At 42.1% G+C, this 72,089-nt stretch overlaps 3 protein-coding genes and 1 pseudogene across 3 annotated transcripts; 1 reads left to right on the top strand and 3 right to left on the bottom strand.

The window, feature by feature from the left end:
* The first annotated feature begins 6,940 nt into the window (after positions 1 to 6,940).
* LOC123484740 (cartilage intermediate layer protein 1-like) lies at positions 6,941 to 14,337 on the top strand. The gene is given in 10 exon segments (XM_045215369.1): positions 6,941 to 7,012; positions 8,164 to 8,317; positions 9,536 to 9,601; positions 9,884 to 10,162; positions 10,336 to 10,533; positions 10,694 to 10,841; positions 10,843 to 11,006; positions 11,118 to 11,226; positions 11,336 to 11,493; positions 11,686 to 14,337. Coding segments are annotated over 9 exon segments (3,543 nt in total). The 5' UTR covers positions 6,941 to 7,012; positions 8,164 to 8,256; the 3' UTR covers positions 14,046 to 14,337.
* Positions 14,338 to 15,793: 1,456 nt separating this feature from the next.
* LOC123484741 (eukaryotic translation initiation factor 3 subunit J-A-like) lies at positions 15,794 to 20,129 on the bottom strand. The gene is made up of 8 exons (XM_045215370.1): positions 20,025 to 20,129; positions 19,789 to 19,880; positions 17,598 to 17,649; positions 17,266 to 17,357; positions 17,077 to 17,182; positions 16,721 to 16,897; positions 16,396 to 16,469; positions 15,794 to 16,124 (listed from the first exon to the last, which is right to left on the bottom strand). The coding sequence occupies exons 1-8, from the start codon at positions 20,044 to 20,046 to the stop codon at positions 15,993 to 15,995; spliced, it is 747 nt and encodes a 248-aa protein (XP_045071305.1). The 5' UTR covers positions 20,047 to 20,129; the 3' UTR covers positions 15,794 to 15,992.
* A 1,826-nt stretch (positions 20,130 to 21,955) lies between these two features.
* On the bottom strand, positions 21,956 to 40,053 carry LOC121583559 (stereocilin-like). Its single transcript, XM_045215367.1, has 22 exons — positions 40,049 to 40,053; positions 39,656 to 39,842; positions 38,114 to 38,229; positions 37,756 to 37,885; positions 35,771 to 35,953; positions 35,212 to 35,250; positions 32,913 to 33,083; positions 32,136 to 32,276; positions 31,287 to 31,348; positions 31,044 to 31,179; positions 30,816 to 30,904; positions 30,555 to 30,690; positions 30,222 to 30,418; positions 30,009 to 30,099; positions 29,520 to 29,700; positions 29,190 to 29,365; positions 28,834 to 28,989; positions 27,289 to 27,431; positions 24,345 to 24,493; positions 24,163 to 24,260; positions 23,881 to 24,031; positions 21,956 to 22,386 (listed from the first exon to the last, which is right to left on the bottom strand). Exons 1-22 carry the CDS (start codon positions 40,051 to 40,053, stop codon positions 22,301 to 22,303), a joined length of 2,823 nt encoding a protein of 940 aa, XP_045071302.1. The 3' UTR covers positions 21,956 to 22,300.
* Positions 40,054 to 71,412: 31,359 nt separating this feature from the next.
* LOC123484738 overlaps positions 71,413 to 72,089 on the bottom strand; it is a 14,893-nt pseudogene continuing 14,216 nt past the window's right edge.

The raw sequence follows: 72,089 nt of genomic DNA on the forward strand, positions 1-72,089 counted from the left end.
CATCAAAAACAAAGCTGACATTAATATCAGTATTTATCAGTGAGGTTAGGGATATGAATAACAACTTGCAGCCACAGGGCTGTGGTCTCGCTCTGTCACTTCCCCTGGGTGTAAGACTGTCCCCCTGCCCAGCTCTGGAAGTAGACATCTCTGGGAGAAACCCTCTGGTTCTAGTCTGGTGCCCATTTGATCAGAACTCCAGTTCTGTCGTTATACCAGCGGGGGAGTGGCATCCATCCACTCCTCCTGCTGTGCATTCTGCGCCTTGTAATTTACATGATGAGGTAAGTTAATGAGGGTCGTGTGGAAAACCATCAGACAGAACTGTCCAGGACCATTTAGAAGAGTCACGCTGACTGGGTATTTTTAGTAAGTTTCCACAGTTCCTAAAAATGCCAGTCTACCAACCAGCCTCTTCAACCAAAGGGATGAACTTAATGACTTCATCAATCCCATAAAACCCATGAGAAAACCTCATCATGTCCTTTTACTGATGACCAATAATTGATGAGTGGACACATGATTGCATGATGCAAACATAATGAAATAGGGTTCTTATGTAATGAAAGTCTATCTAATTTATAAAGTTGTTTATGAATGTAAATGACTAATGTGAAGACTACTGTCACTCCATTTCCAAGACTGTGCAGGCCTGTGTCTCAGAGGCGCTTAAAAACCCACTACAATGTGATTGAGAAGATAGGGTTAAAGGGCTCATACAGGAGCCATGATGATGATGAAGCATCAGTGAACATTAGTCTCTATTAAGGGTTAATGTTTGGTTTTACTGTGATTTAGTGGATGATGACAAGTGAATAACGTGTATAAATACAGCCTTTTATTGGGCTTTGTGCTAATGTTCCCATAATTACATGATCTAAACTTACTGAGGTTGTGTCTATGAATAATTTTTTATAGTGGATTTGAAGGTTCATTTATCTTGTTTAAAGACACCATGAGTCTCTTAAATTCTCATTAGGTAAAGGAACAAACTTGTTAAATTGGATTCAGCTGTTGTAAAATGTCACACTAATGCTGCACTGTTCTCAGGTGCTAAGTGACTGGTCCCTGGTGTCGACAGTGTAGTCTGGTGGTGAGAGGAATGTTAGTAAAATGGGATTCACATGATTAAACTGATGAGGGGCTATTCTGTTCTGACCCACCTTCTCGCAAATGGTGAATCAATGTATGAATATATCCACTCCATTTGTTGAATAATGTCAGAAAATGTCACGTTGAATGTTGGCCTACTCTTATATAGTATTAACAGACTACTAAATTGGTAAGTACTAACGTTTACACTCATAATTATAATCACAGTTCTTAGTTAACCTTAACCTCTGTTCAGAATCTAAGCAGTGAGTCATGGAAGATTTTCCATCCCTCAGTCTGTCACATCTTCTCTCCAAACTTGCTAGATATTTGACCGCTATGACCTCATGTTGTTGGGCTACACATCTAGCTGTAGTTTATAGCTTTCAGTGCTATCATAAGTCAGTATATTGCTGTTGGCACGGCATTACGGAAAATCACAAAGACACTGTTTATCAACAGATCTAAGTCTGGATAAATTAATACTAATCATAAAGGGCATGAGTCTGTGTGTTTACTGTCCTAATGTGGTGTCGTTCATAATAACTGTTTTCATGGCTTCTAATCTAAACTGTTGATGGGAGCAGCTTCAGAGAAATGTTACTGTGTTGATGTTGCACAACAAAGGACAATCACACATGGGATGAAGCCATTGTAATGACCAATTCACATTAGAGGCTATTGCTGGCATTTCAACTGGGGACCATTAATATAATCGTTTAGGAATGGGTGTGTTGTGTTCTTGTCTGTGTTGGAAGGTCTTTGACTCTTTCCCGCTATAGTTACCACAGTATCCTACTCTCTTTTTGTAAAGTTGAATACTGACATATGCCTACTCCAATGTGAAGGGTAGGAAATACCAGACCATCCATCACATGTACAGTGAGGGAAAAAAGTATTTGATCCCCTGCTGATTTTGTACATTTGCCCACTGACAAAGACATGATCAGTCTATAATTTTAATGGTAGGTTTATTTGAACAGTGAGAGACAGAATAACAACAACAAAATCCAGAAAAACGCATGTCAAAAATGTTATAAATTGATTTGCATTTTAATGAGGGAAATAAGTATTTGACCCCTCTGCAAAACATGACTTAGTACTTGGTGTCAAAACCCTTGTTGGCAATCACAGAGGTCAGACGTTTCTTGTAGTTGGCCACCAGGTTTGCACACATCTCAGGAGGGATTTTGTCCCACTCCTCTTTGCAGATCTTCTCAAAGTCATTAAGGTTTCGAGCCTGACGTTTGGCAACTCGAACCTTCAGCTCCCTCCACAGATTTTCTATGGGATTAAGGTCTGGAGACTGGCTAGGCCACTCCAGGACCTTAATGTGCTTCTTCTTGAGCCACTCCTTTGTTGCCTTGGCCATGTGTTTTGGGTCATTGTCATGCTGGAATACCCATCCACGACCCATTTTCAATGCCCTGGCTGAGGGAAGGAGGTTCTCACCCAAGATTTGACCGTACATGGCCCCGTCCATCGTCCCTTTGATGCGGTGAAGTTGTCCCCCAAAGCATAATGTTTCCACCTCCATGTTTGACGGTGGGGATGGTGTTCTTGGGGTCATAGGCAGTATTCCTCCTCCTCCAAACACGGCGAGTTGAGTTGATGCCAAAGAGCTTCATTTTGGTCTCATCTGACCACAACACTTTCACCCAGTTCTCCTCTGAATCATTCAGATGTTCATTGGCAAACTTCAGACGGGCCTGTATATGTGCTTTCTTGAGCAGGGGAACCTTGCGGGCACTGCAGGATTTCAGTCCTTCACGGCATAGTGTGTTACCAATTGTTTTCTTGGTGACTATTGTCCCAGCTGCCTTGAGATCATTGACAAGATCCTCCCGTGTAGTTCTGGGCTGATTCCTCACCGTTCTCATGATCATTGCAACTCCGCAGGTGAGATCTTTGCATGGAGCCCCAGGCCGAGGGGAGATTGACAGTTATTTTGTGTTTCTTCCATTTGCGAATAATCGCAACAACTGTTGTCACCTTCTCACCAAGCTGCTTGGCGATGGTCTTGTAGCCCATTCCAGCCTTGTGTAGGTCTACAATCTTGTCCCTGACATCCTTGGAGAGCCCTTTGGTCTTGGCCATGGTGGAGAGTTTTGAATCTGATTGATTGATTGCTTCTGTGGACAGGTGGCTTTTATACAGGTAACAAGCTGAGATTAGGAGCACTCCCTCTCCTAATCTCAGCTCGTTACCTGTATAAAAGACACCTGGAAGCCAGAAATCTTTCTGATTGAGAGGGGGTCAAATACTTATTTCCCTCATTAAAATGCAAATCAATTGCATTTTTCTGGATTTTGTTGTTGTTATTCTGTCTCTCACTGTTCAAATAAACCTACCATTAAAATTATAGACTGATCATTTCTTTGTCAGTGGGCAAACGTACAAAATCAGCAGGGGATCAAATAGTTTTTTCCCTCACTGTACATCAGGTGGTTAAAGATGGAATCCGCAGTAGGGGGAAACAGCTCCACTGGCCACCAGTAGGGGGAAACAGCTCCACCACAGTTGTTATTGTTTTTGTTGACGAGCTGAGGAGCGTTGCGCAGCATGATAAAAAAAGAAGAAGTGCTGTACATATTGTGCTCTTCTATCGCGCATGCAATGATGGCCGAGGGGAAAAAACAGTGTTAGTTGTTTGCAGTAACTTCTTTGTTGTTGGAATATCCCAAACGGACGTGGCAGTTTCACCATGAACCATTATCACTTGTGGGAATTGGCCTATATGGGCTAAATTGAAATGTTCCCTACAGAAGAAATATGAAAAGCATATGCATAACCATGGTAGCAATTGAAAAGGAACAGCATGTTTGCATGTTTGTATTTGGTTAAAACAATTTTTTTTTTTTGGGGGGGGGGAATAAAATACAAAAAAGAACGGGAACAGTTAGGAGATTATGGAAAACTATTAGACTAAAGGTGAGGACACAACAATTCACATTACACAATACTTAATCCAAACATTATTTGTTGATAACGACATCTGAAAATACTCAGGATACATTCAGTAGCATGATGAAAATATTCCTGAAAAATGTGGGGTAGGTGCAACATACAGTGGGGAAAAAAGTATTTAGGCAGCCACCAATTGTGCAAGTTCTCCCACTTAAAAAGATGAGAGAGGCCTGTAATTTTCATCATAGGTACACATCAACTATGACAGACAAATTGAGGGAAAAAAATCCAGAAAATCACATTGTAGGATTTTTAATGAATTTATTTGCAAATTATGGTGGAAAATAAGTATTTGGTCACCTACAAACAAGCAAGATTTCTGGCTCTCACAGACCTGTAACTTCTTCTTTAAGAGGCTCCTCTGTCCTCCACTCGTTACCTGTATTAATGGCACCTGTTTGAACTTGTTATCAGTATAAAATACACCTGTCCACAACCTCAAACAGTCACACTCCAAACTCCACTATGGCCAAGACCAAAGAGCTGTCAAAGGACACCAGAAACAACATTGTAGACCTGCACCAGGCTGGGAAGACTGAATCTGCAATAGGTAAGCAGCTTGGTTTGAAGAAATCAACTGTGGGAGCAATTATTAGGAAATGGAAGACATATAAGACCACTGATAATCTCCCTCGATCTGGGGCTCCACGCAAGATCTCACCCCGTGGGGTCAAAATGATCACAAGAACGGTGAGCAAAAATCCCAGAACCACACGGGGGGACCTAGTGAATGACCTGCAGAGAGCTGGGACCAAAGTAACAAAGCCTACCATCAGTAACACTCTACGCCGCCAGGGACTCAAATCCTGCAGTGCTAGACGTGTCCCCCTGCTTAAGCCAGTACATGTCCAGGCCCGTCTGAAGTTTGCTAGAGTGCATTTGGATGATCCAGAAGAGGATTGGGAGAATGTCAGATGAAACCAAAATAGAACTTTTTTGTAAAAACTCAACTCGTCGTGTTTGGAGGACAAAGAATGCTGAGTTGCATCCAAAGAACACCATACCTACTGTGAAGCATGGGGTGGAAACATCATGCTTTGGGGCTGTTTTTCTGCAAAGGGACCAGGACGACTGATCCGTGTAAAGGAAAGAATGAATGGGGCCATGTATCGTGAGAGATTTTGAGTGAAAACCTCCTTCCATCAGCAAGGGCATTGAAGATGAAACGTGGCTGGGTCTTTCAGCATGACAATGATCCCAAACACACCGCCCGGGCAACAAAGGAGTGGCTTCGTAAGAAGCATTTCAAGGTCCTGGAGTGGCCTAGCCAGTCTCCAGATCTCAACCCCATTGAACATCTTTGGAGGGAGTTGAAAGTCTGTGTTGCCCAGCGACAGACCCAAAACATCACTGCTCTAGAGGAGATCTGCATGGAGGAATGGGCCAAAATACCAGCAACAGTGTGTGAAAACCTTGTGAAGACTTACAGAAAACTTTTGACCTGTGTCATTGCCAACAAAGGGTATTTAACAAAGTATTGAGAAACTTTTGTTATTGACCAAATACTTATTTTCCACCATAATTTGCGAATAAATTCATTAAAAATCCTACAATGTCATTTTCTGGGAAAAAAAATCTCAATTTGTCTGTCATAGTTGACGTGTACCTATGATGAAAATTACAGGCCTCTCTCATCTTTTTAAGTGGGAGAACTTGCACAATTGGTGGCTGACTAAATACTTTTTTCCCCACTGTAAGACAACAAAATCACAAGGGTTTGACTGAGACGACTAACTGGTGTCTCCAAGTGGCCACACGTCTCCAAAGTGTGCACAGTTCCTAAGTAATTTCAATGCACTTTTATGACAAAAAATAAATAAAACATCTTCATCTATAAGGTGCTTTTTGAGCTCTGCTAGCTGTGCGGTTGAGGAACTAGAGCAAGCGCATTACTGTTGTTGTTTACACAATCCAAAAATGGTCCATTATAAATCGCTATCTGGGTCAGGTGGGCATAATTTCAAAGCTTGTTCTATTGTCAACATGACTAGCTAAATTATAAAATACGATATTACAGTGTTAGGCCTTAACAAGCCAATTCTGGGAAACAGATCATAATTTTGGTGCGCATAGAAAGCAGTCATGAGTGCATGCGTGTGCCGCGAACAATTTTCTTCACAATAGACAAACATGTTCAGAACAACCCAGAGTATGACGCCATGTCATCTTGTAACTGTACACCAAGCATAGTGATTATAAACGTTGACACTGTATATGACATGAGTTTTATGATATGGAAATGTGAAGTGCACATTTGGACTCACGGGTATTTGGCATACTTGTATGACATCAAATACATTTTATTATAATCCTCAACGTCTCATCTTTTAAAATAAAGTCCTCTTAATTTACACCATTCCCTCACTCAGACAACAAAACACTTGCAAAAGTTGCCCAATTAGCGAGAGGGATGGGGGCAACTTCTTGTTCAGAATGGCTGTCCGTCAAAATTCAAACAGCGCTGTGAAGAGCAGAGCCAGAGCTCTGACGTCATGTATAGCATGTTACTGTAAAGATACTATGTTCCAATTTAGGCGTTTATCAGTGCCCAAATCTGCCATGTTCAACCCCTATACTGGTACAAGTGTAAAGGGCAATGGATTCCAGCTTTAACTAGGTTCCATGTCCACTTAAAATTATGACCCACCTGACTGAGGTCAACTCTCCCTTATGTCTATGTCTAGACCTGGGTATCCTCATCTATAGACACAGAGGTACAGCAGAAAGTTACAGTAAGTCCCCTACCTTCCCAGAAGCAGCAGCAGAGAGTAGGCTCAGTCATACTTGTGGTCTCCAGTCTTCACGCTCTCATCTGGCTTCTTGTGAATGGCACAGAGCCGACCCCTGGGTTCTGCACTAAGCTATATAAGAGAGAGAGCAGCAGGACACTCAGCACAGACACAGCACCCTGCATACAGGGAGGAGAGTGACTACTCAACACAACTATACAGAGGTACTCACAGGGTAAGACTGAGATCCAGTCACCTTCTCTTTCCCTGTTGACACATCTTTGAACTTTACTATTAACATTGTTCTTTCAACAGACAGATTTTCTTTTTAAGTTAACATTTTTTATAGACGATTTGGAGGTGCTGAATGCAAGTTCAGCTTCTGTTCTTTGAGTGTTGGTTTAAATTCAATTGATGCACATTTGTGAGTTCAGACATTTCATAAAATACTGTAAGACATTCTCATTAGTCTGTGTGAACTTGAAAGACAGTTTGACGTATTGACAGACAATAGGTTTCAGCTTGCATGTGTGTAGCTATGAGTATTTGTGTGTGATTGTGCAAGGAGGTAGCCTATTCATGGAAGTAAGTCAGTGTCTGCGTGGCTTTTCATGGGATATAATTTGTGTATGTAAGTCTGTGTGTGTGTGTGTGTTGTGTGTGAGGATGTGTTTTCTATTTGGCTTGTGTAGCCCTGTGTTTGGTCAATGGATGCAGAAACGTTTTAGTGTTCCCTTGACACCAAGTGATGGCTAGCACAGATGTGTCATCTGAGAGGGGTTCTGCACATCCATAATGTTCTTTCATTCTGTATGTTTCGCATCCTCCTCTAGTGTCACTCCTAGAGACCTCAAAGTGTGAGAAGGATAAAAGAATGATTATAGTTTTATTTGATCAATCTGTCATATTCTGCTTGGGGTATTTGACCACCAATATACTGTATGTTTTTGAAATTACTGTTGATCTCCTCACTGAAAAGATGCATTTAATTACTGTCACCAGGGTGTAGATCAGTGGAGGCTGGTGGGAGGAGCTATGAGGACAGTCTCATTGTAATGGCTGGAATGGTATTAATGGAACGGAGTCAAACATGGTTTCCATATGTTTGATACCTTTCCATTTATTCCATTCCAGCCATTACAATGAGACTGTCCTCCTATAGCTCCTCCCTCCAGCCTCCTCTGGTGGAGATCCTCTACTTGACATGTTTGAGACATTTAAAGAGACCTAATATTCCATCCAGGGAATCATATGCAATAGAAAACAAAAGCATTTAATTTAATACTGTGGACCACAAAGTTACACTCTACTGTTTTTGTTTGTGATAATCTGCCAGGAATGATTCTGGCTAAGTATTTCCATTTCCCCTCTACAGGAGGTGTTGGTAGACCATTCTTAGTGTTGTCGTGCCTGGCGTGAGGGTCATTACCACAAGGTCACAGGTCAGAGGCAACAGCAGAGTGCCAGGATGTGCTGCCTGTCAACATGGGCTCTCCTCCTAGCTCTGGGAGTCACCACTACGGCACAAGGTTGGTCTTCATTAGCAGTTACTATTTACATTCCCCTTACCGTCCCCAACACACACACACACACACACATCCCTAATACACATCCCTAACACGTGCACACACACAGATCCCTAACAAACACACACACACACACAAGAACGCACGTGCACACAGCTCGGTTTGGGAGTTGTAACTCCATAATTCATTCACAAGGCTCAGCTTGGGAATTGCAACTATTATTTCAACTGGAAAACGTTAACAATTTTTTCAACGTGTCAAAACGTAAACCAGGATGATATCCTGTGTGTGGAAATTCGATTATCATTGATAATTTCATTATACAGTTGAGAGTATTATCTAATGTGAATTTGAGAAAAGTCAGAACAGAGGTCTCCTTGGGACATAGACAGCAGCCTGGTGATCTTCTGACTCTACAGAAGCCTATACTCCTTCTTCTCCCAAACCATTGGTAGACAGAGGCATATTGTTGCACGTCCCCATTACTGATTCTGATCCACATCCTTAAGTAGGCGGGATATGTTTAAGGCCAAGGCTAAGGAGACACTCTCTGCAATTGGCCACACAAGTATGTGCCAGTAGTATGCTTATACTGAGCCCCAATGTGAACTCAGAACGATTATAGCGTTTGGTGGGTACTGTAACTGCAATGGTCTGTGAAAAGTCAAAATATGCATTATGTAACACCGTACACTACAAATGTCAGTCTGTAAATCAGAATGAAATATCTATCTCTTGGTTTCAGTGACATTAGTACAAAGCAGTTGATTGTTTGCAGCTGAGAGTAACGATGGGACATAAATGTAATATATATAATGACTCTTTTAAACTCTTGTAGCCTTTTCACTGTTGGTCCACAACATATTTCCTTGACCGCTTTGAAACGCTATTGGCACTTTCATGTGTTGGAGCAATTCATTTGATTTCCAAAGTACACAGGGCAAATCACCAGAAAGAGATTAGAGTGTGGCATTACATGAAGAGAAAGTACAAGTCGTTATATATTGTTCCATGACTCAGAGTATAGTTGAAAAGTTGAACGATTTGAAAGATACAGATTCTTTCCCATTGCTTTACGGGTGACCATAATACTCTAGGAAGAAATAGCCAGAGGTTTGGTCCGTCTGGTCTGAGGTTTGGCCAGTCTGGTCAGCATTGAGGCATTGGTCAGTGATGTCACAACAGGTCAATCATGAGTCATCATGAGGTGATGTTTTATAGGAACATGGAGAAGAGACAGTTCGAGAGTTGCGAGACAAAACAACCCTGCAGTGTACAACTCTGAAGGTAACATTTAACATCCCAAAATACATCTCTTTACACAATTGTCACGACTGTGGCTTTAAGTCCAGATTGTCGCTTTAAGTCTGGTTAATGTAATAATATAGTATGAAGAACTATAACTTTCAGAATTACAGCCCAATGGCACCAGTCATGTTTACAGCAGCAGAGAAATTAGCTAAAAAATGCAATGCAATTGTTTTATGGCCAAAGAGGAAACACTGTAACTATATTATTTTATTTTCATCATTCTGAAGTAGTATTCATTGTGCGACATTCTGTGTCCAGATGACTATGAGTGGACCACTTGGTTCAACGTGGATCACCCTGGAGGTCGAGGAGACTATGAGCAGTTGGACGCTATCCGTTTCTACTACCGCGCGCGGGTGTGTGACGCCCCCCGGGCCCTGGAGGCTCGCACCACTGACTGGATCCCCGCTCGCAACACGGGGGAGAAGATCCACGCAGACCCTACCCTGGGCTTCTGGTGCGCCAACGCTGAGCAGGCCCCTGGTCGCAACTGCTCCAACTACGCTGTGCGCTTCCTGTGCCCCAAAGGTCAGTCTGGTATGTGTGGCTGGGAGCCTTACATTAAATACAGTTGAGAAGTAGCTACTGTATTATGTAAAATAAAACTGTTCTATAATAGTGAAAGCCATAATTTATCCTCCAAGCAACATTTCTAGCTACTGCAATTATATCGGTATTTTGTAATGGAGTGAAAACCTATTTTCAATCAGGCAACACTGGGTCAGAAGGCTCTCAGGATGCCTGGGGTCCTTGGTCAGACTGGAGCCATTGCTCTGCCAAGTGTGGCCAGGTGGCAATGCAGGTGCGCTCCAGGAAATGCCAGTCCCAACCTAAGCAGTGGGATAAGCAGTGCAGCGGACCTACGGTGGAGGGTAGAGCCTGCAAAGGACCTGAATGCCCTGGGACTGGTGAGTTGCTCTCAACATCTCAATTACAGCTATTACATATCATTGAAACCTCTGTAATGTCACAGTACCATTTGCATTTTATTCTAGAAATGGTCATAGCTGAACCAATGTACAAAGGCACTGTCTGACATGCTGAACTGTATTGCTGCTGTTGTTCCAGGTTGCACACTGCACTGTGAGATGGGTAGGATGAATGCGGAGTGTGACGCCTGTATGTGTCAGGACCACATTGTACTGGGCTCTGTCCGCAGTGCTGGAGGTCTCCCTGCCCCAGGGGCCACCATCCTCCGCTCGGCCCCAGCTCCAAACTCTCACCCTCACCGATCACAATGGACACTTCCGCATCCCAGGGATCTGTCCCGACGGCAATGCCACACTGACCGTCCAGCTGCGGAACCACGCCCCTCACACTGTCATCGTGCCCCACAGCACCGAACGCACCTCTGTCCTCAGTATCATGCTGAACAGAGCAGGTAAAATGGCTACAAAAAAGTAATGAAAGCTGACATTGTTACAATTCTGTTTTACATGTTACAATTCTCTGTTTTACACTGGTCTCACACACTGTAATGTGGATCCCTCAGAGAAGCTCCATGTGGTGAAGAACCCTGAGAACAAGGTCAGAAGAGAGGGCCAGACAGCTGCTCTCTGCTGCAAAGTGGGTGGATCACCAGAGCCAGAAGAGTACCAGTGGTAAGCCAATGGATCTGTAATGACAGCTTGGAAAATGTTATATATTTACCATATCAAAATCAAAGTTTTTGCTGGGTATAGTGTTCAACAGTCATCTGTAATTCGGTAGGTTTCACAACGGCAGCCTGCTGGACAGGAAGCAGCTGAACTATGACAGCACGCTGGTCTTAAGAAACCTGAGCATGGAGCAGACTGGGGAGTACTACTGCAGAGCCAGCAACCAGGCTGGGGCCATCAAGTCCAAACCAGCCATAGTCACAGTCTTAGGTTTGATCTCAAAGCACCACGGGTGATATTCACACATTCATATTTACTATTTGAACAGCCATTTGCATGACATCAGTCAATGATCAGAGGGAGAATGAAAGGGTATTGATTTTCTCATAAAATAATTCCATTGTATAATCTGTAAATATTTTAACATGTGTTGGTCTGTTTTCTACCCCTTTCTCCTCACAGGTAAAGATCAACCTTCATGTAACCCGAAACCCGAATCCTACCTTATTCGCCTACCTCATGACTGCTACCAAAACAGCACCGGCTCTCTCTATTACGACGTAGGAAAGTGCCTCTCAGGAACCTGTGCAGGACAGCTGGACAATGGAATCAGGTGCAAGGACTCAGTGGCATACTGCTGTGGGGTGGCAAAGATGGAGGAGAAACAACTAAAATGCCAGGGCTATGAGCTCACCACCATGGTGGTGACCGAGTGTGGCTGCCAGAAATGTGTGGAGACCAAAGCCATTGTGCGTGGGCGGGCTGTGGCCGCAGACACTGGAGAGCCCATGAGATTTGGTCACGTCTACATAAATGGAGCCAGAGTCAGCCGCACAGGCTACCAAGGCACCTTCTCCATCCAGGTCCCCCATGACACTGAGAGGCTGGTGATGACCTTTGTGGACAACATGGATAAGTTCGTCAACACCACCAAGGTTCTTCCATTCAACACCAAAGGGGGCGCCGTCTACCATGAGATCAAGCTTTTGAGGAAGAAGGAACCAGTGACCATCAGCTCAACAGAGCTCAACACTCTTCAGCTGGGAGAGGTGGAGGGCCAGGATCCTATTGCTGAGATCCAGATCCCACCCAACTCCTTCTACAAGCAGAGTGGAGAAGTATTTGTGGGTAATGTGAAGGCTAGCATCACTTTTCTGGATGCTAGAGACGTGTCCACAGCAGCAGCCGCACAGAGTGACCTCAACTTCGTAGGAGATGAGGGAGACACCTTGCCCCTGAGAACCTACGGTATGTTCTCAGTTGACTTCAGGGATGAGGAGGCCGGAGAACCACTGAACGCCGGAGAGGTGAAGGTGAAAATGGATTCAACACAGGTGAAAATGCCTGAGCACCTGGACACCATGAAGCTGTGGTCCTTGAACCCCGACACGGGCATGTGGGAGGAGGAGGGGAGCTTCCAGATGGAGAAGAAGCAACGTGGTAAAAGGGAGGAGAGGACCTTCCTCATTGGGAACATGGAGATCAGAGAGAGGAGGCTGTTTAACCTGGACGTCCCAGAGAACAGGAGGTGTTACATCAAGGTGCGAGGCTTCCGCAGCGATCGCTTCATGCCCAGCGAGCAGGTAGAGGGAGTGGTGGTGACCTTGATCAACATGGAACCCACTGCAGGTTACTCCTCCAACCCTCGTGCTTGGGGACGCTTTGACAGCGTCATCACTGGCCCCAATGGTGCCTGTCTGCCTGCCTTCTGCGACGACCAGAAAGCTGACGCATATTCTGCCCACGTCATGGCCAACATGGGAGGAGAAGAACTCGAGGCTGTCCCGTCTGCTCCCAAATTCAACCCCAACATCATTGGAGTCCCTCAGCCATACCTGGGCAAGCTGAACTACAGACGGTCAGACCACAATGACCCCAGGTTAAAGAAGACAGCCTTCAGCATCAATGTGGCCAAGCCCAGCCCAAACACAGCTGAAGAGCTCAATGGACCTGTGTACTCATTTGACCAACTGAAAGAGTGTGAGGAAGCCCCATTTACTGCAGGCCACTTCCGCTTCACCAGAGTGGAGGGAGATCGCTACGACTACAACACAGTGCCTTTCAACGAAGACGATCCTATGAGCTGGACAGAAGACTACCTGAGCTGGTGGCCCAAGCCCATGGAGTACCGAGCCTGCTATGTCAAGGTCAAGATCAATGGTCCCCATGAGATCAACGTGCGCTCCCGCAACCAGGGCGGCACTCACCCCAAGACCGTTGGCCAACTGTATGGCCTCCGCGACACCCGCAGCATCCGCGACATGGACCAGTCCACCGTCTCTGCTGTGTGCCTGGAGTTCAAGTGCAGTGGCATGCTCTACGACCAGGACCGAGTGGACCGCACTCTGATGAAGGTGATTCCTCAGGGCAGCTGTAAGAGGGACAATGTTAACTCCATGCTTCAAGAGTACCTGGTTAATCACCTGCCTCTAGCCGTCAACAACGACACCAATGAGTTCACAATGCTGGCACCACTGGACCCTCTGGGCCACAACTATGGCATCTACACAGTGACAGACCAGGACCCCCGCACAGCTAAAGAGATAGCACTGGGACGCTGCTTTGATGGCACCTCTGATGGCACTTCCCGTGTCATGAAGAGCAACGAGGGAGTGGCACTTACCTTTACCTGTGGCAACCGTGAGGTGACCCGTCAAAGCGTGTTCCAGGCTCCGCAGAACTCCCCCGGGCAGTCTGTGGCGAGCGCAGTGAGGGGTGGCCGAGGCAGGAGGCAGAGAGCAGGAGCCAACGCACTCCGCAACAGCCGTAGACGCAGTACTCGGAATCCCGCTGCCACACGCACCCAGAGCACCTCAGGTTAAAGCACAGCACTACAGGTCAGGGTCTCCACATCACAATCACATCAGACATGTTGGCAAATCACTAAAGAAAGTGGGTATTGGTGATGGGATTCAAATTGATATTTTAGCCCTTCAGTGAAGATACACAAGTTTTTTTTCTTCATAATGTACTGTTTGTAATAATTTTTTATATGTTACTGAAAGATGTTTTACGATTGTGAGTAAGGCCCATAACCATAAATTAAAAACTTAACAAATATTTTGTTAGCTATAACACAGGTATCTCCCAGGGAACATTCAGTGGAGATTTTAATGTTACGTTACAGAAAATATATTGTATTTTCTTCACCTGTACTGTGATGAATATTTACTACTTGAAATTGTAAATAATGGGATATTTATTATACATGCCATTCAAGGTTGTAACCAGTGATTAAGACACTACGCCCCAAATAAAACAAGAACAATCCTAGAACGTGTTGGATTGCTGATTCACTTACACTTAGACAAATCTTTGTTGGCGCATTCACAACATAGCTGACAACATTGTAGAGTGCACACTACGGACAAGTTACTTCTAATCCACGTAAGCCATAATACAACTGTCAGTGAATTCAAGTTTTAAAAAGTAGAGACATTTTTTAATTTATCCTTTCGACCAGTGATTTTATTAAATTAAATGCATATAAAACACTGAAGAGCCAGTCATCTTTTACGGTATATTGTACACCATGTCCAATTTCCTTAACAATTTGAAAACCTCTCAAATGTTAGAAAATAGGAAAAACATGTCCCCTTCTACCATTATGAAGACACTAAGGTCAGCCCATAAGTTCCCTCCTCGTCTCACTTGATACAAGGCTGCAGAAGCAATGTTAAGGAGACCAGTTGTGTGAGAACTTGCCTGATCACAATTATATCTGCATTAGCAGTAATCAAATTGATGAGCAAATTACCTGTTTGTCATGCACAAAAAAATACCTAAAAGCACTCTTGCTTCAACTGTTCAAGGATATTCCAGAGATGTATCCAGAGGATGGCCATGAGGTTTGAGTCACATCTATCGTAAAATTAATTAGGCTTGGGTGGTATACCATATACATTTGAAATACAGACGGTATGATTTTCAATACCACTGCTTAGAACTACAACTATCTTAGACAAGCCAAATAAATTATCTCCAGCTCAGGGCTCCAGCTATGCATTTGGTTTGCTAATTTACTAGCTGAGTGGCTAGCTTGCAAGATCAAGCTTCTTGGTTACAGCAGAGACAATCAAGCCCCTCCCGGATAAATCCCTGCTGCTTAAATTTGTTTTGTGCGTACAGGACCGGTACGATGGTATGAAAATCTGGATACCGCCCAAACCTAAAATGCATTACACTTGTCAATCCATTTTTACAGTGAACGCAATAAGCCCCCTGCAAACACTCCAACTACTAAACATGTAGTGTCATTTTCAAAGCATGAACAATGCAACTTTCAATGGATAAAGATAATGTGTATTTGGCAACCTACATTATAGATACTATATACTTTCCTGTAAGAAACCCATCGACAGGTAAAGTGAAATACCTATTATATTTATAGACATTCTGGGTGAAATTATTTGCATAGAACCTAATTTGTTGAGATGTCATTGCAGTAGCAACTGGAATTAATTGACATGAGCATCATTTCTCTAAATCAAAACATGCTCTACAAATCACATACAGCAAGTAAAGTATTTTTTCACTGTGTTTTGTATCTTTATGAAGTTTGGAGGCTGAATGAGAGAAAAGGCCATTTCATTATGTATTAACAGAAGTGTTGGTACTGGATGCTCCCTGTATTGTCCCTCGGATCATTGAAGCAAAATGAAAGGGCGACACATTGTTCAGGTTTTTCCAGGATGACACTGGACAGCATGAGAAGTACAGCTGCATTTCTGAGGGTTAAAGGGTAAAAGGCAGTGGGGATATAGCTGTGGTCACATGAAGTCATCATAGTCTTGGGTGTAGCCACCATCGAATCCTCCATAGTCTGCAAGGTCATCTTTTCCCTTGGCTTTCATACCACCACCAAGTACAGCTCCTTTCTTCTTCTTTTTGCCTTTGATTGCCTGTGGAACCAAAACAAAACTTAAACCATTGCTACAAATTAACACTTAATAAACACTTGGTGTTCTTCAAAGCAAGTTGAGTGAATATTAAAGTGAATGGGGCAACCAGGGTGTAAGTTAGTTCCTTGAGCAGAGACCAATGAAAAGCAATATGGAGGTACCGGTAGAGGGCTCCCTCCACTGACCGTAAGGAGAACTACAATTCATGAAGAAAACACCAGAAGGATGACATCATTTTTGTTCAGAATGAATAAGACAGCCAACAACTTACTTTTTCTTGCTTCTGTTTTTCATTAAGTAGCACTGTCAGGGAAGAGCTGATTTTCTTTAAGTCGTCAATTTCCACTGTGTAGAAACAGGACATTTAGTTAAGACGTTATCACAATGGTTGAGCCTGAATGTTAGTGAACTCCAAATATGTCAAGTCAAACCATTATTGAATGGCTTATGTATATAAACATTTCTTGATATGAGGTATTTATGACATGTGGTTTGGTATTTGTTTTAAAGTAATAAGTTATGTGCACAAACTTAAAACACACTGAATAATAAAGCATGTTTCATGTACAATAATTCCTGTAGGATGTTGAACTCACATGAAATACAGAGCTCCCGAAACAACGACTCCAAGAAGCTTGAATAATGCACTGATTTTTCATACTGTAATATCTTCACTTTCAGCAGCTTTTCAAACTCTGTGAAGTCTTCTTTAGAAGACGGGCACATGGCTTCAATTCCAGAAACATTGTTTGTGGTACTACCCCCTGAAATGCCTGAAATGACAAGGACAAAAACTAATGAGAACACACAATAACAGTATGGCTGGCTAGTGGGTACACATTAAAATGAATGTTTCATGTATCAGGGATGTGATCAGGACAACATAGAAAAGCAGGAAAAATCACATCTCTGATATCTGGGTTAAACTTGACAGGATATTCCAGGATCTTACCAAAAGCCTCTTTTGCCAGCTCCAAGTCTGCTTCCTCCTGCATCTTCTGGACTTTCAACTTTTCTGCTAGCTGTTGTTCGGGTGTAAGCTCTTCCTCTTCCTCCAACTATCAACAAGAAAAAAGTAAAGGATTCATAAGAGAGAAAATATTCAGATCTGTAAGGTTAATCCAACATTTCAAAAACTCACTTTCTTTTTCAGCTCTTGTTGCTTTTTCCTTAGCCGGTTTTCTTTCTCCTTGATTTTTTCAGCCAGTTTTTTCTTCTCAGACACTTTGGCCTCTGAAACAAAAAAAGCAATGTTATAGCAAACCTCTGGAACAAAAACAACCATCAAATCAAGTTGAAATTACACATATTTTCAGCCAGTACTTGGTAATAAAAAGGCATGGCGGCAGCCAGTATGATGTAGGAACATTTTCGTGAACTATTCACAAAAATATATACAGGTATGTGCAGATCAGCATATTACATTACAACAGGCCACAGCCACTACTTTCTCAAACCACTGTATTTCTGCACCTGCTTTCTTTGCCTCTGCTTTCTTCTCTTCCTCTTCATCATCCCAGTTATCCTGCAGAGGGAGAACATACAGGAATGAGTCGAATTATGTGCCTACATCGCCTGCCTGCCTGAGGTTCTTTCTGCTTGGTTTTCGTTCTGCTTTTTCTTTCCTTTCTTTTGACCCCCGTTTGTTTGGTATTTTACTAGAAGCTAAAATGATTATTGAAAGCAAAACACATCAGCATTTTTCTTTTGATTTTGTGATGAAAAAAGCTAACCCATGATGACATCAACCAAACCAATAATGATTTTACTTGCAAATGACTTCATCGATCAAAAAAAATTTTTGACACCTGCTCTTGCTTAAACAATTTGTAGCATTTGTGTTGAGATGAAACAATCATTGTGAGCAGTTGATATTGACATTGCTTCCAGTCCCCTAAATAACCCTTCTGGATGGATTTAGGTTTGTTTTGTTTTGGTCCATTTAAAGCCGACAAATGGTAATGTCTTTGTCTTATTTGAACAGTGTAAGGCATGCGTTTGCTCATCATTATATTTTCTCCTAAGCGGTAGGATAACAGTCATTTACGGTCATGGACCACCATTACTTTTATTGCAATACTGATTGAATGTAGCCAGGAAGGGCATAAAGAATAATAAAACAAAGTTTCGAAGTAATGGAAATGCCACTTTACCAAACGTATTCTGGAGAAAAACAAATGTATCCCATTGTAGCTGTTCAAGCTGATTATCTGTTCTTAGTTCACCAACTGAAATCATTTTCAGATGTGCAAAATTCCAAGTTCTGTGGTTGATAGAGTCCCCTGTAGCTCAGTTGGTAGAGCATGGCGCTTGCAACGCCAGGGTTGTGGGTTCGTTTCCCAAAATGTATGCACTCTAACTGTAAGTTGCTCTGGATAAGAGCGTCTGCTAAATGACTAAAATGTAATGTAAATGTACATAATACTGGGTAGTTTAGCGGTTGGTTCTGGGACTTTTCTAGAGTAGGTCTTGACTTAATTTTCTAGGAAATCAACAAGATCTGAATTTATGGGAACAACTGCATTATCAAACATCGGAAGACATGTCAGAACCAGTCACATCATTATCACAAAAAGTGGTTATGTAAAGCATTTCAACCAATATTTGGCAGATGTGTCATATCCATTGAGGCCCTAATAAGGGAATAATAGAAGTACCTAGCCCAAGCCTTATCCAAAAAGACACCAAACATTTCTCTCAAAACAACTGTAGGCCTACTGTACTGATCAAGTTTTGTTTTAGGGACACGAATACACCATATGACTTGAACACTACCTATATTCCACAGAAACCATGGTCAACAACAAACTGCTTTGCTAGCCTTTTCCACAGCTGTATGATCCCACAGTATACATTCGGTTGACTTTCTAGCCATACATGGTGAAAATGAATCAACGAGAAAAGTCTGTTGAAGAGGGTTCTCGAAAACACACTTTACTTTTCGCATATGTCAGTTGGAAGCACCTTAGTAGTAAGGCTCAATTCAGTGATCTGGTATCATCAGGGCAGAATAATGACGTTGGCAACTAACGTTAGCCAGCTAGTTTTCATTTAAGTGTCTATTTATTAAATGTATAACACAAACAAAGCCTTGAACTGACTTCATCAATGACTAATCGCAGTCAGATTATGATGAATGTACCTCTTAAAGCTAGATAGTCAACACATTAGTTCAGACCTAACTAGCTAGCTGCTAACCTAAAAAGCTAAATTCGTTCTGTAGCTAGCTAGTCAGTAACTACATGTCAGTAACGTTACACCATGGAATCTCCCCAACTCAGAATGCAACAAATCTACAGTAGCTTCTAACCAGCCCAAAAAAACATGGCCAACGTAGTTAATTCAAAAACAAAAGTGCCAGAGAATGAGTCTGTGCTCAGCTCGAACCAGGAGACACACGTCGACAGTTTTCACATGTGCGGCCTCACAGCTTGTACAGTATCGACCTAGCTAAGATATACAACGTTAGCTAACTAGCTAGAAACGTGGATAACGCTAGGCTAGTTGGCGGCTGGCTAGCTAGCTAGCTAGCCAGCTAATGTCCACAGACGAACTAGCAAGGCGTGTTGTGTTAGCCACAACTAATGGGTTAATCATGACTTGAAAATCATCTGTAAAATGGCCTGTATCATGTAACTAGCTATCTAGTTAGTTGTCTGGTTACCTTCACATCTTCATCTTCGTCTTCGCCTTCCCATTTGTCCAGCACTACCGCCGTTTTGATCGGCGCGACGTCCGGCTCGAAGTTGTCAGCGTCTATAAATACACATTATAACGGTAACTAAGTTATCTTGAACGTTCAAAACGATATACTAGCTAATATCAATAACAATGTTACCCATCTTTCCCAAATCCCTAAATATAGCTGTCGTACGATATCATTTCTAACTTTGTTCTCACCCCAATCGTCGGCATCCGCCATCTTGGCTGCGTGTGTGTGGGTTTGACAGACAGACCTCTCAACTGAACTGAAAGCAGCAAAGCAGATGGAGCAAGTAGACAACGAGGCTTTACAGCTCTGTAATGCTGGGAGTTGGTGCTCTTTTTTTTTTTCAAGAAAGGAAAGCCCCTTCATGGAAGAGTATGCCTTTTATTGAGTAAAAAAAGTCGCACTGTACCTCAATCTTACATTTTAATCTTTAATATTAAACATTTAAAGGCACAATCTGTCATTTCAACACCATTACCCTGCCAATTTGTTTAGGAAATGTAGGTGAAGCTATTAGATGACGGACAGCTCTATATTAAACATATTTTTCAGTTAAACATTTTGTTTACAACAAATCAAATTAAAAAGGAATACAATGTAGAAGTCATTTATTAGCAACATTTATGCCCGAGTATTCACACAACAATACAAAACTCACAGCAATTACAATACATGGAATAAATACCGAAAAATTATTTGCAATGAGTGTTATATAGGCTAGATTATTTTTGTGTTACAGAAATATTGGTATGGTAACACAACTTTAGAATGGAGTCTAATGGACTACTTATAAACCATTAACAGACCCTTTATAAAGTACACCATGTAAATTGTTGCCGAAATACTTTACAGGTAGACAAGGATTTCAAAAAAACATAATAATGCTCAAATAATAGAAAACATCACTGCACTTGAGATAGAACCACATGATTACTCTTCTCTTTCCATTTAAAACAATTACATTTAAGCAATAAAACAAGATTTTATTCAACCTTAAACCTAACAAAATAATTATGTCTAAACTAGGGCTGTCAAATGATTAAAATTTTTAATCAAATTAATCAGAATTTTCAGTGGATTAATCATGATTAATCACTATTTGCAATTACACCTGAATCCTAACCATTTTTTTTTCTGAAATGCATACCAAAAGATAAATAACAGGACACAGATACATAATTTTCAGTGAGTCCGCTGTCAGCAAGACTCACTGTGACACTTCTCTGCACCATGTGAGCGACACAGTTCATGTGTTCATAGCGTGTAAGTCGAATTGCGGCAACCATGTTGCGTGCACTGTCAGTCCCAATGGTTGTAGTCTTGCCCTCGATGTCCCACTCACGTGCAACAGACAGGAACTGTTCTTTACAAGCCTCCGCAAAATGACGCTCCTCAGTTTTTAATATAGTCAGCGCAAAGACTTCCAGTTCCCACGTGTCACTGATTAAATGTGCAGTTACTCCGAGGTAATTGTTGTTACTCACTGATGTCCAATGGTCTCCTGTCAGGGCGATATGATTTACTTGAGCCAAGACCTCTTTCCTTTTCTTTCTTTTCGTTTTCACAGAGCTCGTGGATTTTCTTCATAACTGTGGCTCTTGACGGTGGCTTATAGAATGAGTCTTGAGACGCCACTTGCAAAACATCAAGGAAACCTGAGTCTTCTACAATGCTAATGGGTCTACAATCCTTTGCAATCCATTTTGCTATTGTGTTGGTCAAATTATCTGAGGTTGATTTTGTTAATTGCCTGCAAACATTCAGCGTGGTCTGGCGCAAACCACTTGCTGAATCTGACGGGCCCAGCAAACGCATGTTTGGCGTTGACATGGTACTTCAAGCTTGAACAGCTCCGGTGAAATTGAAACTCCTTCTTACAAATCTTGCAAATAACCTTGTACTTGTTAACTGTACCATCATCATTCTTTTTATATTTGAATCCGTCAATAGGCCCACTTTGCTCACCTTGCTCCATCTCAGCCTCTAGCTCCCAACCACTTTCCTGACCTGAATAATTTGTCACACTGCGCATGCGTGAAATGCGTTAAAAAAATTGACGTAATTAACAGCAAACAACAAATTAACGTCGTTAACGCGCTATTTTTGACAGCCCTAGTCTAAACTAATGACTACAACTCTGCAATGTGCAATACATTGTAAGTAAGCATTTCACTGTAATGTCTGCACCTGTTGTATTCGGCGCATGTGGCCAATAAAATTTGATTTGATTTGATTTGATTTAAATGCTCAAATATTTTTTCTTCACTCAGAGAATAGGCCAATAGCAAATGTATGTCTCTTTAGTGCTGATAGAAATAAATAACCACCCATTATCAAATCACCATTACAATAGACTGAAGGGCTACTCAAATATATTGCACTTATTGTTTAACATGGTAGTTGTGTAGGAGAGATTCCTCCTGGCCCATTAGGGGTGAGGAATGTATCCATCAGAAGGGGAGGGCCATTACAGGGCAGAAACTAACAGCACCATCAGCAGTCCCAGAAGGTGACAGTGAGGACTAGGGCACAGTGCCAGCCCAGATGAACTGCCTGCATGGGGACACACAAAAGCAACACCATAAATGTATGGAGACAAAGTCAACAACATCAACTCAACAATACAAGCATCATACGATTGCATCCTACATCCAACAGTACTCAAACCTTTGCTTGAGCTGTCCTTCTTCCACTAGCTCTGGATTATTCAGACTCAAAGTTACAAAATATACATGCTGAAAGTATGTACTGACATAATAAGCATCTAATTTAATTACACTCTGCTGTGAACAAGACAATGTCTGCTTCAGCGAAACATGTGAGGCGGCCTACGAAAACCCGTCGGATATCGCGCCCTCATTGTTGTGAAAAAGACCAAATGTGGAAGTTGAGATTTTGGTTGTTTTGAATACTTTAAACCCTTTACTTTATTGTAATGTAAAACATATTGCATGATTACTTAAGGAAATAGTTAATTTCCCAGGTTTTTTGTCGTTGGCTAGCAATGTGCCCAATGTGAAAAACGCTAGTTAAAATTTCCCTGAGTGTCGCAGTTGACTTGGCCCATTCAAGATAACATGCTACAGATCAATGAAATCAGGCTGGTTTAGACAGAATAATTTGCTAGATAGTTAGTAATATAAAGTTGTAATTTACAATCAACAATGTAGTTATGAATACAAGTGGGTCGGATTTTCATTGTCTACAAGTAGCCGTGAGGCTACGCCACAGCAAACGTTCGCAAAATAGGTTCAAACTTTCTTCGGATGTTGCTTGATCAGCGGGTAGGCCTATTAATGGCCAATATGACATGAAGTGATACAAATATAGAAACACTATTGCAGTAATTTCAGCAGTTCAGAATTATTTTGATTTTAGGTAACAAAGCAATTTATATCCTATTCTAAAACTTGGTGGAAGTGAGAGGCATATTGCTGTCATTATCTGTCATTTTGAGCCGCATCCAATTTCTTGCTAGTCCTGGCCACTCTCCTTCACTCCCCTCAAATATGTAAAATAGTATAGGTGTAGATTAATTATCTACCAACAGTTACACTAATCCCCACTACTTTTAATCTTTGAGGGGGTGTGAACGAGTGCACAGGCGAGAAAGGGTGCGATTGGGCTCCTGTCATCGTAGCATAGCCTACGCACGCGGTCTTTCCTTTTTGTAGTTAGTCAATCATTTGATTTGATCAATCATCGTTAAAGCTGACAGCAGATTTCACAGATAAATATCGATGTTGTTTGTTTAAGATATTCTGTCACCTCATCATGGATGGAGAGATGAGAGAGCATCTTCAATGAGGAGAAAGCAAGGTATGTTATGCTAGTTAGCTAGCTAGTTACGTACACAATGTATTAGCTAGACTTTATCAAACCTACCAGGCCTTCACTACCTGCATCTACTTTGTATTTGTTCAAGGTAGGCTTTAAAAAAGTCAACATTTCACGATATGAAGGGTTTCCATAGGCCGCCACACATATGGAAATCATCTAGGAAAATGGTGTACACTTGAAATATTTCAGCAGGTGAAAGTTAATTACCACGGAAGTCAACAGGTTTGTCATCCCAGACGGTCAGCACCATAGACATAGCTGTCAGCTGCACAGGAGACAAAAGCGAGCGCTGGGCTTCAGTCACCGCTTTGGCCTGTTCATAGGAGAACATGCTGATCTGGGCTGGGTCAAACACGACCTGAGGAGACACGGACAATTCACATGAACACAACAAAGAAAAACAACAATTTGATGGGGGGCAATACAAAACATGGAAGATAAACTGACTTGTGTTATTGAATCATAGGCATTTTGAATCCTTACACTTACAGCAAACTTGTCTGCCCGGATGAGGGACACAGCCAGAGGTGTAAGTCCTTCAACCTGCTCCTTCACCAAAGACGACATGGCCATATCTGGGAGGCCAGCTGCAGATAGTAAGAGGATTTGAAACTAATTTCAGGCACTAGACATATTTGCGGTAGAAAAACAACAAAAGGCATGTAATGTACCTGCCAGTGCTCCAACCTCAATGAAGACCTCAGGGCCCCAGGAGCTCATGGGTCCGAAAGCCAGGCTATGGCTCAGCAGTCCCGTTAAAGCCTGCTGCTGCTCTTCTGAACAGGCCAGCCTCAGACGGCCCAGCCACATAACTGCCTTACTGCAGCCAGGAGGGGGAGAGGTGAGTTACAGCCAATTATTTATATATACACTAAATGACTGACAGAGGGCAGTGTTTTGTAGCCACCGTGCCCCGATCTTGGCACTCCCACCATTGTAAAACATTTTTGGGGAAGCTATAGAAATGCATTTATTAAGGTCTACATTTATTTTTGCCACTTTTATTATATTACAGACACCTTAATGCATACTTTTAAATTATATTATGTGAGCTAAACATAAAAAAATATATAGATACGTTTTCTTTCCTTAAAGTATACATTTTAGAAAGTACTAATGTTACTGTCCCCACAACAACAACAAAAATACTTAAATACATGTAATTTTGTCCTTGAAACATTTCATTGAAATACTTTAGAATTCCACTCATCCCTATGGAAGACTGCTTCTTCTGGGGAGTGCCAATATGGCCGACCTGTGGCTTCAAAGCCGCTCATTGGCCAATACATAGCATCAGCAATCCAGGGTTCATATGAGCTTTCTATAAACTAGGGTACCAGTGAGGATTTCCTACACTGGACAACATGTTACAGCTGTTCGTAAGTAATTGATAATAATCCATTTTTTTTAAACATGTCATTACATTAAGATACGGGGGATCATAGCTATATTCAATAAAATTCACGAGTTTATTTAAAACCTACTGTATGTTTAACCCTTTATCATGGTTGGTGTCTTGACTGATTTGTCCAAAATCGTGACATATAAAACATTACTTTTCTGTCCTTGCATTTATGGCAGTATAAGTTGTCGTTATATCATATATTAAGCATTATTCAGTTAAATTAGACATTGAACTTTAACCCTGTAAGAATCCTGGATCTAGCTGTCAGACAGTTTTTTGTATAGAGATCTCAGAAATGCAGTGTAACTACATAACATTTAGTATCTCCTTATGTTACGGGTGAAAACAGTTTTCATGGGCACACAAATCCAAAATAATGTATGCATTGCAAAATCGAATGCTTCTAACCCGAAAGAGTCACCTTACCTAGATACTTAAAACCTAATTTGATACGGTCATTCATGTGGGTTCTTCAGTAATTATGCACAATACTTGTTGGATGCGCATTTGGTGTCCAGCTGACTAGTTACGCCATGATATTTTCACACATCATCGTCTGATCCAGGAAGGAATTTTCAGAATGACAGTCAAGTGATGAACAGCTGTTGCGATAGCGCATGCGATGCAACAGCCCAAGTGCTGGGAAAAAGGTGTTTGTGAGAAATGTCCAGAATATGTTGGTGTCTCATTCGTTACACCAGTGAAGACAGTTGGACCTGGATCCACGTTTGGATCTAATATCCCTAGCAAATTGATGTTGATCATCTGTTGTTGTCTGTTAGAATTTATGTTGATAATCTCTTGTTGTCTGTTAGATTTAACAGAGAAAGCATCAAGGTAATGAGTTCATATTTTCATATGTTTTTGTGCCTCGGATTGGAAACCAAGTCTACTGTGCGCAATTGTGTAGGATAGACTATTGCACAACACCAAACACTATTCCTATTAATTATTCTGGATATAATGACAACAAATTACATAGTCTAGTGGGCTTATTCACAATATGATCTTGTAATGTAATAACATGACAAATACATTTTGTTTTCCATGTTAGATCTGCAATTGTAAACAATAGCCTACTTGAATAGCCTACTTGAACTTGAATTTGGAGCTCAGAAATTCAAGTGCTGGAATAGGCCTCATAGCCTCGAGAAGGAGGGGTGCTGAGGGTGCTGCAGCACCCCCCAAAAAATCGGAATTGAAAATAAATATTCATCAAATATTCTCACAAAAGTAGTGCACTGGGCCATTACTAGCCCTGTATTAGCAGACCGATATAGCAGTCTGTAGTGAGGCCCCAAAAAAATTGTTCTGCCCCGCCCCAACTTGACTTTCCATACAAATCCTTCCATTGAAAAAGGAACCTGGTTTTTGGTCACTTTCTCATTATAAAAACAGCGATGGTGAGATTCAAATGTTGAGATTAATGATACCGCTATTCATTGCTTTATTGTGTGCCTGCATAGGCTGCATTATTCTTAAAGTGGTAATGGCATACTTTTTTTACACTTTTTGGGGGAAGGGGGGGTTCTATATTAGGCCCTACATGTACAATTATATACATTCTACACTTGTATAACATTGAGGTCCTTGAAAATTACAATTAAGTGCTTGGAAAAGTCCCTGAAAGTCCTTGGATTTTACTTGCCAATGTCTGTATGAACCCTGCTTAGGTGGAGTTATGGGACAATTTGCATATATTTACTTTTATTCCTTTAAGTACACATGTGGAACTGCATGAAAATCCTTTTTATTTTAGTTTCAAACCATTTTGAAATGTTGATCCTAATGTCACACATTGGCCCCATTATTTATAGAATGACCCATATACAGTACATCAGGGTTCTTCAATTCCGGTCCTGGAGGGCCGAAACACCTCTGTTTTTCATCCTCTCCTTCTAATCAGGGGCTAATTCAGACCTGGGCCACCAGGTGAGTGCAATTAACTACCAGGTAGAAATAAAAAACAGAAGTGTTTCGGCCCTCCAGGACTGGAATTGAAGAACCCTGCAGTACATCATTGGTTACAGCATGTAGAATGAGAGGAGGGAGAAACAGGTTGGATAAAGGTTAAGAAGACACACATAGGGGAGGTTTAACATGAAAAATGTGGAAATGCAAACTATTTTTTAATGGTAAAAACACAGCACCTATAACACTCCCTCTCTCAATTGGGTCTCTCTCTGATTTGAGTACGTCTCTAATCTCACCTGAACTCCACTGCATTCAGGGAGCGCATGTCTGAGTAATTGATCCCACACAGTATGTGCCCCATAGCCACCAGGGTGCTGGAGTCCAGCTGACTAGGACCCACCTGGGTGGAGTTGAGCACAGAGGAGGACAGCACAGCCAGCTGGGACAGGAGAGACAAGGATTGCAAAGGCACCACACACACACACACACACACACACACACACAGAGGAACACCAAAGCAGGTAAGACATTCAGATAGCACTTTACTTGATACCCAGCGTCATAACACGTTATGACATGGTCATAATGCAATAATATTGTATGTCATAACAGCTGACATAATTTGTCATAACCCTGTCATGTCACATATTTAGACCTGTTGTGACATATATTGCGTTATTTTATGGCTGGTTATGACACCTACATAAGAGTTTAAAAATGCGCAAAACCTACCACAAGGCAAAACATTACATTACACCATGACCTACATGTCATGCCTACAGTATGTTTATGTTATATATTTGTAAAAATAAATTTACCATATTAAATTATCATTCTAATTGCGCACACATTGATGTCAAACATGCACCTACCCCAATTCTCTGTTGCTGATGAATGCAGGAGCAGATTTCAGGAGCAGGACAAGACACTCTCTTTTTGACTGATGACTGATATAAGGGCTTGTACGTGATAGGCCAATCTGGCTTCTATGATTATGATGGTTATAATGCTTCTTGACGGTGTCAGAAAGAATATTTTCTTATTCCAAGACATGTGACACAGGATGGTCATAATGCTTCATGACAGTGTCATAAAGTGTATTTTCTACAAGGTATTTAAAATATGATGAAAAAAACATGACTAAATAATTCATTAAAACAACAAAGGATTTAAGAAAAACTTTCAACCGAAAGGAAACTTCTTGGCAGGGAAAAAACTAATTTGAATAAATATGTAGGTGTCATAACCAGCCATAAAATAACGCAATATTACATTTACATTTTAGTCATTTAGCAGACGCTCTTATCCAGAGCGACTTACAGTTAGTGAATACATATATATATTTTTTTATACTGGCCCCCCGTGGGAATCGAATCCACAACCCTGGCGTTGCAAACGCCATGCTCTATCAACTGAGCTATATCCCTGCCGGCCATTCCCTCCCCTACCCTGGACGACGCTGGGCCAATTGTGCGCCGCCCATGAGTCTCCCGGTCGCGGCCGGCTGCGACAGAGCCTGGATTCGAACCAGGATCTCTAGTGGCACAGTTAGCACTGCGATGCAGTGCCTTAGACCACTGCACCACTCAGGAGACAATATATGTCACAACAGGTGTAAATATATGGGTCATGACAGTGTTATGACCATATTATGACAGGTTATGACAAGTTATGTCAGCTGTTATGACACGTTATGACATGGTTATGTCCGTGTCATAACGTGTTATGACACTGGGTGTCAAGTAAAGTGTTATCGACATTCAAAAACATCAAGACTACACCAAACTACACACATAGAAACAAAAACATTGAACCAGATTGTCAGACTGATTGTTAGCTACCTGTCTGCTGTTCCAGGTGTTGACTGCCCCCAGTGCAGAGATGGTGCTCAGCTCAGACAGCCTGATCACACTCAGCTCTGCCACTGAAAGCTGGGAGGCTATACGGCCCAGCTGAGTAATCACAGAGGAGGAGAAGGAGCGGGCCGCTCCATAGATCTACAGACAACACAGAGAAATAGAACAGAGACACTGCCTCTGTTAGTTAATGCAACCAGAGCACCAACAGAAGACAGATAAATCAGACACTGGACCCATTTTGCAAATGGTTTGAAGAGTGATGTACAAGGTGATTTGGTTGTTTGAAATTTCTACATAGGAACTACAGTGATGTTTCTTGTTATGGGTCAAATATGTACCTCTTTAGTTTTCTGGAGGAGTAATTTCTGTTGGTATGGTAAAAAGAAGGGGTCCTGGCCAAAGAGCTCCAGACTACAGCTGAAGGCGGCAGACGACATGCCTGTCAAGCTGTCTGTGCTCCAGGCTGAAGGCCGTGTCGTATGCAGCTTTTCACATGTGGGGATCAATGCAGGAGCTGGGAAGAAACAAATGGACAAAAACAGATGGATATACTATATACAGAGGGAAATGTATGTAAACATTTAACAAAATAGTCTTATGTTCATCTGTTTGGCAGTAAGGTTGGGGAGTAAGACAGAGGTCTCAATGTGAGACAGAGTGGCACTCACGTGTGACCCGGCCCACTTTGAGAAAACCCAGGAAGTACTGAAGAACAAACTGCTGCCTCTCAAACAGCTGTGTCTGTTCAACCTGGTCCCGGCCCTGAATGCAGAGGGCCCCAACAGCACCTGACTCCCACTGGCGCTGACTCAGAAACAGCCTCTCTATACGCCCCTGGGTCATCAGGGCCTGAGGACACACACACACAGACACACACACAGACAGACTGACAAGGGGCCAACAGGCCAGGGCAGCATAGCACCTGATCCTCCTGATACCTCTAGAAGTCCTGTCAGTGGACACCAGCAGGTTTCATTTACAGATCCATCCTTTCCTGATTCCTGGTGTCATGTAGCAATTGTAACACCTCTCAATAACTTTAAGGACACCCAAATAAATGAATCATGACAATGGTCAAATCAATTGCAAAGGAACTAATCCTGAATAAATAATGAAAATGGATGTGTTAAAGACTGAGGGAAAAACAGGAAAGCCACCTGGGGAATCTGCTGCAGCTTCTCTTTGGGAAGGAAGAATATGAATCTGTCTACTTGATTGAGTGTCTCAGGGGTCCAGTTCTGAACGGGGCTAAAAGGGCACAAAAATACTCATTTTTCATTTGATGTGAGGAGACGGAGGAGTTATAACGAGAGGTTAAATGGGGTGTGTTTTGTGATGTGGGGTGGTTGTTTAAGAAGGTGCTACAGTACCCGAAAGTGCCTGGCTCCTGTAGGATCTGTGCAACAATGTCTCTCTTGCTGCTGTTATAGCAGAACTCTCGGAGGAACTCCAGGCTCTCCACAAAGAAGCTCCGCACCAGCTGCACAAACACCTCATCCACTACATAGGTCGCCATGATGCCCAGTGAACGGAACTCATCCTCAGTGAACTCTCCTGTGTACATGCCCTGGGGGAGAATACATTTTCAACTTATACCTGTAGATCATTTTCAACAAAGATTTCAAATCGAAGACACCCAAAGTTAAAGTTAAACCCCAGGCTGAATGTGTTAGCAGTAATGGGGTACAGGAGAGGGTACTGACAAGTCTCTGCACCATCTTGTCCACCAGAATATCCTGTTTTGTACTGGGTAGGAGCAGGAAGTGATGGGGGTCTTGCACAATCATCTTCCTGAGAGTGTCCATCATGTCGGCCGGGAACTTCTTAATAGTGCTCACCCTACAAATGCACACACACACACACAGGTACACACAAACAGGAACACACACACAAAGTAGACCGTGATGCATTGTTGATGCTCAAACCATCTGTAGTGATGATTAATGGCAGTAAGGCAGACTCACGGCAGGGCCAGAGCGATCTGAGAGCCAAGCTCTCCCAGCAGCTCAGAGAAGAAGTCAAAGTAGTACAGCTCCTCGATGATGCACTTTTTCTGTAAGTCAAGACAAAAGCATGAGGGTCGTCAATTATGCTTATATAACAGCTATCTTTATACCTGACGTCTGGCATGGTTCCACTGTTAACTCAATTAACTGGCTCAGAGGAATGTGGTTAAGTATTTGCTCATGTACCAGTGAGGTATGGAGAGGAACAGACTGCTTTTTCATGAATGCAAGGACACTCCGCATTGAGGAAAATGATGGCTTGTACCGGAAGAGCTGCCGCAGAGCTGTGCAGCTTACACCTCGAGCAATGCTTCCGAGGGCACTGTATAACCGTAGAGACAAAATAGATTAAAAATATGAATGGGAGCACATTCACAAGAGGTTAGTAATAAATCAACTGCAGCTATGTTGACATAGAAATGCACTCACAGAAACTTCTCAGTGGAAAAATTGGGCATGGTCTTCACTGCTTCTTTAAAAAGAGTTTTAGCCTGGGAAAATAATCCAAAAGCGATCATTAGTATTGATCACAAACAATCTCCCAACACACATACAGACAGCCAGAGAGAGAATACCCTGCAGTGCTATAGAGGTGATTTACGGTTTTGGAATACGGTTTGACGGTTTTGAGGTGTGTAGTAATTCAGTAGCACAGTGTTGTTGTGCTTTGCCACTTCAGAGTGTGCATAAACATGCAGGATGTGGGAGCTGTGATGTAATGGTGCTGGCAGGCCCTCCTCAGGCCCATTAGTACCAACACACAGGGGATTATAGGGCAGCTTTCAAGGCCAGTGTGGTTAACCAGACCAGACCAGCGCTAGGCTAGCAGGAGCGAGAGGGCCATCGCACGTCTGACACACCACCTCCTTGTGACAGCTGGGACCTGGTGTGTGTGTGTGTTGACAGTGACAGATACTGCGTGTGTTCAGGACATAGAATAGCCTATTTAAACAGTCAGGGCAGGGGTTATACAACAGGCCGACCTCTCCACTGACGGTTAATTATTTAACATCTAATCAAGACTGTGTCATACACACCTCCGCATATGTTCCGAATGATAGAGGAGAGACCCACATTGCATAACATGGTGACATCTTTAGACACACACTCAGAAATCCTTTTAAAAGCTCTAATTTCATTGGGTGAATAAAATCACTAAGTATTTAGGATAAGATAGTTCCTATACTGATATGCATGAATTGTATCCCCTTGAAAATGACTTGCAGGTCACAGGTATTGCTGGATCAGAGAGGATAGGAGTCAGCTCATAGATGTTACCTGCTGAGTGTTCCAGGCTCGTCTTTCTGCCGAGGTCCTGTTGGTCAACAGCAGACTAGCCCTGGTCAGCACACTGATTAGAGGGGTGCTGGGGAGCAGGGGCTCCACCTTATCCAACCAGCCAGTCACCTCTGGTGAGCCCTGGACAAAGGTCAACACAACACAGAGTATAGTGACTAAACGACACCATTAAAGTGGATTTCAATGATGACTAAATGGGCTTCTGACAAACACTATCAGTACACACAATTTGTTGATGGAATGTAAATACATGTTCACAAACCATAAAAAATTACTCAGGCAAACAAGAGGGGTAATTACAAATGTGTCAGGGTGACCTCATTCATGCATAGTTGGCACCTCCTCTCTAAGAAACAGCCCAATGCTGAGCCTGCCCAGTGTGTCAGTCTATCCCTGGCTCTGGTCCTTATGGAGCATACAGCTCCAGCTGGCACAGGGCCACAGCACCCCTATCTGACTGCCAGGCAGGGCAAGGAGCCTGGGTACACCTGGGCGTGCCAGCTGCTGTCCCCCTCCACACTCCACACTCCACCTGCGCCTTGCTCTCCTCCTCTCCGTTCACTCTCAATTGGTTATGGTCATGCATGCATACTAACAGAGCCTTGTAAACATACCTCCCACTGAGCCAAGAGTAGCAGCGTACGGCCGAAGCCATGTTACTGTGTACCTTGTCGATTGTCTTCATTTAGTATGAGTGAGCATGTCGCTGTTTGTGAGGATGGGTGTCAGTGTTGGTGAGTCCGTCTAAGGCCGTACCCAGAGTTTGGTGGTGATGGTGTTGGCCTGTGGGTGGTTGAGGCCGGGTGTGTGCAGGGCGATGTCAGGCAGGGAGGACAGCAGTGTGTCAGAGGGCAAGCTCCGCAGAGTCTCCACCTTCACCCCACTCACCAGAGAGCCCAGCTTCTGCAGCTGCCCCGGCAGAGCCAGCTATAAGGGACACAAGGAGGGAGAGAGAGCGAAGGGAAAGTTGGAGATATGAAATACAGTGGGGGAAAAAAGTATTTAGTCAGCCACCAATTGTGCAAGTTCTCCCACTTAAAGATGAGAGAGGCCTGTAATTTTCATCATAGGTACATGTCAACTATAACAGACAAAATTAGAAGAAGAAAATTCCAGAAAATCCCATTGTAGGATTTTTAATGAATTTATTTGCAAATTATGGTGAAAAATAAGTATTTGGTCAATAACAAAAGTTTCTCAATACTTTGTTATATACCCTTTGTTGGCAATGACACAGGTCAAACGTTTTTTGTAAGTCTTCACAAGGTTTTCACACACTGTTGCTGGTATTTTGCCCCATTCCTCCATGCAGATCTCCTCTAGAGCAGTGATGTTTTGGGGCTGTCGCTGAAGCAACACAGACTTTCAACTCCCTCCAAAGATTTTCTATGGGGTTGAGATCTGGAGACTGGCTAGGCCACTCCAGGACCTGAAATGCTTCTTACGAAGCCACTCCTTCGTTGCCCGAGCGGTGTGTTTGGGATCATTGTCATGCTGGAAAGACCCAGCCACGTTTCATCTTCAATGCCCTTGCTGATGGAAGGAGGTTTTCACTCAAAATCTCACGATACATGGCCCCATTCATTCTTTCCTTTACACGGATCAGTCGTCCTGGTCCCTTTGCAGAAAAAAGAGCCCCCCAAAGCATGATGTTTCCACCCCCATGCTTCACAGTAGGTATGGTGTTCTTTGGATGCAACTCAGCATTCTTTGTCCTCCAAACACGACGAGGTTTAGTTTTTTACCAAAAAGTTATATTTTGGTTTCATCTGACCATATGACATTCTACCAATCCTCTTCTGGATCATCCAAATGCACTCTAGCAAACTTCAGACGGGCCTGGACATGTACTGGCTTAAGCAGGGGGACACGTCTGGCACTGCAGGATTTGAGTACCTGGCGGCGTAGTCTGTTACTGATGGTAGGCTTTGTTACTTGGTTGGTCCCAGCTCTCTGCAGGTCATTCACTAGGTCCCCCCGTGTGGTTCTGGGATTTTTGCTCACCGTTCTTGTGATCAGGTGAGATCTTGCGTGGAGCCCCAGATCGAGGGAGATTATCAGTGGACTTGTATGTCTTCCATTTCCTAATAATTGCTCCCACAGTTGATTTCTTCAAACCAAGCTGCTTACCTATTGCAGATTCAGTCTTCCCAGCCTGGTGCAGGTCTACAATTTTGTTTCTTGTGTCCTTTGACAGCTCTTTGGTCTTGGCCATAGTGGAGTTTGGAGTGTGACTGTTTGAGGTTGTGGACAGGTGTCTTTTATACTGATAACAGGTTCAAACAGGTGCCATTAATACAGGTAACAAGTGGAGGACATATGAGCCTCTTAAAGAAGAAGTTACAGGTCTGTGAGAGCCAGAAATCTTGCTTGTTTGTAGGGGACCAAATACTTATTTTCCACCATAATTTGCAAATAAATTCATAAAAAATCCTACAATGTGATTTTCTGGATTTTTTTTCTCAATTTGTCTGTCATAGTTGACCGTGTACCTATGATGAAAATTACAGGCTCTCTCATCTTTTAAGTGGGAGAACTTGCACAATTGGTGGCTGACTAAATACTTTTTCCCCCACTGTAGTGTGTGGGGGGGTGGAGGACAATATGGAGAAATAGAGAGAGGGATAGTCTATTTCTAACTCATCATTCAAACACTTTTAATAATGCTAAAATCATCTATTAAATGAAAGTAGATACAAAAGATACCTCTGACAAATTGGTCTTGCTCTTTGTAACACTATACAGCCATTAGATACGAAGCTAATACAGGTAGAGTGTCATCTGGTGTATAATGAGGTAGGAAACATACATCTTGACAGGGTTGTGTGGTTTGCCATGGTGATAGTGTGTGTCCTTGAGTCACCCCTGGCCAGGCTGCACTAGGCTTTGGGCCAGCTGGCTCAGAATGGACCATTAATATGCACAGAACCATTACACTGAAACAGAGACACTCTCCAACATTTAGCATACCGTATCTGAGACAATACGCAACCCTGTTTACAATCCCTATTTAAAACAGAAAGCCATGTCCTTCAAAAACGGAAATAATACTTACACTGTTGTTTAGAGACAGTTTGTCCACAATTACACCGGCCTAGAATGACATCACAAAAAATTTAGAAAAAAAATCATTATAACTGGTGTTAACGCTGTTTTATTAACATTCTATTTTTGAAATGGAAACTACTTGGCGAAATGAAGAAAAGCCCACTGGGCTCAAGAAAAAAACAAATGCTTTATTTTCTGCTTTTGTTTCCCCAACCCTACCGTTCCATTGACTAAGACCCCTTATGGCACATGGCAGGCAGCAGCCGTGAGGCACATGTTGAAAATGTGGGGGCAGTTGTGCCTCTGTAATCAAAGGGTCAAGGCACCTCCAGAACCCCCTCACCTCACCTGGGGTCAGTCTGCTGCAGACTGACTGCTTGTCAGCTGTCATGAAGCCCCTACTAATCAACCCTCATTCTAACCCCATTATCACCCCCACCCTATGTTACTGGAGCAGGGCAGCACTGAGCAAACCCAGTCAGGTATGAAAACCAAACAGAAGGTGCTCCATTAGAGCTCTCTCTCTGTTTAGAGGATGCTTGTGATGGCTGATGATGATCCTCTACCTGTGCAGGAGTGAAGGGCACAGAGGCCAGGGCTGTCAGCGCAGGGCTGAGCTGGGATTGGCTGAGCTTCTGCAGGAAGTCCACACCCAACCAGGGCAAGAAGGGAGCCAGCTGAGACACTCGGCCGGCGGGGAGAGAGCCAGGAGACTGAAGCTCACTCCCATTCAGGAACAAGCTGGTGATCTGTAGTGGGATGGTCACAAGCATAACACACATACATATTTACACAGGATTCAACACACACACACACACACACAAAGTGCAAACACAAGAAATTCAACCCATAGATTAGTCTACTTCACTCATACCCATATGAGTTTCACTGTCAACTTTGCAGTAAAAAATAAAGTACAGTTGAAGTCGGAAGTTTACATACACCTTAGCCAAATACATTTAAACTCAGTTTTTCACAATTCCTGACATTTAATCCTAGTAAAGATTCCCTGTCTTAGGTCAGTTAGGATCACCACTTTATTTTAAGAATGTGAAATGTCAGAATAGTAGTAGAGAGAATTATTTATTTAAGCTTTTATTTCTTTCATCACATTTTCAGTGGGTCAGAAGTTAGTATTTGGTAGCATTGCCTTTAAATTGTTTAACTTGGGTCAAACGTTTCGGGTAGCCTTCCACAAGCTTCCCACAATAAGTTGGGAGAATTTTGGCCCATTCCTCCTGACAGAGCTGGTGTAACTGAGTCAGGTTTGTAGGCCTCCTTGCTCGCACACGCTTTTTCAGTTCTGCCCACAAATGTTCTATAGGATTGAGGTCAGGGTTTTGTGATGGCCACTCCAATACCTTGACTTTGTTGTCCTTAAGCCATTTTGCCACAACTTTGGAAGTATGCTTGGGGTCATTGTCCATTTGGAAGGACCATTTGAGACCAAGCTTTAACTTCCTGACTGATGTCTTGAGATGTTGCTTCAATATATCCACATAATTTTCCTTCCTCATGATGCCATCTATTTTGTGAAGTGCACCAGTCCCTCCTGCAGCAAAGCACCCCCACAGCATGATACTGCCACCCCCGTGCTTCACGGTTGGGATGGTTTTCTTCGGCTTGCAAGCCCCCCTTTTTCCTCCAAACATAACGATGGTCATTATGGCCATATTTTTGTTTCATCAGACCAGAGGACATTTCTCCAAAAAAGTACGATCTTTGTCCCCATGTGCAGTTGCAAACCGTAGTCTGGCTTTCTTATGGCGGTTTTGGAGCAGTGGCTTCTTCCTTGCTGAGCGGCCTTTCAGGTTATGTCGATATAGGACTCGTTTTACTGTGGATATAGATACTTTTGTACCTGTTTCCTCCAGCATCTTCACAAGGTCCTTTGCTGTTGTTCTGGGATTGATTTGCACTTTTCGCACCAAAGTACGTTCATCTCTAGGACACAAAACGCGTCTCCTTCCTGAGCGGTATGACGGCTGCGTGGTCCCATGGTGTTTATACTTGCGTACTATTGTTTGTACAGATGAACGTGGTACCTTCAGGCGTTTGGAAATTGCTCCCAAGGATGAACCAGACTTGTGGAGGTCTTGGCTGATTTCTTTTGATTTTCCCATGATGTCAAGCAAAGAGGCACTGAGTTTGAAGGTAGGCCTTGAAATACATCCACAGGTACACCTCCAATTGACTCAAATTATGTCAATTAGCATATCAGAAGCTTCTAAAGCCATGACATCATTTTCTGGAATTTTCCAAGCTGTTTAAAGGCACAGTCAACTTAGTGTATGTAAACTTCTGACCCACTGAAATTGTGTTACAGTGAATTATAAGTGAAATAATCTGTCTGTAACCAATTGTTGGAAAAATTACTTGTGTCATGCACAAATTAGATGTCCTAACCAACTGGCCAAAACTATAGTTTGTTAACAAGAAATTTGTGGAGTGGTTGAAAAAACCTAAGTGTATGTAAACTTCCGACTTCAACTGTAGATCTATGGTAAGGAATAACAGTGTCAGTCTGTGTGTCTGTGACAGCTCCACTTACCAAGTCACTGGGATTCCGGAGGCCCTGGACAACACATGTCCTAATGTTGTCCTGAATCACAGAGAAGGCCTCTGTGTTTCTGTACACCTGCAGGTCCTTTGGGTCTGACAGACACATCAGGTTGCCAAGCCTAGGGAGACAAAGAGGATCATTATTCAAGCATATCCAAAGATACATTTGGATCCCAAACAGTTGGTTACTTCAGTGTCTACCAGAATATTGAGTTTCATAGGACTAGGGAAAGTATTTTCTTGAAAACGCATACACTCAAATCAGATGAATGTTTGAAACTGAATGTTTCTGCAAGACAGAATACATGACCAACCATTGATCAAATACCATCGATTGTGACACTGACCTCCTGAATTGTTCTGCTGTTAGATTTCTAAAGGTCCCTATGAGGCTCTCAGCCACAAACTGCTGCTGTAGGGGGCTTAGGGTGTTCATCAGCAACACATCCATTCCATTCAACAGCTAGGGGAGACAAAACACCACCCAACTCTGGTTTAAAATTACAGTGCACAACGATGAAAACGTCGTGTATACCGTTTTAAATTAAGACAATGAAAATGTATAGGCCTAAACGCATACTATTTTGTCCTGTATACACAACCTCATCCCCTTACACATAGTCAGGTCAAAAATTATTGCCACCCTTGATGAGCAAAGAATACTTTATAAAATAAATAATACAAATGAAAAAAGAACAGATTATTTTATACTAATACAATTGCTCAGAGAAATAGATTTTGTTTAACAAGTAATATTATTATTTTCTCAAAAAGAGAAATTATCAGGAACTAACACTGATCACATTTTTTCACACTTTTACAGTGTAAGTTTAATCAGCTGTTGTACAATATGATACGAAACACAATAATTTTGACTGCACTGGGCCTTTAAGGTCAACGACTTAATAAACTTAACCCAGTACCAGGACCAGTGGCGTACCGCAGTTTCGCGGGGCTCCCCGCAAGGTCTGAGCATTTGTTGGGGGGGGGAAACAGCTAACTTCCAACAATTCAACACATTTTTTGGCAGTTTAATAGCTAATCTCATGCTATTTAGCATTTTTAAAGCTAATTTTCTCCAATTATTGCGGGAGCTGCAGGGGCCTGTGGTATGCCAGTGACCAGGACATCAAAACCAAAAACCTGGTTACCTCTGCCAGGAGGTTGAAACTTGGCCGCAAGTGGATCTTTGAGCGAGACAATAACCCCAAGCACACATCAAAATACACAAAGAAATGGTTAATTGACCACAAAACATTTTGCAATGGCCATCTCAGTCTCTGGATGAACCCCATTGAAAACCTGTGGTTTGAATTGAAGAGGGCAATCCATAAGCGCAGACGAAGGATATCAAGGATCTGGAAAGATTCTGTATGGAGAAATGGTCTAAGATCCCTCCCAATGTGTTCTCCAATCTCATACAACATTTTAGAAAAAAGGCTCAATGCCATTATCCAAACGAGGCATTGAAAGGTACTGAAAACAGGGGTGCCAATAATTTTGACCCATCATTTTGAGAAAAAAATATATGACTTGTTAAACAAAATCTCTTTCTTTGAGCAATTGTATTAGTATAAAATATTATTTTTTCCCATACAATATAACTCAGTATTTGTATTATTTAATTTATACAGTATTTTTTGCTCATCTTTATCAAGGGCACCAATAACTTTGGACCTGACTTTACATGCAACGATCATATTCACATTTTAAGCATTGAAAGATCACTCATTGTTCTTCACATAGCCATTCTTAATTCATGCATAGACGATTTTTACTTTTTGAACATTGGCTACGGCCACAACCATTGACACAATGGAGACCACTGACAACTCTCTGGCTGTGGCTGGGGAGGCTCTGGTTTCACAAAGAGGTGTCGTGTCTGTTACCTGAGCAGGTGATAGGTGCTGGAAGCTGTGAAAGGGCAGGTAGACGATCAGGTTACCAGTGTCCCTGATGAAGGAGGGGCCGCCGGCTGTCATGTTGAGGGAGCTGAGGGCTCGGCTGTACCACCTCCCAAAGGCCCTGCGCTGCTCTGCCGACAGGCTCCTGATGATGCTGTTGATGGTATCTCTCCTGAAAATAGAGAGAGCATAAAGGAATGTAGGACATACTTGTTGTTTACCTGAACAAAAAGCAGAGAGCAAAACATTACTGGGAAAGCACATCTCTTTCGGAGACTCAAATGACCCAATTTAAATTAACGACAAAGCAGTAATTTAAATAGAAAATGACTCCAATATTGTGAGTCTGTTTGTGTCTGAATAGAGGGGGTAATTAACGGCATAAGTCCATGACCTTTGATTCTAGAAGAATAAGAATTCTATAGCCATTCAGTACTATACAATACACTAAACTATAATGCGGAGACCAACACACAAGAACATCATGACTCATGATGACTTGTATCAGAAGCCTGCTTAACTTACATATTGAGGTTGGTCTGTAAGGGTGGCAGTGACTGGATGTCTGCAGGGTTGACCAGGGCAAGTAGGGGTACCAGTTCGGGAAAGAGGCTGCCGTCCCTGACCAAGTGGGTCTGGAAAAGCACAGATACCATGGTGCCTAGGTAGTCATCTGTAAGCTGGGACAGAGAGAGATTAAGTGATTATCCTGTGTTAACATAGAGCTGAAGAGGTTGCACTACATTTAATTTAATTATTTAGTCAAATGTATTCAATCAGGTTGTCCCATTGAGGTCAAGAGACCTCAGTCTTTTCCATGGGAGATCTGTCTAAGAGGACAACTGATATGAAGTGTGTTGTATTACCTGCAGTGTTCCCTGGTTCCTGCTGAAGTACTGCAGTATCTGTCTGACTGTGGTGATGTCCACTGCACTCAGCACTGCCCTCAGACTGGCCAGAGGGATACGGAAATACTCCTGTAACAGAATAACACCACATACTAAAACCAAGCACCCATAAGCTAGACAAGTATATCATAACAAAAACTACTACCAGGGACTTTTGAGTCAAGTGGAAATACTCTTGAATGCATTATACATTGCTTTTAATGTTATGCATTGCTTTTGCTGTTAGACATATGACAAAAAGAGAGACAAAACCTTTTTTATGCTAACAAATATACTTTATATATTCACCAAGTAACAATAAATGATAAATGAACTTAACATCTCTACAATACAAACACTCATACCTAGCCATCACCTTGCCTTGAGACGTCTCAAGACATGTCTTAAGAATTACACTCCCCAACGTATTTATTTGGACAGTGATGGTAACATTTTTTACTTTGGCTCTCACTCACCACCTTCCGGAGACATTTGAAACCCCACCTCTTTAAGGAATACCTGGGATAGGATAAAGTATTCCTTCTAACCCCCCCCCAAATTGTAAAGTGGTTATCCCACTGGCTATAGGGTGAACGCACCAATTTGTGAGTCGCTCTGGCTAAGAGCGTCTGCTAAATGACGTTAATGTGCCCTTGAGCAAGGCACTTAACCCTAATTGCTCCTGTAAGTCGCTCTGGATAAGAGCGTCTGCTAAATGACTAAAATGTAAATGTAAAAATGTACTCCAGCATTTTGGATTTTACATCAAGTATTTTATGAGGCGACAGTACAGAATGTCACCTTTTATTTGAGGGCATTTTCATAAATATCTGTTTTACTGTTTAGAAATGAAAGCACTATGTATCTAGTCTGCCCATTTGAAGGTGTCATAAGTATTTGGACAAATTCACTTATGGCCTAAGGGCCTGGGGCTGGGTTTCTACAAAGCTTTTTTATTTTAGGACCCCTGTAGGTAGCACGCAATGACTACATCAAGCTTTTGACTCTACACACTTGCTGGATGCATTTGTATTTTGTTTTGGTTGTGTTTCGGATTTTGTTGTGCCCAATATAAATGAATGGTAAATAATCTATTGTGTCATTTTGGAGTCCGTTTTATTGTCAATAAGAATATAATATGTTTCTGAACACTTCTGCATTAATGTGGATGCTAACATGATGCTAGTCATTGCGTGCTAGCAATATGGGACCAAACACTAAACTTTTGTCTTCAAATGGGGGACTAGATACAGTTGAAGTCTGAAGTTCCCACAATAACTTGGGTGAATTTGGCCCATTCCTCTGACATAGCTGGTGTAACTGAGTCAGGTTTGTAGGCCTCCTTGCTCCCACACGCTTTTTCAGTTCTGCCCACACATTTTCTATATGATTGAGGTCAGGGCTTTGTGATGGCCACTCCAATACCTTGACTTTGTTGTCCTTAAGCCATTTTGCCACAACTTTGGAAGTATGCTTGGGGTCATTGTCCATTTGGAAGAACCATTTGCGACCAAGCTCTAACTTCCTGACTGATGTCTTGAGATATTGCTTCAATATATCCACATAATTTTCCTTCCTCATGATGCCATCTATTTTGTGAAGTGCACCAGTCCCTCCTGCAGCAAAGCACCACCACAGCATGATGCTGCCACCCCCGTGCTTCACGGTTGGGATGGTCTTCTTCGGCTTGCAAGCAGCCCCCTTTTTCCTCCAAACATATCGATGGTCATTATGGCCAAACAGTCCTATTTTTGTTTCATCAGACCAGACACATTTCTCCGAAAAGTACGATCTTTGTCCCCATGTGCAGTTGCAAACCGTAGTCTGGCTTTTTTATGGCGGTTTTGGAGCAGTGCCTTCTTCCTTGCTGAGCGGCCTTTCAGGTTATGTCGATATAGGACTTGTTTTACTGTGGATATAGATACATTTGTACTTGTTTCCTCCAGCATCTTCACAAGGTCCTTTGCTGTTGTTCTGGGAATGATTCGCACTTTTCGCACCAAAGTACGTTCATCTCTAGGAGACAGAACGTGTCTCCTTCCTGAGCGGTATGACGGCTACGTGGTCCCACTGCGTTTGGAAATTGCTCCCAAGGATGAACCAGACTTGTGGAGGTCTACAAAAAAAATTCTGAGGTCTTGGCTGATTTCTTTAGATTTTCCCATAATGTCAAGCAAAGAGGCACTGAGTTTGAAGGTAGGCCTTGAAATACATCCACATGTACATCTCCAATTGACTCAAATGATGTCAATTAGTAAAACTAAATGCATGCTCTTCAACCGAACGCTGCTTGCACCCGCCCACCCGACTAGAATCACTACTCTCGACGGGTCTGACCTAGAGTATGTGGACAACTACAAATATCTAGGTGTCTGGTTAGACTGTAAACTCTCCTTCCAGACTCACATTAAGAATCTCCAATCCAAAGTTAAATCTAGAATCGGTTTCCTATTTCGCAACAAAGCCTCCTTCACTCATGCTGCCAAACATGCCCTCGTAAAACTGACTATCCTACCGATCCTTAACTCCAGCGATGTCATTTACAAAATAGCCTCCAACACTCTACTCAGCAAATTGGATGTAGTCTATCACAGTGCCATCCGTTTTGTCTCCAAAGCCCCATATACTACCCACCACTGTGACCTGTACGCTCTTGTTGGCTGGTCCTCACTACATATTTGTCGCCAAACCCACTGGCTCCAGGCCATCTATAAATCACTGCTAGGCAAATCCCGCCTTATCTTAGCTCATTGGTCACCATAGCAACACCCACCCGTAGTCTGCGCTCCAGCAGGTATATCTCACTGGTCATCCCCAAAGCCAACACCTCCTTTGGCCGCCATTCCTTCCAGTTCTCTGCTGCCAATGACTGGAACAAATTGCAAAAATCTCTGAAGCTGGAGACACTTATCTCTCCCTCACTAACTTTAAGCATCAGTTGTCAGAGCACCTTACCGATCACTGCACCTGTACACAGCCCATCTGAAATTAGCCCGCCCAACTACCTCATCCCTATATTGTTATTTATTTTGCTCATTTGTACCCCAGTATTCTATTTGCACATCATCTCTTGCACATCTATCATTCCAGTGTTAATACTAATTGTAATTATTTTGCACTATAGCCTATTTATTGCCTTACCTCCATAACTTTATTTTTATTTATTTATAACTTGCTACATTTGCACACACTGTATATATATTTATTTCTGTTGTATTTTGACTTTGTTTTGTTTTACCCCATATGTAACTCTGTGTTGTTGTTTTTATCGCACTTCGCTTTGCTTTATCTTGGCCAGGTCGCAGTTGTAAATGAGAACTTGTTCTCAACTGGCTTACCTGGTTAAATAAAGGTGAAATAAAATAAAATAAAATTAAAATTAAAAATTAGCTTATCAGAAGCTTCTAAAGCCATGACATGAATTAAGCTTTAAAGGCACAGTCAACTAAGTGTATGTAAACTTCTGACCCACTGGAATTGTGATACAGTGAATTATAAGTGAAATAATCTGTCTGTAAACAATTGTTGGAAAAATTACTTGTGTCATGTACAAAGTAGATGTCCTAATCGACTTGCCAAAACTATAGTTTGTTAACAATAAATGTGTGGAGTGGTTAAAAAACAAGTTTTAATGACTCCAACCTAAGTGTATGTAAACTTCTAACTTCAACTGTACATAAAGTGCTTGTATTTCTAAATGGTAAAACAGATATGTAAGAACATACCCTCAAATAAAAGGGGACATTCTGTACTGTCGCCTCATAAAACATTTGATCTCAAAATGGAGTATAGAGCCAAATTAAATGTTTTAGCTTCACTGTCCAAATGCATACGTAGGGGAGTGCATTTGTTAGTAACTATATCACCAGTCACAAATGTAAAAGGACCTAATAAGAATCAGTCCTACTTGTGTCACCTTGATGAGAAAAAATCCATCACTAGTCTGATCTCTTCCTGTCTGCATCAAACTGGTCAGCACTTTCTGTTACGGACTAACAAACAAATCTTCAAGCTTATAATTTGAATGGTTAAAGAAAAAGACAAAATCAAGATAGACAACAGCAACAACACAGTATCAACAACAAACAAGTGATTAGAGATTAGTGTTGGTTTGTCATTCAATCACATCAACGTCAGTCAGTTAATCTCATCCAGGGGAAGAGATTTTATGTCCACTATCAATGACAGGTGTGAAACTGTGTACACCATCTGTTGACACAACAATAGCCCTCATGGTAATTGATATAGATGATTAATTACTTCAACAAAAAACCTGATTCTAAGAAGTTAGTCATATGACATTTCCACTAGACAAGAATGGGTCAGATCTAAATTTCCCTAGATATGAATCAGTTGGAAAGCCAAAACAGCAGAACACAGGCCTTGTGACCTGAGGTGGGAAATGTATAAATGACCACCATTCATTCAGGACTGTTCAATGTAGCAGTTTACAATACACACAATGTTGGAATTCTTTATCTGCAGATAAAGTCTGCAAAGCCCACCTACCCCAAAGCACTGCAGCAGGACCCTCTTGTTGTCAAAGTTGGTCTCCCTCTCTAGATAGAGCACCACAGACTCCAGCACACTGAAGCGGATGTTATCAGTCCACACGTAGAGAAGTAATCTGGCTCTCCTCCATGGCCACCAGCAGCACCACGGTCACACTGGTGGCCTGGTCCCCACAGAGGCCATATGTGTGGTCAGGAGCCCCTCAAGCGAGGCTGCAGGACCTCCACCCGCAGCGCAGCAGCAGCTGCAGAGCCTGCGACTGACTGGAGCCTGGCTGACAGGCTGGGCTGAAGTCTGCAGTACAAGTCCAGTTCAGCCTCCTCACAATGTCTCTGACCAGGCAGGGCTGGGAGTCTGTGGAAGTGCTGTTGGTTTTGCCCCTGGCTGTTTACTTTGGTGTAGTTGGTGAAGGTGGCGAGAGAGTTCCCACCCACAGGCTGGAGGGCTCCTTGGTGAACAGTGAGAGGAGGCCAGTGTTGGTGCAGATGGATGAGACAAAGTTGGCCTGGTCGTAGTCCCAGCACAGGGCCAGGAGAGCAGCGTCAGGAGTGTCACTGCCCAGCTGGGGTACTGGCATTGTTCTACTGGCTTAAACCCCATCAGGCCTCCTTCCTGTCCCCCTCCACCCCCAGTGCCAGTGTGGTTAGCACAATACGCCAACAGCCATGTATTGTCCAGGTTGGCTAGCAGGTTCTGGAGTATCGTGGTGTTGGCGCACACCTTCTGAGTGAAGTTCAGAGAGTCCAGCTCAGCACAGAGAGCCAGGTCAGTCATGTCTACAACGATGGGCTTGTTCCAGTTGGAGTATTGGCACACCTGGGGCAGGGGGATGTCCCTTGGTCTCCTTGTCGACACATACAGACACGAGCCACTCGTTTCGGGGGCTCTAAGGTGAGCTTCTCAAACAGGGGCATGTTGCAGCACACGTTCTTATTAAAACCCATCTGGTCGTGTTGCCAGCAGAGCTCCACCATTGACGGGTCCACCAGCACCTTGCTCCACTTATCATAGTTGCACCAGTCTGGGATGCTGAACACCACAGGCGGGTTGGTGGGTGGGGGAGATAAGGGAGATAGTGCAGTATTCTCCAACCCATACAGTAGCACTATTACGGAGCAGTTTATTCAGAAAGGTGGCACATGCATACCTCCTGTACAAAACCCTGGTCATCATTCTGGATGCACATGGATATCATCTCTATGGTGATTTCCATCACGTTGTGCCATTCTGAGTACCGGCAGGAAAGCCACCAGAGAGTTTATATCTGGCTGTGTCGGGGCCTCTGTACGAGTTTGGCTGCAGCCAGTTGTTGTCAACATGGGAAAACACAACCTTGAAGAAGTCCAGGTTCTGACAGAGGAGGGTCTTCAGCCTCTCCTTGTCCTGGTCCCAGCAGACTGCCACCATGGTTGGGTCCACTGTCTCTGCCGTCCAGGTCTCATACCTACAGAACTGACTCACCATGTATCCATCAGAGGAGTTAACACAGAAATTCCACAGCCAGCTATTGTTAGGATTGTTGTTCATCAATGCCTGCATTAGCTGGATATTGCTGCACACCGCTAGGATGAATTCTTGCCTGTCATTTTCACTACACAGAGTCACCAGGCCTGCGTCCACATAACTAGCATCGGTCCAGTCGCCGTAGTTGCACAGCAGCTGGCTGAGGCTGAGGGATCTAGAGACCCGTGGGCCTGGGAGTGGCGGGTCCGGGATGTCCCCACTGCAGTCAGACCTGTCTTCCAGGAGGGGCAACAGTAGAGCCTGGATAACATGACAGGTGTTACTCCACACCTGTTCCACCTCAGTGGGGTTGAGGATGCTCAGAGCGCTGCAGAAAGTGTATAGAGTTGAAGAGCTCTGTTGGCCCACTGTGATGATGTCAGCGCACAGGGTGTCGTTGAGACGGGCTAGGTTGTCGTGGTCACACCTAAGCAGGGCAGTGGGGTTGTCCTCTATCGCGTCGAGGGTACGGCTGAAGGAGACTGTGGGGGGGCTCTGGCAGTCTGGGCCTGGGTAGCTGCACAGCGTTGATTCTGGAGCCAGCAACATGTCCAGGATGGAGTCACCAAAGGACCAGCTCACATTGTGACGTATACCCCTGAATAAAACATAGTCAGATAGAAAGGATATTGGGAGATCTTATTCCTCTGTCAGCGGATAAAATATTAAATTTAATCCACCATAACATTCCCATGACGTTTATCTCAAGGTATCACATGAAAGGTTTCAGAGAGGAAAGGTTCCACATATCACTGTCAGCTTACCACATAAGGAGCTGCTTTAGATCCCCTTATATAAAAAAGGCAGAACATTAAATACGGATGACATAAAATAACACAAATGTACAATAAAAACGGTGTCTAAAAACGGTATACATCACAATCATAACTTAACAAAATGACAGTGCAAATTGAAGACAAATTAGGCAATAGAAAACTGACAAACCTTGCTGACATTGTTCATTTTGGTCCAGAGTGGGAATTGCAATTCCAAATTGCAATGCTATTTTTACATAATCCATTGGGGTTTGGAGAAATGTCATTATGAATTCTGAACCATATGTCACTATTGTAGGGAAATGTAATGTCTATTAGACCAGTCCAAGCAGACATAATGTTATCAGATAAGGGAAGATGTGACAAAGCAGTCATTATCTCCTGAAAAGCACTGAATTGTTCTGCTGTGTAATCTTCTACTCTGAGGTAGGATCTTTGAAAAAGTGATGGTCCTGAACTTGTACTGCTTCTTTGTGCATGTCTGAGATTTAACAGATGATAGAAGTGACAGCAGTGGTTTGCCAAGCTCAAGTGATACAGTCTTTGTCAATTCTGCCTCAAGCCACAGTCAGTTCTCCCGGACAAAATACACACAAACGTTTTGGGGGAGGTTGTCAATGAATCCATCGTCTATTAGTGGTCTATACATGGCAAATACGCTGCCCAGGACACCATAATAAGCGCTCAAGTCAATGCCCTCTAACGTTGTGCCAGAAAAAACACCTGTCCTGACATTTGGGTCCTCTAAAAAGTTCGTCTGGGCTGATACCACTCCTGGCATTGGCATCAACGTTGTGATTTTCGTCGGATAAATCGTGTATTCCCTCTATCAATTCTTCTATGTTTCTGTCAAACTGCGCTGGCGTCCGCGGGACCTTTCCTCGATACAGTGCGTGGCAATGAGCGCACTCGTCTTGCGGCATCGCAAACCATCCCTAGAATAAAATGCAATACACCAACTAGTAGCCTACATTTAAACTGAAGAATAAAAACATTAACAATAATAAACAAATACATAGCATGCTTCAAACATATGTAAATTCGCTTTATAATTTTTATCCTATCAAAGTTGGCTGAATGCAAGTAGCCTACTTACCAAGGATGCTTAGAGCGAAAATATATGCATTCTTAGCAGCATTCTCAAAGTATAGGGAAGATTAACTGAAAATAGTCTACAAAATGCTAACTATCCAGTGGATTCAGAAAAATCTAAACTTTTAGGCCTATTATCCAGGCTCACTGAAAGGCAATAGTTATATTGTCAATCATCCTTAGTTGTTTTCTGTTACATTCCTGTAACCAAAACACCCGTCTTTGTCAAAGCAATTTAGTCGTCTCTCCTGTATCCGTTCTTGCTTCCCTACTTCCTTTTACGCTTTGTAAAGTAGTGGTCCACTTACGTAACGCACTAAGCGAATAGGACATCTCTACCTGCCCCTTCGCTTCCATCACGGCTCCCGTGTCCACCTGCAACTCTAGCCATGCGCTAAAAGTAGCTTAATTAGAAACAGTGGCAAAAAAATCGCTGTGAAATGCACAGAACGGATTTAGCAAACAAACTGCTGCCGGTTCTGAAATATTAATACGTCTTGTTCATTAATTTAGAGATTAAATTGGTATTCCAATTCCACATTTTATGGATTAAACCCTCTCAGTGCATTGTCTGTAACGCGAGCCTCTTCTCTAGAGGTAAAACGCGCCGGAGACACAGGACAGGATGGTGGTTGCCCAAATCAATTAGTGTGGTTGAACAAAAATTATATTGAATTGGGGCTATACAACTGCACATTTAAAAATGACTTTTTCCATGGATGATTATGCCAAGAAACTGTCCCCGCTTAGGATAGACAAATATTTAATAAACGTCTACACATATCAGAACGTATGAAATAGGCCTATATAAACCATATCAAAAAATACAATGTTTAAGTAGGCTATTCTGTCTGGTGTTTGTTACAGGCTAAAACAGGATAAGGGACTATATGTTCAAGAGTGGCTCAGTTTCTCAGTGTTATAACTGGAAACCAGTAGGCCTGCCCCCCCCAAAGAAATATCTTCCTTTCTCCTTCATCAGTAAAATGAATTTGGAGAATCTAGACCCCTCAAACGCAACTCTGCACATCAAAGCCAGTTCCACTGCATTTTTTTCCATTGTTACCCCCTAATTAGGGACTGATTTAGACCAGGGACACCAGGTAGGTGAAATTAATTATCAGGTAGAACAGAAAACCAGCAGACTCCAGACCTCATAGGGTAAGAGTTGAATACCCACGATCTAGAGCAGGGTTTCCCGAACTTGGTCCTGGGGCCCCCCTGGGTGCACGTGTTGTTTTTTGCCCTAGCACTACACAGCTGATTCAAAGAACCAACTCATCAAAATAAACTACCAAGAGTTAAAATACAATGTTCAATAGGAAAGAAAAACAGCAGGCTGGATGGTTTAACTTTAAAACTTTGTTCAATACTTCAATGCAATTGGTATGTACATTTTACAACATGGCTAACAAAGATGTCATTTTAAGCATTTAAAATACATTTTAAATACATCTCAATGGAAATTGAAAAAGTTAATTAACACAGTTGCTCTTTTCTGCAGAAAAAGTGCCAAGATTAAAATTTAATTCAGGACTTTCCCACAAAACAAGATTCTCTACATACATGCTAGGTTTCTAACAGTTCAGTGACACTGTCCTAACTAAACATACACATATATTTGTAAGAAAAACACTCCATCTGATGTAAAGTTAAATCTTCATGAATACATTTAAAAAGTAGATGACATGCCTTTTGGAAATAAAAAATACAAAAAGATTTTCCTTTAAGGATTTTCTTTTCACGCAAAGCTGCATGTATTGTACAATATCCATCGTACAATAAAACTGGTATAATACACATAAAAATGAACTGGATGTACATGTCAAATAGCCCATCCTTCAAAAACAAAATCACTACTGCTCTTAAACAATTAAAGTAAGCTCTCCCTTGATAGAAAAGTGCCAGGCCCCATTTAAGGAGCGGGTTCATCCTCCTAGGGGCCAACTCTCAACCAACCGCTGAAGTGGGTATGGATAGGGTTGCATATTTGAAAATGTTATAGAATAGGGTGTTCATTACTTATATATATATATTTTTTTTTTATAATGGTGAAAGAATTAACTCATTGTGCACCCTTCAAAGCAGAGAAAATCTAAGCAATTGATAGATCCTTTGGATCATGGACTTTTAATTTGTTAATTTATTTTCCCCCATTTTGGGATAAAGTGTGGGGAAAATAATTACATTCAGTCTGAAATATTTAGCATTGCCAACAAAAAAAAAAAACTGTGCCCTGTAATAGTGTAACTCAAGTCTATGCCAGTTCAGTTTTATAGGGCGATGATTTCCAGAAAGGCAATGAGAGAGCAGCTAAAAGGACTGGTACTCTACAGAGTTTTACCCTTAGTCCCTCAGATGTTTGGCAAGATGACATGCACGATTAGCTGGAATAGGGAACAGTTGGATTCACCTAACAACTTTGTTCGCAGGGCACAATTCAATTTAGAACAAAAAACACAGCGCAACTAACAAACTGACCAGAATTTCCTTTCCGATTTGAGTGTTTTGAGCTTAGAGGCTTGATTGTCTCAGACTTATAAACACTTCCAACGAGGAAAAAGAGATTACATGGGTGGCGATGTTAGATCAGGTTAGGAAGGAGGTTTGTATGGCACCATATACATGACCAGGTAAATGTACAAGTCCATAATATCAACAAAAGGGCCGACTGGACATGGAAGGGTAACCATTTTGGGGTGTAATTCTTTCTTATGGTTTTTGTCATCAATAAAGTGTCTATGAGCTGGGATCTGGTTAGGCCACATGAAATAACACAAGTATTAGGTACAATATCTGACAATGCATCATGGGATAGGTTTCTACAACTCTTCAAAGTCTGGGCAGGGACAGACATTCATACAAGGTTCTCCAATAACGATACCTCTTTCAACTGCATTTAAAAGAAAGGCTTTAAATCCATATAATAAAACCAATTCCTAAAACAAAAAAACTACTAGAGGCAGGTTGGGTTTAAACCACTGTGATGAGGCTTGCGGTTTATATGCTGGTGGTGCCACACATTGGGCTGTTTCGGGATCCCAGCCATCCCATCCATATGCCTCCGTAACAGACAGGAGTGAAGCAACTGACGAGGCAATCTACATTAGTTATAATTCAATACTAGACATATCCATTAAAAAAAAAAAGTTAAAAAACTTGGTTGCGTTAAAATAAAACATTTAAATATATGAATGACAAATACATTTTACAATAAAATAAATGTCTGTAACACTTAACTTGTGAAGTGGGGGACATTTAGTCACAAATGATGAACTGTCCCCTTGATGCAAATTTCTTTGAAAGTTATACTAATTGATTGATTGGCAGTGTCCTATTCATTCAAACACAAAGCCAACACTATTGTTTAAACAGAAGTACTTCCACCACAAACAAATTTTATACAGGAAGTTCTGGATTCGTTCAATTTGATTTGACATAGCATGGGGATATCCTACCATAACATCAATATTAATTTCCAATCAACAAGCTTGGATAACACCTACATATCCCCATTATAAAACATTATAGGCAGAAAAAGCAAACAATGAAACATTGTGAAATGGGGTCAAAGAAGAAATTGCAGTTTCAATGAGTGTCTACAAAAAGCAATTCAGCTAGAGGGAATGCATAATGAGATCCTATAGGCTACAGGTAAACACTTGCTTAAAAACCCCAAGATGGAAAGAAAAACAATAGCTATGTACCCACACACAAAACATACACACTTTACTGGCCATTCCTATTGAAAATAGGTCTGTAGCCAATGAGTGTCACTGTCAACAGTCCTATGAAAGCACCAAAGGGAGCAAGTATAATCCTCTTCTCTGTCATCTAACACATTTAGTCCAACCAGACAGACAGCACCTTGGCCCCTCCGATAAGAAGCAGGGAGAAAGAAACCACTCCTGAAAAAAGCCAGTCAAAAAGGAGGAGCCTTCTTGGTCTTGCCCACAGTAATGTGATCTATACACGTGGCTTTAGAAATTATTTTTAACCAAAAAATTATTTGATACTTTGCATTTTGTCATTATCGATGCAAAAAACAATGTGGGGTAAAAAAAAAAAGAGAAAAAGTGTAACCTTCAACAGTAATGGCAATGTTGTAATCCAAAGAGGGCTTTTTACACATCTGATTGTTGGTTTATTCAATCAATCGTTATTTCTTCTGTCCCATTGTGTCCGTCCATTCCAGGGATCAGTCTGGGGGAAGAAGCTGGTGCAGGCGAAACCGTTCTCGAACGTGTGGTCTCACATCCTCATTCTGGAGCACAGGAGACAGACATATAACATATTAATACCACATGGATATGAACCTAAACCAATTATTTAAAGAGATGATTTCTCTCGGTTAGTGGTGCGACCATTTCATTTTGTAAAAGACAGGTAGATGGCTACAAAAAAATTAATGAATGTTGGGGGCATTGCAAAGCACGTCAATGACAGCTCAAGCATGTATGGCTTAGAAATAAAACAGAATATTACTATCCAATCATGAGTAAAAACATGTACAGTGAGGGAAAAAAGTATTTGATCCCCTGCTGATTTTGTACGTTTGCCCACTGACAAAGACATGATCAGTCTAATTTTCTGGTAGGTTTGTTTGAACAGTGAGAAACAGAATAACAACAACAAAATACAGAAAAATGCATGTCAAAAATGTTATAAATTGATTTGCATTTTAATGAGGGAAATAAGTATTTGACCCCACTGCAAAACATGACTTAGTACTTGGTGGCAAAACTCCTTGTTGGCAATCACAGAGGTCAGACGTTTCTTGTTGTTGGCCACCAGGTTTGCGCACATCTCAGGAGGGATTTTGTCCCACTCCTCTTTGCAGATCTTCTCCAAGTCATTAAGGTTTCGAGCCTGATGTTTGGCAACTCGAACCTTCAGCTCCCTCCACAGATTTTCTATGGGATTAAGGTCTGGAGACTGGCTAGGCCACTCCAGGACCAATGTGCTTCTTCTTGAGCCACTCCTTTGTTGCCTTGGCCGTGTGTTTTTGGGTCATTGTCATGCTGGAATACCCATCCACGACCCATTTTCAATGCCCTGGCTGAGGGAAGGAGATTCTCACCCCAAGATTTGACGGTATATGGCCCCCGTCCATCGTCCCTTTGATGCGGTGAAGTTGTCCTGTCCCCTTAGCAGAAAAAACACCCCCAAAGCACCAATGTTTCCACCTCCATGTTTGACGGTGGGGATGGTGTTCTTGGGGGTCATAGGCAGCATTCCTCCTCCTCCAAACATGGCGAGTTGGGTTGATGCCAAAGAGCTCCATTTCGGTCTCATCTGACCACAACACTTTCACCCAGTTCTCCTCTGAATCATTCAGATGTTCATTGGCAAACTTCAGACGGGCCTGTATATGTGCTTTCTTGAGCAGGGGGACCTATGCGGGGCGCTGCCAGGATTTCAGTCCTTCACGGCGTGGTGTGTTACCAATTGTTTTCTTGGTGACTATAGACCCAGCTGCTTTGAGATCAATGACAAGATCCTCCGTGTAGTTTTGGGCTGATTTTCTCACCGTTCTCATGATCAGCAACTCCACGAGGTGAGATCTTGCATGGCCCCAGGCAGGAGATTGACAGTTCTTTTGTGTTTCTTCCATTTGCGAATAAACTGTTGTCACCTTCTCACCAAGCTGCTACGATGGTCTTTGTAGCCCATTCCAGCCTTGTGTAGGTCTACAATCTTGTCCCTGACATCCTTGGAGAGCTCTTTGGTCTTGGCCCACGGTGGAGAGTTTAGAATCTGATTGATTGATTGCTTCTGTGGACAGGTGTCGTAACAAGCTGGAGATTAGAGCACTCCCTTTAAGAGTGTGCTCTAATCTCAGCCTAAAGTTACCTGTAATAAAAAAGACACCTGGGAGCCTCATATATCTGTTTGATTGAGAGGGGTCAAATACTAATTTTCCTAATTGAAAATGCAAATCAATTTATAACATTTTTGACATCCGTTTTTCTGGATGTTGTTGTTTGTTATTCTGTCTCTCAACTGTTCAAATAAACCTACCATTAAAATTATAGACTGATCATGTCTTGTGTAGTGGGCAAATGTACAAAATCAACGCAGGGGATCAAATACTTTTTCCCCTCATTGTGTAAAATGTAGCTGGAACGTACCAGCTCAACAAGCTTCTCCAAGAACGGGACCAGCCTCAGGAGTTCGTTGTCATTTTTGTCCATGAACCAGCTCCAATGGGAATCCCATTTGGAAACCAGGATATAGGAAGGTATACTCTGTATTGGATTGTACAACAATAGCATATATAAATTCTGCGAATATCATTTAAAATGTTAACAGTAGGCTTAATTACTCTGTGCTAGGTTGGGTTACAGACGTCACTTGGGCTGAAAGGCTCACCTGATATGCAAAGGCTTGTGGTGAATTGTCAATGATGACGGTCTTGGACAGGTCTCTTCCAAGGATGTTCAGGTCCTTGATGCTTAGTTTCCTTTGTACGCAGACACTGAATGCTCACGAAATAACCTGTGTCTAGGGTTAGTGGAGAGGAGGAAAATAAATGGCCAAATCTACATGTCTGTTTATCAATAATTCAGTCAAACCACAATGTTGACACCTGAACATCACATAGACGCAGCACGTGCCCAGACTCAAAATCCACAATCAACATACACAGCAACTGCAATCTCATGCAAACAGAGAACACTATACATGCATGTCAAAGCTAAGGCTGAGTATTATATTGCCAAAAACAACATACAACATATTTGGACTTATGCATCTAAATTAAGGAAGGGGGTTAACTACCCAACCAACTGTTGCTTGGGATCCAAGATGTTGAGCAACTTGTCTGCATAAACCTTCTTTGAGCAGTGAAGAGAATGATCTAACGAGGAAAAGAAGACTAACTGAATACGTTCTCACTTCCAGAGTAGCTCAATGCAAGTAACAGTAATCTTTCCATAAACTGTACAATTAAATAGGAGAAAAGGAAGCCCAGTTTACCTCATAGATTTGAGACATGCGCTCCGAGGAACTCTCTCTGAAGAACGGCCTTAACGCACATACACCTGCACAAAGTGTCAGTTATTTGTACAAAGTTTCTACTAGAAACGTTGATTTTCGCATCTCCCACATTTACCTGTGGCTGTCTATAAAAGGCACTCGCTTTAGCAACCCTCTGGTGGAAAAGTCACAAATGCTTAATAATGTCCCATTTAAATAGGAAATGCCTCTGTCAAATCTCAAAGACTTCTGTATACCTGGTAAATTACATCTTGAAACAGGACCGGGAAGGTAAGTGCTGCATACGTCCAGCTCATTCAAGCTCAGCACCAATGTCTCATCCTGGTAGGAATCACAAAAATAGTTGTAAATTGCAAACCAATTACTATCAAATACCCTTTAAGTGGATGTACCATTTAAAGTAAAAAAGCCAATTTATGCTTGATCCAAAAAGGTCGTGTCGGAGGCTCTCACACAGGTGTGTGACGCATCTGGTGAGCTCCGGAGACACATGAGTGCCAAATTGAGCTTCTGTATGACAGACGCCGTGTGCCTCCCAAATGTTGTAACAATGAGGATGGCTCCTTCTGCGCTTCGCATTGACATGGATTGGTTGATGGTAGGTGGGGGCGGGTGGTCCTAGAGAAACAAACTCACTTCCATACTCTGAGCAGCTCCGGGAAGTGCAAGAAGTATGGAATGGACTTCTGCAGTGGCCGTAACATTGTAAAAACTGCACGGCCAATGCATTAGTCGGATTGACCATGCAGCGCCTTTTAGTCTCAAGATGAGCACCAGTAATGTTCACTCACCAGGTCGAGGGACCAAGGAGAACTCAGGTGTACTGCGGGTCTTTAGTGGGAGAGCAGGGGCTTCCTGGTCAGCTGTTCCTCTGTCAGTGGAGGTACATGCTTGATGAAGAAATACCTGGACAAAACCAAATCAAACAGATCAGAGTTAAATCCAGTTTTTTTTATTACATTTTTCTCCCCCTAATCGTGCAGCCCCTACCTACTATATTCTACAATCTCTAGAGCCACCGCTGAAATTAGAACACTGCTGGAGTTCTCAGACAAGCCCTCTGCAGTACACCATGCATTTCTAGGAAACATAACACAGGTACTGAAACAGACTTTACTTCTTAAATCTGGACAGGTGCTAAATAACAGTCCTAGGGAGGGTGCAAAAGGTAACACATAACATGTTGCTAAAATATTTAATAACTAAGGACTGCATGTAACTTTTGTGATCAAACAGCTGTGGAATGTTGGAGGGGAATGTTACTCGGAGTGCCAGTTAGGCGCAGACCTCCAAATCCATCCCAGAGATGGCACCCTATTCACTGTAGTGGCCTACTTTTGACCAGGACTCGGGCTCTGGTCCAAAGTAGTGCACCATAGAGACAGAGTGCCATTTCAGAAACAGATAGCAGGAGACGGCTCACCTTGACAGCATTTCCTCTGATTAATTTCTTAATGGTGGACAGCAGGCCTCTTCCTCCACCTGTCGGCGTGCACTCTATCCGCTTCTAGAATGCCTCCGCTTGGTCCGGGATGGGGCGAGCATGGGCAGGGCACAAACTGCTGAGATGCAGCTCGCATTCTCAGCCTCATTATTTTAAGAGTCACATGTAAGACTGGAGGACAGACAGAGCAAAGCAGGTTGATGGGCAAAGCGAATGAATGGGGAGATTGGGTGGGAAGAGTGAGGGAAAGGAGAAAAAAAACAGTGTTAGTGAAAGACCTGATTTCCCCTCTTCATACATTCACATAATATACATGCAACAACTAAAAATTATTGGATAAGCTGGTGATTTGAAACCACCGCAGTGAACAAAAAACACCAGCAGAAAAAGTGCTGCTACTAACATCTGGTTGCATTCAAGACACCATTTCCTTTGCATCACAGTACATCATTGCTGCCTCAAGTGAGCCAAAAACCCATCACATGACCCGACCATTGAGTACTTAAGACTACTTACTTCAGTGAATGTGTTTATCTAACAACTGACCAACTGATGGGACAAATTGATCACCAAAAGTATGAGGACAGTAGGATTATAGATACAATTACATTTCTTGACAGAGAGTTGATCAATGTTCTCCTGATGGGATGAGATGGACCTATTGTTTTCATTAACATTTACCTGACATGCATATGGTATTTTTTTGCTGGATCTTTGTAGAATTCTGACCCATTTTGAGTCACACACAATCGTGTGTTCTCTTCTCCGACTATTAATCCACAGATAAAAGGGGAAACCTAATTAGTTCGTTTTCTTTTATTCATTTTTCTTCTGTGTTTTTTATATGGCAGTAGGCAACCAACTTTAAGGTGCATTACTGCAACAGACTGGACTGGAGTGTGGACCTCGTTCATCTTTCAAATCATCCACGTGGGTTAGTTTGCTCCTAATAACCAATGAGTAGATGGGAGAGGCGATATTTGCAGTAACTTCCCGCGTAAATAAATTGATTCTATTTCGCGCCTGGCTACGCAGACACTTTCGTTGTAGCGCGCAAGCAATTTGGATAGGTATTAAATAGCGTGTACATTTATTTTGTGACATAAGTTTGGTCAGCATGTTACATTACATAACAACAATTGGATGGAAATGTGTTCAGACATGTCCCGGACTTATCAGGCTACGCTGCCAGACAGGTGCAGAAACACACAGCCTGTCTATCCACCACTCCCATTGCACTGCAGAGAAACCCGCCCTTCTGCATTACATTACCATGGGGCTAAACAGTGAACACACTTTCTCAACGAATCCTAATATAACAAAGTCCATTACTTCTAGATAAACCTTGAGAATGTGAACCACCATCCTTTTTCAGTCACTACTGCTAAGTTTCCATCCCTTGTCCAAACGTGTGGTGGACAAAAACCAATGTATTACCCAAATGAAATTAGCAGTTGATTACAGGACAGGGATTGGGGGCGTATGTACTTGTGTACAATATTTCCATAGATACAAGACAAGTAGCCAGACTTATTCAATACATGCCAGAGGGAGGATTATTTACAAATGAACACTAGTCTTCGTGTGAAGCAATAGCTGTGATGTTGAACTAGCATAACTGGGATGTTACATTTGGTACTATTGATGTAATATGACAGCATTAGTGTAATTGTAATGCCTGCAGGCCCCATGGGCAGAGTCAGTCAGTGTGAGCAATCCAATAAGCAATGGAGAGGGGAGCATGAAGGTTTGCAACAAGTCATAGATTAAAAATAGCTTCAAATCCAGAGACACACAAAAAAATTGTATTCCCAAACAATATAGCCAGTAAATAAAATGTATGAATGAAGGAACAACCTAGCTCTCTGTTAGGCTAAGCCACGCATCAAACAAGGCCCGCGGAACGAATCCGGCCCATGACACATTTCTATCTGAAAGGCACAATGATTTGGGGTGTCAATTCATTTTGGCCCGCTTCCATGCCGCCCATGATGCGCTGCATTACAAGTCACAGCAAGCACTGCCAGCGTGCTGCCGCGGCAAATAACAGTGCATTGCCACACCCACCAGCGTGCTGCATCATATCACTAATGGTACTGACCGAATCTTCTACCAGACCAAAAGTTTAAGGTGTTGTAGTCTAAATGTCCAAGCCAAGTTTCAGTTCCAACTGGTCATTGCTGTAGCCTACAGTAAATGTCATCTTTGTTGTCAAAAAAGTTATAAGATAAAGGATTCACCTGTGGAGTATAAATTACTACTAAAGGACAATAGGACACACAAGCAGTATAAATGAGTCTATTGGTGAGTCCTCTGCTTTATGAAATTACAGCGCTTGCATCTGTAGATTCAATGTCAATTGCTCTGCTTTCATTGTGTCACCACAGCAACCAGCAAAGGGAAAGTGTACCGTACAGTCCTCTAGGCTACAAAAAATTTTGAAGTCTGGGTTTGATTTTTAAAAAGCTACAATGAATAACCGAAAAGCAAATACATTACAATAAAACCACTGCTGAGGAGAATGTATGGCATCTATGATATTGCAATAGTTGCTCTCAATACAGTACATTTTGAGTGATCTCCTTCAGAAATCCTGCATTCAATTTCATATGGGTAATGCATGCAGTGCAAAAAAATAGAAAAACATGTTTAAATGTTACAACTACCTAGTTATGTTTTTGTTATTTGGGAGTTATGAAATACTTTTTGATTAGAAGGTCGCAGCATTTTATGCACATCTGCAAGCATAGCAGCAAAGGCTGGACAAACATGGCTCAATCTCTTTTGTTTTAATATGTTAAAATGCTATATACAGCATCTTATGTACATAAGTGGATATTATAAAGCCATTTTCTTGGCAATAAATAGCCGTTTGGGTCGCGGTTGTATCACATTTTTTTGTAAAGCAAACAATGAAGCTATGTCTGGGTCGCAAATTTGTTGTGTTTTTTTCCCCAATATGGCCTGTGTGCTGTTTGGGTTTAAACGCCCTGGGCTAAACCATCCAAGGAGCCAGCAGATCTTCCAATGCAGCAGAAAGCAGGCATGCCTCAATTTTGCCTGCAGAACTCAGCATGGATGCCAAGAGGCAATGAACATGAATCACACACACAGTTCCTCTAGTCACAGCATGCCTATTTTTACCATCTCAAAGGCACTTGGCTCATTCACAGTTTCCAACAAGCCAAGGCTGCTGCCAGCACCCCCAGAAACACTATGCTTAAGAGGATTTCCTTTTCTCTTTCTTTCTAAAACAAAAAAGGAAATCTATGGATACTATAATACACAAATCAAGTAAGGTTGTGGATAAAGCTATATTTCTAAAAACTACAGTACAGACTATCCATTTTCACTGCCCCCAGACTTGTTTTTCTGAAATTACAAAAAGCTGTTACACATGCTACAAAGAAAATAGCATCTATAGTAGCTAGATGCTGGCTACTCCCGCATATACCCCACGACTTGCACACCATTATACCAAAACACTTTCAAAAAAAAAAAAAAAAAATGTTTGAAGCGGTTGTGACACAGTGATTTTAAAGTTGTTTAAAAATGTAAAGCAGGGTATTACCTCATTTTATCGTGGCTCAGTTTACCCTACAGCAGGGTTGATTAACTATAGAAATTCTTACGGGGGACAGATTTGAAAAAGGTTGCAGCGGGAAAAAAGTATTTAGTCAGCCACCAATTGTGCAAGTTCTCCCATAAAAGATGAGGCCTGTAATTTTCATCATAGAGTACACATCAACTATGACAGACAAAATGAAAATTTCTTTCCCAGAAAATCACATTGTAGTTTTTTTAATGAATTTATTAGCAAATTATGGTGGAAATAAGTATTTAGTCAATAACAAAAGTTTCTCAATACTTTATTATGTACCCTTTGTTGGCAATGACACAGGTCAGACGTTTTCTGTAAGTCTTCACAAGGTTTTCACACACTGTTGCTGGTAATGCTGGCCCATTCACTCATCACCCAGATCTCCTCTAGAGCAGTGATGTTTTGGGAGGATGTGGCTGGGCAGCACGGACTTTCAACTCCCTCGCCACGGACCGGGATCTGGAGACTGGCTAGGCCACTCCAGGACCTTGAAATGCTTCTTGCAGCCCTCCTTCGTTGCCGGGCGGGTGTGTTTGGGATCATTGTTGTGCTGAGCCCAGCCACGTTTCATCTTCAATGCCCTTTTTTTGATGGAAGGAGGTTTTTTTCGCAAAATCTCCCGCGATACATGGCCCCACATTCATTCTTTCCTTTACCGCGGATCGATCGTCCTGGTCCCTTTGCCGAAGCCCCAAAGAATGATGTTTCCACCCCATGCTTCACAATGGGTATGGTGTTCTTTGGATGATGCAACTCAGCATTCTTTGTCCTCCAAGCTCCTGTGAGTTGAGTTTTTACCAAAAAGTTATATTTTGACTGTCGACATATGACATTCTCCCAATCCTCTTCTGGATCATCCAATGCACTCTAGCAGAGCTGAGCCGGGCCTGGACATGTACGAAAGCCCAAGCAGAGGACACGTCTGGCACTGCAGGATTTGGAGTTCCTAGCCGCGTAGTGCATTACTGATGGTAGGCTTTGTTACTTTGGTCCCAGCTCTCTGAAAGGTCATTCCTCGGTCCCCGTGTGGTTCTGGGATTTTTTGCTCACCGTTCTTGTGATCATTTTGACCCCCGCAGGTGAGATCTTGCGTGGAGCCCCAGATCGAGGAGATTATCAGTAGATGCTTGTTACATGTCTTCCATTTTCTAATAATTGCTCCCACAGTTGATTTCTTCAAACCAAGCTGCTTACCTATTGCAGATTCAGTCTTCCAGCCTGGGTGCAGGTCTGCAATTTTTGTTTCTGGTGTCCTTTGTTGGCTCTTTTTGGTCTTGACCATAGTGGAGTTTGGAGTGTGACTGTTTGAGGTTGTGGACAGTTGTCTTTTATACTGATAACAAGTTCAAACAGGTGCCATTAATACGGAGTAGCAGTGGAGAACAGAGGAGCCTCTTAAAGAAAGTTACAGGTCTGTGAGGCAAAATCTTGATTATTTTTAGGTGACCAAATAATTATTTTACGCCATAATTTGCAAATAAATTCTACAATGTGATTTTCTGGATTTTTTCCCTCAATTTGTCTGTCATAGTTGGCGTGTACCTATGATGAAAATTACAGGCCTCTCTCATCTTAAGTGGGAGAACTTGCTACAATTGGTGGCTGACTAAATACTTTTCCCCCACTGTAGTTATATTATAATCTTATAAAACTCATTCAAAGTGTAAATGTTGCTAGAAGTTGTTTTGGGTGCTTTAAAAGATCAGCCTAGTTCAGTGCATCAAATGGTTTAAACAGAACACATTTGTACTTTAACACAGTTGACCTGCATCACATTTATTAACTTTCCTGTCTGTTTTACATGCATAGCCTCATCTTTTGTTTTTATTTACGCATAGAAAACCTTTTATGCATGGCATATCTCAGTTGACCAGCATCAAAATCTGTCCCATTTTCAATTTCTTCATTATTTTCTCTGTCTGCTTTTGTTGTCGTTTTTACACAGAAACCTTTGATGCACGGCATATCTCAGTTGACTAGCTTTTGCGGAGAGGTCTCTCTCCCACCGCGTCAGTAGGGAGCGGGTTCCTATAACAAACTGCACCGCCCCTGTGGGGGATAGCTTTGCAACCCATTTTATGAGTTTGCTTTCGTTTATCTAAACTCTAGACATCACGGGAGTGATCTCTGTACCGACCAGGCTGAATATAGTTGCGCAGTGTAGGGGAAATGGAGGGTTTTGTTTGAAGAGCTTAAAAATCAGGAGAAAATAACATTTTGAAAAGTCCGTTTTCCAGTGTGTCAATGACTCCCCTGTAGTCCCAAATTAGTCAATTCAATTGATTGAAGAAACAAAAATAAAAAATAACCTGATACAAGCTCCTCAAGCATTTTCATAGATGTGTTGATTTCTTGTGGCAGCAATCTCAGGAAAAAAGCAACCATCTCCTCCATAAGCTCACATGGCTGCTCTCGAGAGCATTATTACCCCTTGTTTAGCCACTGAACATCATTATGTAAGCGTAGATCATGATTCTCAGCAGACTACAAAATAAAGCGATGTTGCAGGCTAGGATGTTGATAGGATAAAGTTTATGATAGTCCAGAAGTTAAGCACAAAAGCACGCTCTGGTGTATCAGGCAGTGTGTAGTAATCTCATCCCGGTTAAAGGAGCCGATAGGCAGGCCGAATGAACCCTGTACCCCTGTTAGTTTTCTTGGCTGCTTAACTGGTATGTTGGGTGATATTAATTGACAGCACTTAATGGGCGGGACTACCACAGGAAAACAGATTCTCCCATTGGAGAATATTGAAACGAGGGCACTCCGTTTTGGCACAAAAAAATCTCACATTTTTGCATTTTTTATATGAACGTAATTAATCAAGGGCCATTCTAAATTGATAAGCGTCCAGTTAAAATAGGCCTGCCTAATTTATGTATTACATTATAATTTTTACAAGGAGTGCATGAAAAGTTCAGTTAAATTGTTTGCATCAAGACCAATCTTGAGTTGGCCTGGTATCCAAACTGAATATCAATATTCAGTTGGATTAATCTAACCTCCACTTTACTCCCAAAATACATACAACACGGGTACCTAATTGTAGGCAAGACAAACCTGTTTTCACGATTTCTGGTAGGTTATATCATTGGATTCCCAACTTCGCCTACCCACTGGGAGTGAGAAGACTCATGGGCCTACTGGTAAAATGCACATGGTAAGGGTACTCCGGGCAGAGCAAAATTCAGTTAGTGGTACAGTAACTTGAAAAGGTTGCAGGATCCTGGGCTGTATAATCAAAATAAATAAATCACAGCATGTTTTTTGGACTCAATCAAGTTTTACCTGATTAAGTAGAATACTATTGGAAATTAATGTTGAAAGTTCTATTAATATTCCTTAAACATAGTTGAAAAGAATGTTGTGGCTGCTTCCTGTTGACAATAACTTAAATTTTATTAAATGAGCACCTTATAAATGGCATATGAACCGAAAACCTGTTGGTTTGAAAGTAGCAATAAATCACTCATATCGATTGGGGAAATCAGGTTGCACGTCCGGTTAAACTAGCACAGCTCAAAAACCACAGGAATCTGGGAATAATTTGTATATGACTGATGAAGACAACTTGAAAACAATAGCTACATTGTGAAGTGTGCATTTTGATTGAAATGGAGTAGCATGCATTGAAGTGTAACCTGTACTTTTTGTTAATCACTCCACTTATCGATTACACGTTTAAATCAATTGAACTGGGGCAAAAGCGTTTGGGTTGTAAGCACTGTTAAAAGCATTACATTATACAAAGACCACTTGGAATAATCTAAATGATATATGATTGGTTAGATGAGAAGAAGAGTGCTAAAAGGCTTCCATCTACATTTTGGAATGGCGGATGTTGATTTCAGGGAGGCTGCCATCACAGAAAAGTGACAAACACTTTAACCTTTTCATGTTAACTTCAACAAATCATGACCCGGCATAGGATATCAAGTGACATCGGTTGGCTGCTATTTAAGTGATAGTTTGACTGTCAAATCTGTGTATTGAATTGTGGCCAGCGACTTTTATAAGAGACCACCCGAGATTTGCCGTGCCAGATTTGATTTAGAAGCTAAGTCCTAAAAACCCCAGAGCGATGTGACAAAATCAACGGTACAAAAACAAAGATAATGATCTGTTTTAAGCTTATCCGATCTTATGTCTCATAATGATGACTAACTTCTAATGCTAAATCCGCAATCAGAGAGTAAAAAGATGGGTAATTCCCCCAGTCTGTTCAAAATGTGAGCTTAGTGGGTATTAACACATTGTCCACATCAAGGAAGGTAAGCGCAACCTAAATTAATGAAATATGGCAAATTCTATATTTTAATGTAGGATGACCCAAACTCACAGATCACAATTTAAAGTCGCTGAAGCACTTAGTTGTCAATGCCAGAAACACATAATAGTGACTAAGAGCTCCCGAAAGCGTTCCCAAATTACAAAGCGGTTAAATCCAATTGTTATATTATGTTGTTCTAAAAAGTTAGGTTTGAGGTTCTCCAAATCAACTCTAACTTCTGGAAAAAAATTCACAATGCCCACCTGCGGTCAGCGTCCACACGATAATTAAAAACTTTGTCAAAAGTGGGATTAATGAGAGGGAATAAGGTGGGCCAAGTGGGCATCTACTCATCCAATCTGCAGGTCCACATTTCATCCCTGAGAACTTCCCGAGCGATCAACAATGGAAGGAGTGTTTCAGCAAAAGTTGCTTCTCAAAGTCCCTACCACCAATGTGGCTTTAAAGCATCTCAAAACAGCCAGCGGACCAGGCGAGCCCAAGCATTATCATAGGCTTCCAGTGAGCATGGAAGTGAACCGGAGTAAAGTGAAAAAGCTATGCTAACGTTAGCTAGCTATAACGCATTTAGCTCCACTGCGTCTTCCCATCTAAATAACACTGATAAAACTAACCAACATGTAAACATATCTGCTAGTAGTTGGTAGCTAACTGCTGATGCTGTCATCTATAGATTAGTACAAGCCTATGGGAAAGAGTAGTTTTGTCTTCTGACGGAGGGTCTACTTATCTAACAGAGCAAGTTTAAGGTGTTTGTGGGGGGCTGAGCGTTGGAGGTAATTCGGCCATTCTGTGGCTCCAGGGAGTTTTCTATACAGCCTGCCCAGTCAAGCGTCATTACCAGGATCTGATCGCACGGATCTGGTGGCATTTCAGAGAAGCCCCAGATACATGTTTTCTTTGGAGGGGTTGATTGTGGATTTTGCTTGGCGATAAAGGAGCGTTTATTTTAGCTTGGCGATGTGGGGCGCCCATTGGGAAGGGAGGATCCAACGTTGTGACAGTTACTTCTTGTTGAAGAGGCAGCTGATAACGTTAGCTTGCTATAGCTAGCTATCCTCTTCCTCCATATCTGAATGAATTTGTGGCCATTTCTGGGAAGCAAAATAAGTGATCTTTGCGATTTTGTTTGTGTGTACTGCCACTATGTCAATAACATAAGCTAAGTTTGTCACTGGTACGGCTAGTAAATATCCTAAACCTAACTCGCTTCTGTAACTGCCAGCTAAACGCTGGAGAGAGAAGGAGAAGAGAATTCACTTGCTTCATCTGCTGGTGGCTTGATAATGTTCACACAGATACATATTTCCACATATAATTGATGAAATTACATTTTTATTCTATAAAATATTGTAATTGTGTCAATATATTGTGAATATTCTTAAAATCCTCACAGCCGTTTTTCCTATATTATAAAGTGGAAGTGCCACTTACAGCTTACCATGTACATGGAGGCTACATGGAGCAATATGTTGCCTCCACCAAGTGAGTCCAGGAAATTACGATCCAGTTTCAGGGCTTTCCTTATATCAGGGTGCATAAATTGTACAATTGTAAACTAACAAAGATTTTTCAAGTTAAAACCCATGTATATTTAAGCAGTAAGGCACAAGGGGGTGTGGTTATGGCCAATATGCACCACGGCTAAGGGCTGTTCTTACGCAGGGCCGCACGTGGAGTGCCTGGTTGAAGCCCTTAGCTGTGGCATATTCAGCCATATACCACAAACCCTAGTGCTGTGTGCTATTATAAACTGGTTACCGATGTAATTAGAGCAGTAAAAGTAAATGTTGGCATACTCGAGGTATTTGCTGCGGTCTGATATAACAGTGGAACCATTAAACTATTATTATAAAGATAAATTATAAAAACTATTAGCTTTTATAAAGCTGGAGTGGTTCGCGCCCTGAATGCATATTAGCTGAAAGCCGTGGTATATCCAGGCAGATATTACCAGGTATGATAAAACATTTATTTTTACTGCTCTAATTAACGTTGGTAACGCAGTTTATAATAGCAATAAGGCACCTGTGGCCTGTAGATATGGCCAATATACACGCGGCTAATGGCTGCGTCTAAGAGCAGCCCTTGGCGTGCTGTATATCCCCCTCGGGCCTTACTGCTGAAATATACAGCACCAACTTCATAAATATCTGTTTATGTCCATTATAGGCGGCGGGTAGCTTAGTGGTTAAGAGCGTTGCGCCAGTAACCAAAAGGTCGCTGGTTCTAATCCCCGTGCCGACTAGGTGAAAAATTGGTTGATGTGCCCTTGAGCAAGGCACTTAACCCTAATTGCTCCTGTAAATCGCTCTGGATAAGAGCTTCTGCTAAATTACTTTAATCGGGGGCTCTAGAAAGAGTTCCCATAGTAACTGCAACAGCCCATTCATTCGCCCTCACTACTAATTGTTTGGTGTGCAGTGCATCGTTACATAACATGTTAACATGTGGGAGGTATGGTTAGATGAGGGGATGGCCGTTCAACATGAGTGGCAAGTGGGAACACCACTCACACTTCCTTGAAATAGCTAGTTAGCTAACTAAGTTTGTTCATGTCTTCTGGCAAGTTAAACGACTTGTCACTGTGCAACATGTTTCTGATTCCTTCGTGTAATGGGTCAATGCTGGTTGCAATTCAAAAGAAAACATGGAAAGCTTTTGCACTTGTTCCACAGCTATAGTTACCAACTAACTTTTCATATGTCCATGGACGGCAACCCTATCCAGGCTTGCATACACAAAGTGGGCGGGAAATTAAAGCTTGCTACCGACCACTCGTGTCCAGGTAGAAGGCCTGAAAACAGGACACGAATAATACCTAAATAGCTAGCTAAACCTCACGCGAGTTCCCAAGCTGCTAACAAGTAACAAATATCGTTCGAATGCAGCGCGGTAGGTTAGTTAACGTTAGCTAGCCGTGGCGGCTAGCCCGCTAGCTAGCAAAAAATACAGTACCTAGATAACTAGCTACCTGACATTTCTCACTGTCCATTTTCAACTGAGAAATGTTAGCGGTTTAGTTATGCATTTAGCTGTTAGAATATTTAGCTAATGAAATTAAACTTAGATTGCGAGAGGCTGGACATAACATTTTAGTTCCTTGTTCTGTCCAAAGACACATTTGACTAGCTAGCTAGTGTACCGTTAGCTTAGCAAAACTTAACTACCACTACCCAAACTTCGCTAGTTAGTTAGCTACCTAGCTTGGCAACATGGATCTAGCCAATTAGCTAGCTATTTAGCCAATAGTTAGTTAGCCAAGACTATTGCAAATGTACAAGAAATCAAACCAACATTTACAAAACCATTCATTAATTTTCCGCTGCAAAAGGGTTACCAGGAGGCCGAGATTCTAGCAAGACAGAGATCAAGTTGGCTGGCTAGCTACTGTAGATTGCTGTTGTCCATGCCATGGGGGCGAGAAAGGAAAATATTTATTTGTACGTCACTCACACATGCTGAAAGACGCTTGAAATAATCCCTACTTACTTTACAGTACTCCACAGTATCTCGAAAACGAGTTGACTGATCAAGCACTGCTGGCTGCCACGGTGCGGACAGCAGCTTCTTCTTATTATTGGTACCTCTCTGCCTTTGCTGTTTTTACGAACCGTCTAGTAGCTGATACTGCGATGTGCTCCCAGACGCCATTTCCCGCCTCCTCACCCACACTCTTTCGGTGGCAGATACCCGGATGACAGAGGACCGCTTGAGCCAGAGGCGTCAATGAGGTGGTTCGTTTATCTGTCCCGGGTTACCCCGGTGCGAGGAGTTTAGACCGGGTTAAGTGATTGCATTCGTTTTGGAACCGGGCTGCTCCCGGCCGACGGCAAAGTCGGCTCAAAACAAAAGTGATGTAATTAAGCACGAGTTATATATGAGAGACGCTTTATCCATAAGCGACTTACAGTTGTGCGTGCATACACGGTATCGAACCCACTACCTTGGCGTTACAAGCGCCGTGCTCTACCAGCTGAGCTACAGAGGACCACTCTGTAGTTATAGATAGGTTTCTGTGTTTTCACATGCAAAAGTTATTGCTTTGGATAAAAACGCTTTACCTGCCTTCCCAATGAAAACTAGTTTGAAAATTCAAAAATTTATTTTATGGAAAGAGATGTATGTTTCTGGACGATGCACCGTGCTGACATGACCAAGCGGCGCAGTTTACTGTTTGATTTGAGAAGGGCGCTCCTCCCTCCCCGCTTTCGCCGGATGACGTGCCGGGCTGGCGGTTCGACCCGGCCAGCGTAATATAACTCTATTTTTCCTTTGCGTTGGCACATGAACTCACACCCCTTTCATTTGAATAACAGTACAGTACCAGAGATACTCTCTGCCAGTACATACCGTTACCTGGCCCTGAATCCCCCGAGCACCCATGAGTGTGGTTCCTCTCGAGGTTTCTTCCTTCCGGGGTATTTAGTAGTTTTTTTTCTTCCATACAGCTTGTGGTTTTACTTGCAATTGCTTGATCTTTGGGGGTCTTCTATAAAGACTAATAATGCTTACAAATGTTGAAAGAAATAGCGAGTAAAATGTAATTTATTCATTGAAAATACTATAAATGTTATGGTGGCTTTATGGGCATTTGAACTGAATCAAGATCATCTGGTGATGTGGATTTGATTACAACAGAGAGGATTCTGGTAACACTGACATAGTACTCAGTATACAAAACGTGAAGAACACCTGCTCTTTCCATGACATAGACTGACCAAGTGAATTCAGGTGAAAGCTATGATCCCTTATTGATGTCACTTGTTAAATCCACTTCAATCAGTGTAGATGAAGGGGAGGAGACAGGTTAAAGAAGGATTTTAAGCCTTGAGACATGGATGTGTGTGTGCCATTCAGTGGGTGAATGGGCAAGGCAAAACATTTAATGCCTTTGAACGGGTATGGTAGTAGGTGCCAGGACGCACCGGTTTGTGTCAAGAACTGCAACGCTGATGGATTTTTCACGCTCAACAGATTCCAGTGTGTATCAACAATGGTCCAACACCCAAAGGACATCCAACCAACTTGACACAACTGTGGGAAACATTGGAGTCAACATGGGCCAGCATCCCTGCCACAAGCACATGCAGTTTTCCCATTGTCAGTCAGTCACATTTTCAGGTGAAGTACAGTTCACATGCACATTCACAAGAGGTTACAATTTATTTTTTTATTATTTATAAATCATGGATCAAAAGGAATTCAGGGGGAAACAATTGTTGAATTACTTGTATCAATAATGACCACTTAAGAATTATTTATTATTCTTCAGTATGAAATGATAAATTAATTGCGCCCCCAAGATCAGTGATACCAACAGCTTTTAATAATCCCCAGCAGATAAGTAACGCGTTGGAATTTGAGGGAAAACTTAGCTGGGGACTGGCTGACTGGTTCACAGTTATATCCATTAGCATCTAAATTGTACAGTTGTAACAATTAACTACCCAAATATCTTAATTACATTATGATCTTGAAAAACCAAAACATCAGCAGCGTACATTCAATATTGCCGACCTTCCATATGAAATCACCAACTTTTAGACAAACAAAACTGATTTTATGCTTATTATTTCAAGGAAGAATAGTCTCTCGAGTCCTACAGTTAAAATAGAAACAGTTCAAATATGTACATCTATGCCTACTGTAGTCCATTCTTATTAGCAGGACAGGTGTGCATTGAGCTTTTAGTCCTCCACAGGATTCCTAATTCTAAACTGGTCTAAGTATTGTATCCAGCTTCAAGATGTTCTTCAGGTTGATTAATAAAGATTGCATGCACTTTAGAGTGTTATGTCTGTGACAGAAATAATATGAACAAAGAGGTTTAAGAAGCCATGAGAAGTCCTTGGCATAAGCGCTGCGTTGGTTTGGGCGCGCGATGCGTTGGTTGCGCGCGTTGGTTGTGGCTGTGTTTGAAGTGTGGCGTCCATACAAGAGTCCAACAAAAGTCAAATTCATTGACACAGTTCGGAGCAGCAGTTTTCAGGTTTTTTTTCTTTGTCAAGCAACAGCTGTCCCAAATCAGAAGGGAAACATATTCCTTTTTAGGTAAAGACAAGTAAAATTAAAGTTCCCATTTCAAGCAATATGCTATGCCTGCCAGTCTAGGTGACCAGGTCAGCAACAGAGTCATCTAAGCCAGCGAGGTTCTGGGCCAAACTGGCTCTTTCAGACCACTACAGTCTATTCTTGCAGCTGACAGTTCATTCAAAGTAGTAAACAAAACAAAAGCCTTCATAATCTGTCATGAAAAAAACATTACAAATGTACACTGTATAGCATCTCTTGTACATTATATCATTGTAATCCTAAGGAATTCTAATACCAAATAAATTATAAAATCATTATTTGCAAGTCAACGGCGTGACAGAACCATATTATCATGAATTGTTTTAGTAGATTCAATGATACATGGTTTTAAGTCAAACTGCTTCATGGAATAATAATCTGTACGTGTCTTCAGAATAGTCCATCGCCAGTAAGAGATGCACCTAAAACGTCTTCATGATTCCAACGAGTCCTAAGAATGACATCCGAAGCAACAGTGAAACAAAATGCGGAGGAATAAACCTTTGCTAGAATTTGCTATCCCACTCCATTTCAGTAAGATCCTAGAGCGAGTTGATAAGGTTTACAAAATGCCGATGGCTTGACGTCTCTTTCCATAGTCCACTGCCGGTCTCCTGCATGTCTCGGTCTTCATCATCTGAAAGGAGATTGAGGACAGAACATCAGGGAGTAGTCATCTCTCTCATCCGTAAATAACAGCTGCTAGATAGATTTAAAAGGAAATCCCTAAAGATTATCATTAGGAATGCTCAATAGAAGAGCAACATATTGTATGTATTAGTCTTGTCCCATGTCGGCCATAGAATTCCTTAACACTACTTTGTTATCACAGTAGCCTATTCGAAAATGGCACTTTCAATGGCAGGAACAACAACAGCTGTTATAAATGGCGTGATTTACATTAAAGGTTAACACACAAAACACTTCACAATCTAACCTGTCGTGGAGAAATGAATGACAGCCGTATAATAATGATAAGACCAGAACGCACATGCATTTGAAACTTCAAGTACTACTCAAACACAGCATCTATTCATCTACTGCAGGTGTACACAGATGTCCAGTGGGCACAGACAGGTGGCGGAGCACAGACAGTGGGGAAGTGCACAGCTGGATGGGGGCATGCAGACATTGGAGTGGAGTCACACAGAACCATAAGTCACTGAGGGAGAGAAGTGCCCCTATCCACATGTAGAGGTAAGGCTTTATTGTGGTATACAATGATGGGAGGCTTGCCCT

Source organism: Coregonus clupeaformis, unplaced genomic scaffold, assembly GCF_020615455.1.
Source record: "Coregonus clupeaformis isolate EN_2021a unplaced genomic scaffold, ASM2061545v1 scaf0431, whole genome shotgun sequence".
Classification (NCBI taxonomy): Eukaryota; Metazoa; Chordata; class Actinopteri; order Salmoniformes; family Salmonidae; genus Coregonus; species Coregonus clupeaformis.

Coding starts and splice junctions, on each gene's coding strand:
- LOC123484741 (XM_045215370.1), bottom strand. CDS start 20,046: ATGGCGGATGCCGACGATTGGG. Junction 19,881..20,024: donor GGCGGATGCCGACGATTGGG/GTGAGAACAAAG, acceptor GTGTATTTATAG/ACGCTGACAACTTCGAGCCG. Junction 17,650..19,788: donor ACGAAGATGAAGATGTGAAG/GTAACCAGACAA, acceptor CTCCCTCTGCAG/GATAACTGGGATGATGAAGA.
- LOC121583559 (XM_045215367.1), bottom strand. Junction 32,277..32,912: donor CCATCACCACCAAACTCTGG/GTACGGCCTTAG, acceptor ACCTTTGTCCAG/GGCTCACCAGAGGTGACTGG. Junction 30,100..30,221: donor CAGGAGCCAGGCACTTTCGG/GTACTGTAGCAC, acceptor GTGCCCTTTTAG/CCCCGTTCAGAACTGGACCC.